Genomic DNA, 72089 nt, shown 5'->3' with positions numbered 1-72089 from the left:
TTCTTATTCAATCATGTTGACTTTTTGACAATGTTGATTCTTAATTTCAATCACTTTGGTCAACCATGTATTACTGCTTATACTGTTATTTTATGGGCCTTTGACTTTATAGGCATGGTCATGCAATGTTCTAGGAGTAGTTCTCGATTTGAACCATTCTATTTATTAACGGCAGACATCTTAATGTCACTATCGTCATTGATTCTGAGTAAGAACAATGATCATCTTTGATGTTTCTTAGAATTTTAATTACACTTATTTCTTCTCATATGTTTTTCAGTAGTCTCGATTTTAACCATTCTATTTATTAACGGCAGACATCTTACTGTCACTATCGTTGTTGATTCTGAGTAAGAACAATGATCATCTTTGATGTTTCTTAGAATTTTAATTACACTTATTTCTTCTCATATGTTTTTCAATAATTGCATGTCATATCTTCTGGTTTCATTATGCCAATTCTCAGTCATGCTTCATATTTCTACTTAGAGATCATACAAGCCCCGTCTCTATGCTAGTTGAACTTCAAAGTCAAACCTGTACTCAGTAAGAAATGGTTGACTCTTATTTTTTCTTACATGAATAACTATTTTCATTGTATCTGTCCTTAATGCACTGGCCTAGCTATTAGATCCTGATCGTTTCTTAAAACCTTAGGCTGAGGTTTTCTTAGCTAAGGAAATATGAACAAAAAGGTTATAGAGTCAGGCCTAGTGATGTAATATGGCTTGCAAACATCTGCTCCCTCCCTCCCTCCCCTCCCTCTGCCCCTTCTTTTCCTTTTCTCCTTTTGTCTGTAGATTCCCCCTTTCCTTTCTCTCTCCCTTTATTGGTAGGGTTGTTATTTGTAATTATTAATGAGAAACATCCTGTTATAGATAACCATGCAACGTAACAAATCATCTGCCTTGCAAGAATAAGCGGTTATTTCGTAATGGTGTTTGAGTCAATTTCTTCATGGTTCCATATCACGCCATGTGAATGGTTTTGGTCTTTTGACTTGACATCAAAAGGTTTCATCTTATGTGTTAAAATTTTAATACATGAGTTAGTTGTACTTGACGATGTAATAAATTTTGTAACATTAGTTTCATCAGTTACCTGCACCCCTAATATTTTACTGCTGCAGATTCCAACATTTTAATGTAATTTGTGCACATTAGTGGTTGGTATGACATTGACATGGTTGCCTGTTTTCAGCCAAAGCCTAGAATAGATTACACTTTAAAAGCTGTTGGCGGAAGCCTGACTGCTATTCCTGGTCTTTCAGATATGATAGATGTAAGTTTAATTTGCTACACTGCATTTTCCATACGTTTAGATTCTGTGTTTTATTTGGGTGCAATTGAGCTGGTTAATAATCTAGTGCTCAATGTAACCTCTTTCATATAGGACACTGTAAATTCAATTGTCTCAGACCAGCTGCAATGGCCTCATAGGATTGTTGTCCCACTTGGCGGTGTAGATGTAGACACGAGGTAAGCATACTGCTTCTTTTTTTTTCCTTTCCCTTTTTACTTTTGTACTGTTCAACATAGTAGTGTGTGTGTGTATTTATATATATTTATATATATATATTAGGGTTTTTATTCTATTATTCTGTATCTCATATATTAAATATATTACTTTGTTTCCTTTTATTATTATTTGTCAGAAGGAGAGTATTCTCCCGATTGTTGCACAGATATTTCATTCATTCAGTGTTAGTAACTTTCTATAGATCATATTTATGGTCTTTGGGCTAAAAAATTATATGCTATCATGCAATAGTTTCATATCAAGATATAGTAAATCCGTTTTTGATTAACGAGGACATGAGATTTATTGGTAATTTGGGTCCATAAAATTATTTACGATATATTATGAGATTGGGATTCTTACTATGTAATTGACCTGCTTGATTTATACAAAGCTCACTAGCTCAGATGAAAAAAATATATAATAATAACAATAAGAAAATTATATTTTTGTTTTTGCAGTGAACTTGAGCTTAAACCGCAAGGAAAGCTTACAGTAACAGTAGTGAAAGCTAATGCTTTGAAAAATAAGGAAATGATTGGTAAATCTGATCCTTATGTGGCTTTGCATATACGCCCCATGTTTAAGGTTAAAACAAAAGTGATTGACAACAATCTCAATCCCGTATGGAATGAAACATTTGAGTTGATTGCTGAAGATAAGGAGACACAAGCTCTTATTCTTGAGGTATGATCTTCATTCAATCAACCTCCATTTGTTTTGTGATTTACTCATCTTAGTAAACTGTTCTGTTGTAATTACAATTCTTTTCTGTTTATGATGTTCTTCACATTTTAGAACTTAAACAGAGGGTAATTTAAATCTAAATGACCTTGGTGTTTCTTTTTCTGTTTCTAATTCTCTCTCTCTCTTCCCTTTTAAGGTGCTGCACATTATTATTCCTAGGGGTGGCAAACGGGGCGGGACGGGATGGGTCGGATCATAGTTGACCCGACCCGTGTAAGTGTGACCCGACCCGACCCGTTTAAGAAACATGTCAATGCTACCCGACCCGTTTATTAAAGGGGTTACCCGACCCAACCCGTGTAACCCGAATAACTTGTTTATCATTATACATACGTGTTCTTGTTTATGATTATTCATTGATGCAATAAGTTTGTTTTTTCATTTCCTTTTCTTGTTTATGATTATTCATTGATGCAATAAGTTTGTTTTTTCATTTCCTTTTCTTTTCTTTCCCCTTTTTAGGTAAATGCAATTAGTTCGTTTGGATACACTTAATTATAATTTATAAATGTAATGCCTCAAGATGAGGGAAGAAAGGCTATGCTTCAATAAGAGGCAGATGATTTCAGCATCAAAATCTTTATTATGAATTACTTCATCAAGACAGTAGCTGAACAAATGCAACATTGAAGAAAAACACTGAAAAGAAAGTTAGATGCTACTATATTGACCAGAATCTTAAGCAAAGTTCTACAAATTCAGCTCAGTTCTAATTTAACGTGAGAGTCCAAAGATACAACATCATCATAATTGCAAGAAAACTAATCAATTGTACATCAGCCCAAATATACAACATGATTAGAGTCCAAAGTTACATGTGGTTCACTAAAGCAAAGAAATAACACTAACAAATAATTGTAGCAGCAACTCAACAATCTTAAGGGTCCAGATTGTTGAGAGCAAATGCTATTATTCCTGTCCAAGGAAACATATTAAAACAATCAAAGAAAGAGATTTGCTTACAAATAAACCAAACCACAGAGACTTCATAGATTTCATTATTTCAACTAATGGAATTTTATATTAAACCAAAAAGATTTCATAATATAAGAACATAAAATTAATAAGAGCATAAAAAATGAACCAATATGCAAATTCACATAAGCCTGTCATAACCCAGGGCCACCTTGAATTCAGCTCATAACCAAAATTATAGATAAACTTGCATTTTAACTGAATACATCTGAAACCTTTTCAAATATTGAGAGCAGCCCCAATGAATAGTAATTCTTCTTTCTATTCATACTTTATAGATTCACTTAAGATATTTCTAAGCCTTTCCATTATTTGCATATGGTAATATTATATTATTTTCCATCACATAAGAAGTGTCCAAGTCATAATTAAGACATCCCAAGTGCTCTAACATTATAAAATTCGGGAAAAATTTTGAGTATCTTGGTAACATTGATCATAACAGTGTAATAATTGTCTTGATCAATTTAAATCACTCAATTGCATTTTGTATGAGGGATCCAAGATCTAAGATATAAATATGACAAGGAAGATAAGGTGAAACTAATATCTCATTTGTATAAGATATAAATACATGCAAAAATATTAAAAACTACGAGCTATACTAATTGTTTGAGAAAGCAATTACCCTCAAGACATCAATTCAATCTTGATCAAAAGTGTCATCATACCAACAAGAAGTTCCCTGCTTACTTGATTTTTCCAAGTTCCTTCTTCTATCAACGTCGAAATTACTCAAGTACTTAGTAAAGACAGAGAAAAGCTTGTCGTTCACATTTTTTAGCTCTGTAGAATTGTGTCCATATAGTGCATCGTAGCATAACTCCACAAATTGCATTTTGTATCGGGGATCCAAGATGTAAACAATAGCAAATAGAACATTGTACTCACTTTAATATTTCTCAAATTTCTTGTACATTTTGGTTACTATTGATTTAGCATATTCGTCACTATCTTTCATCCCACTCTTTAGAGTACGTTGCACAACAAACATTTAAAGAAAGTAGAGATTAGCCTCTGGATAAGTTGTACCGGAGAAAAGGCAAGTGAAGTTATAGAAAGTGGCTAGTAACCTCTTAACGTTGTTGGCATTATCTCATTCCTCTTGAGATGGACAAAGTCTTGAGAAATTTGAAACATTCAATTGCATGTGTCTAAATGCACAATTGTAGAATAAATCACTCTCAAGCATTAGAAAAGTAGTGTTCCATCTTGTTGGAACATCTAGCCTTAATTCTTCTTTCACTTCCAAAGGTTCATGAGAGCACATTCCCAAAAAATTTGTTTTCTAATTTGATAGTCTTTTATATACTTGACGCTTTCTCGGACTATCAATACAACCATGAACTTCTTTTTAAACCATGTACAACATCTAATATGAAAAAATTCTTCTCTTTCCAAGAAGTGCTTCTTTCAAATTAAGTTGTTTCAATAAATCAACAAAAATATCATTTGCAGATGCATTATCAAGAGTGAAAGAAGGCAACTTTTTTTTTTATTTTCCAATCAACTAACAACTTATTAATCTTTCTTGCAAATGGCAACACCAAGGTGGCATATAAGTTAAAGGACCCGATTTTGTAATTTTCACTCATAATCAATATAGTATGTCGTGAGACAAATATATCTGTTGGTGGCTGTAGATGTCCACAAATCGAAAGTTCAGTTAATTCTACCCTGAATCGACTCAAAAGCTTATACAACTATATCTAATACAACTAATTCAAAATCAAGATAATCTCAGCCTCTGCACGGCCGACTTAATAGACCGACATCTCGCGTAATCGAGACAAAAGGCGGTACTTGTCGTCCAAACCTGGTCCGACTCACTGTTTGGCCGACATCTCGCATAACCAAGTCAAAAGGTAGTACTTGTCGTCCAAACCCGACCAATTGCCCATGCGAATAACCTCTACTCGGTCCGTTGTAGAAGCCGTTAACAGTTGTAGTCGACCATTAGCTGAACGAATAAAAGAGTTGGTAGTTTTCTCGAACGTCGCGCCAACATCCACCTATCCTTGCATTAACTGCTCTGACAAAGTCATTATTTCTCTAGTCAACAAAGTCTTCATGACTTATCAGGCTATCGTCAGCACCAAGCAGTTGCTATCGCTTGGCACTGACCATTTGGATGGCCCATCTTCATCACCGGCCAACACCTGTTACCTGTCTACCGACTCAGCTACCTACCTGGACTCAGCCAAAGTTACCTTCTTGCCTCTCAGATCCACTATAAAAGGGAGAGGCAATGCATAAGGTAACTCTCTCTGAACTTTTTTACACAACTAAAAGCTAATTCTATATTTTACCCACGCAAGATCATCTCTTGACTTGATCGTCGGAGGAACAACTGGAGAACTCAACTCCGTCCTCTTACAAGTTCTTTCTTGTGCAGGGAAGAACATCAAACTTCAGAGCTACACATCAGAAGGAGTTAGAGGACATTAATCACTCCTCCAACCTACAAATTATTCCTTATTTGATAACTGACATCAATAGTTTGGCGCCTATCGTGGGGCCTTCTTTCTTCTTTGGTCACGATGTCTGGTTTTGAGCGTAGGTTTGTCCATCCAGCCCTTGAAGAACCACGTACGGGTTACATCACTCAAGTCTAGCTGGAGGGATCCGCTCAGCGCATCACACAATCCTTCCAGCATCAGTTTGCGACATTCACTAATGGACTTCTCCAACCTGCAAATTGTTCCATGTTTGATAATTGACATCAACGATGGTCAACACTAAGAGCTCCCTAAACTTATCCAGGTCAAAATTAAATCTCGAAGAACCCATTATGGATCTTTGAGTTAGATGCTCCTTTTTAGTAGCTTTTTTACAATTTTTCATGGGCCCTAGCATGTTTTTTGTCCCATGGTTACCTTCAGCGGTGTACTAGATTTCACACTTCTTACATATTGAATATTGTTTCCCTCCCGGCTCCGTTGTAACAAGATCAAACACTTTCCGAGCTTTGAATGTTAATTTTCTTTTTCTCTTTTTGTTGATCACGCTTTTGTGTTTTTTTTTAGAGAATTGGATACTCTTCTAATTCTTCTTCATTAGATGAACCCACTTCTAAAATTATCCTCTATGTATTATAGGTAGGATTGGACTCCATTAATTGTGAAAAAAATACAAAACCACATAAGTTTCATAGAACCTATAATTACGACATAAACTATATGAATGTGCATATTTGATGTTTGTTTGCTCTCAAAATAAGATCTTATAGCAAAAGAAAAGCGATCAGTAAATTAAATACTAAAACTATAAATTGTTGTATTTATGCATTAATTTCATCAAAAGTTAATTTACCTAATTCACATGCAACACTACTCTATGCATGAAGTAGTTCCATTCAAAAATCAAAGTTAAATAATCAATCGGAACCCATAAAGGTTCAAACTTTAATAGAAATTTGAAGCAATCATGAGAACCCGATGGATCTTCAACTAGAGAATTGAGGGTAAAAAAAGAAAGTTAGAGAGAGAAAAGAAAGTGATAGAAATAAGAAAAGGAGAAAGTTAAATGAAAACTTACAGCAAAGTTTCAAGCTCGCACCCCCAACGCTCACCGGTCGCCCCTCGCAGCCGCTCCATGACGCGCGTCGCCTCTCTCCACTTGCGCCGCTTGCGTGCTAGCCACCACTCGTTGATCTGTCGCTTTCCACTAATTGTTGTTGTATTGAGCTCCGTTGATAACTGGGGATAAAAGTCTAGGATTTCCTTTTCTTTTTCTCAGAGCATTTCTGAGAGAATTGCTCACACTTTTGTGTAAATGGGTCAGCGTTGAGTTATATAGGTTAATTCAGATCAACCCGAACTGATCATAAATGGGTAAATTTAGGTTGACCCGTTTATGACCTAATCCATATAACTCAACCCATACCCATTATAAATGGGTTGGGACGGGTCATAAATTGCCACCCCTAATTATTCCCATACGATGAACGTGCACTCTCAAGTAAGCTAGAAGCAAGACTATGGTTTCATATTATTTTTTTGTTAATTAATTAAGGTGTGACTTTCGTATGTCACAAGTAAGCTAGAAGCAGGACTATGGTTTCATATTATTTTTTTGTTAATTAATTAAGGTGTGACTTTCGTATGTCTCAAGTAAGCTAGAAGCCATGACTCATTGACTATGGTTTGATATTGTTTTTTCTGTTGCATTTTCATAGTGACAACCTAGCCTTTCATTGTGTTATAAAAAAAGCAATCAATACTTGGATTTGTGTAGGTTTTTGATGAAGACAATCTTGCACAAGACAAAAGATTGGGCATAGTCAAGTTACCGCTGATCGATTTGGAACCTGAAACTACCAAAGAATATGAGCTTAGATTGATGCCCTCACTGGATATGATGAAGATTAAGGATAAGAAAGACAGAGGGATTCTCACTATTAAGGTCAGAATTTCTATTTCTTGAAGGAATTCATGGTTCATCACTTGCTACTAGTTTGTCTTGTTTGTGATTCAAAATATCATATCCTTCATGGTATCACCAAACTCCAAACTTATAACATTGCCATGGTCAATTGGTAACAGAGCCGTAATTACATAAACTGATAAAACAAACGTATCACCATCTAACACAATTCTAACTTAACATCCAATAATAACGTATTGTCTAAAAGTTGGAGGGAATATATTTTCTATCTTCCATTCTTACCCTTTATTGACCTCTTTTGTTTTTTTCACAGCGTTGGGGTTGAGGGTATTGTTGGAAAAATATGGCCCAATATTTAGACTTCACTGTTCATTCATCTTTTGCCATTCGTCACTTTTGCTTGGGCAAATAAGAGAGTCAAAGATGTGATGGGATGGGGAATGGGCCTGAAATTTGAAACAACAAAGACAAGAGACTCTATTTATAAAATACTCCCCTTCTTAGAGCTTCTCTCTGCAATCCTCCCTCTCTCTCTTTCTCTCTCTCTGGGTGGTTTCATTTCTAGGTATAATTCCCCACTATAATTTTGTTGTGAAATAATCTTGTGAATTGATTTATTGGTTCATGCAATTTGATCTTCTTTAGGAAAATACACAAAGGTTAGGGCTATGTCCTAGGAGAAAGACGAGGAAATTGTAGTAGAAACTCTGTTCATGCTTCTTGAGAGTGAGAGGAAATAGAATGATGCGGAGCAATCGCAGTAGGTGAAGTAGAGAAATTGGTTATTAAGCAGTATCTCAATGTTCTATGAACTTTTATTTATTTCCTTTATGTTCCTTTTGTTTTTCAGGTTATACCTAGTTATTGATAGAATGTGCTCATCTCTTCTCATACACAAACCCGTCAAGAACAAATCCTTAACCAACTCCACTCCAATTCATGATGCCTTTGATGCGAATAAGCTAATTTTAGGACTCTTTTGGACCTTAACCTTTATTTTTATTTTCGAATAGCTTGTTGGAGAGTTTTAATTTGAAGTTGCTTTAAAGATTTCAACCGGTCATTTGTTGCATTTTGTTAATAATAGTTCGGCTCCATACAATTAGAATAATATCATTCCTGTTTGATAGTCAAGTAAAAGATTGAGAATAGTATTATCATTGTTTAAACTCAAATCAACAAGCATTATCCCTTCTACAGGATTGGTCTTAAATGTCGAGAGATACAAAGTTCATCGATTTTTCAGAAGCCATAGTGAATCAATGATTGTCGTTCTTGGTCCTTCAGACATCATGAAATACATGGCATGAGTGAAGAAAATTTATTGTAAGACACATGGAAATTTTTATTGACCTGTAAAGACCTCTCAACACCCATCTTCAACTGAAGAGAGCTTTTAAGTCTATATTGAAACCAAAATTTACAGTTAATTCCATCTTAACAAACTGAAACCTGTGTTAAAAACTTAAAATGTTTCAGGATGATAACAAGATTCACTTGCAAATCTCTCTTTTGGAAGTGCGAGTTAATCTACCAACATATATAAATTTCATTAGAATGGATGTCTTAATACACCAAACTGAACCCATCCATTTGCATGATTGTGTATGGATGTCGTGTGACATGTAAATCGAAGTAAGATTCTCAATATTTTTCTTCTGGCAATAAATGACTATATCTCAAATGATAGCAGCTGCCTTCTTAACTTGGTTTCTATTAAAATAGTATCTCATGTTAAATTCCTTTCAACATTCATCATTATTGAGATGAAATTATTTCAGAGAAATGTGTTATACAATTGTTTAACTATAATTTTAATTTTGCTCTTTCACCTGCATCGCGCGGGGGTTAATTGCTAGTATTACAAAATAGATGCAAAGTCTAACCTTCAAACTCCACTTTAGGATTCTGCTTAATGTTTTTTATCTGCATTGCCGTTGTATTCATGCCTCAATATTAAGTTTATATCGTGGCTTCGCCTCAGCAGGCAGTTTTTTCTACCAGTAATATTGTTGTTATTCACTGCTTCTTACTGTCTGCGTCAGCACTTTGAATCGTTGTCTGTTATAATCCCCTCTCATTTCTGATAATTTTTTGTAACTCAATTTTGCAAGTGCATGTTGCACCAATTTACACCTAGCATGCAAGTAATTCTATGAACGATGTTAGACTTAGTTTTCATTTTTCCAGGTGACATACCATGCGTTCAACAAAGAGCAGCAGCTAGCAGCACTCGAAGAAGAGAGGAGAATTTTAGAAGAACGAAAGAGATTGAAGGAGGCTGGGATGATTGGGAGCACAATGGATGCGCTCGGTGGAGCAGCATCCTTGGTTGGATCAGGTGTTGGGCTTGTGGGAACCGGTGTTGGCGCTGGTGCTGGGTTGGTGGGGACTGGATTAGGTGCAGTTGGAAGTGGAATCAGTAAAGCTGGTAAGTTTATGGGCAAAAGCGTCACAAATCAATTCAGCGGTGCTCGTAGGAGTGGGAGCAACATGGACAGAAATGAAAGCTAAGCGTGAAGCTTAGCTTGCATTAGGGTTCTACTTGGGTTATTTGTGTGTATGATACGTGTTATATATTTACGAATGGAGATGGATTACTGTTCTGGTTTTCTGATTGCTTTAGTTCTGATTTGGACCTGTGCGAAGACCGTTATTTCGTGGTTTTGGTCAAATTCACCACTCAGAAATGGGAGCCAGACGAAGATGCAATCCATCAGACCTTCAGTTAATACGAATTGTTGTTGACTATGTAATGTGATGTAAAAAAAGATCCTGTACAAGAACCAGGACAAGTGATAAATGTATTTCTAAGGTTCTATTTTATTTTATCTTTACCAAGAAAGTGTTTATGAACGCCGTCCTTCTGAAAACTAGGAAGATGCCATATTCTCTGCGCCAACAAGTTACCGTTTCATTCGGATGTTAGAAAAGATAAGACCTCTGGCTGTGAGCATACGTTCAATGACGTTATATATGGACAAATTTTCAAAACAAACACTTTTGGACATTTAATTGCAAAATCCAACCTATTTTGTATTTATTTGCAGAAACCGACCTGGTTTCAGCCTTGACACTGAAACCAGGTCGGTTTCTGAAAAAAAATTTACGAGACTTTACGGAAGTTTACCATAATTTTAAACTTCACGGGAGTTGAACTCCCGTGAAGTTTAATTTGTCGAATAAATTTCACAGGAGTTGAACTCTCGTGAAATTTTTAACATTCAACAAATTAAACTTCACGGGAGTTCAACTCTCGTGAAATCTGTTGTAGGGGTGAAAACTCCACGGGAGTTGAACTCCCGTGGAGTTACAGTCCCCAATTCCAGAGCTCATTTGTCTCTGGTAATTTTTTCCTGCAACTCCACGGAAGTTGAACTCCCGTGGAGTGTTGGCCTGACTATAAAAGACGCAAGTCTTTCGATCCTCTAACAGACTTCACGGCTCCTCCTCAAAGGAAAACCCTAGCCCCTCTCTCTCGTCCCCAACCTCAAACGAAAACCCTAGCCCCTCTCTCCCTCGTCCCCAACCACCACCGCCGTCGACCAAGGCCCCCACCTCCGGCGCCGCCCTCGTTTCCTACCGCCTCCGCGCCAGTTCTCATCCCGTCGGAGTTTAGCGGTCTCGCCGTTGTTGTCGTCGGAGTTCACTGCAAATTAGGGCATCGACTAATTGAAGGTAATTTCTTCTATTTTTTTCTTTATTTCTTGTATATTGTCACTAATTCATGGTGATCTCATGTAAAAAATTAGATTTTAGAAATTAATTGTGTTAATTGTGAATTGTTGATGATTTTTGTGAAGAAAATTAATTGTGTTAATTCTAAGTTAAATTATAACAATTTTTTATTGAGTTGGTACTTAATAAATTGTTTACCTCACAGGTCCGTGCTTTTGATAGCATTGAGGCTGATATTGATACCATCGTGCCTGAGATTCAGGATTCGGCGGCGTTAGGACTCCTCAGTAGGATTAAGAAGACAATAGCGCAGGTGTTTCATAAGACTCACGTCGACGAGCTCGCAGGCCGTGAGAATAGGTCTCGATCATTTGGGCAGGCGTACACTCGGCGCCGACGGCCACGTGACGATGACGCCGGCACTTCGCATGCCGATGGAGCCGGCACTTTGCATGCTGATGGAGCCGACACTTCTCAGCCTCATACACAGCCGGATACTCAGATAGTTGAGGCTCATCAGCAGAAACGCGGGGGCGGGGAAGAGCGAGGGGGAGGGGGAAGAGAGGGAGAGGAAGGAGAGGAGCTATATTGGGTTGTATTTGAACTTATTTTGTTAAAATTTGTAACTTGTATGAATTTTCAAATACTATACTTTTGTGGATAAATTATTGTTCATTTATGTATTCTTCTTGAGTATTGTTTGCTTCATGTGTGTTTAAATCATATATATATTGTAGTAAATGTTGTTAACAGGTAAATAGTTATATATATGAGTTAAAACAGGTAGATGTATACAAAACATGCACAACCTGTTGTGCATGTTTTGTAAAACCTGCAGCTTCACGGGAGTTCAACTCCCGTGAAGCTACAGTCTAAATTTCCCAAAGAGCGATTCTCTAAGAAATTTGGCCTATAACTCCACGGAAGTTGAACTCCCGTAGAGTTTTTATACCTCTAATAGACTTCACGGGAGTTGAACTCCCGTGTAGTTTGTTGAATGTTAAAAATTTCACGGGAGTTCAACTCCTGTGAAATTTATTTGACAAATTAAACTTCACGGGAGTTCAACTCCCGTGAAGTTTAAAATTATGGTAAACTTCACGGGAGTTGAACTCGTAAATTTTTTTTTCAGAAACCGACCTGGTTTCAGCGTCAGGGCTGAAACCAGGTCAGTTTCTACAAATAAGTACAACATAGGTTGGTTTTTGCAATTAAATGTCCAAAATGGTTTGTTTTGAAAATTTGTCCCGTTATATATTATATGTTACACTCAACAAGCTATCTAAGCGTTCTACAGACTTGTAATTGACATGATTTGGGTAGATTCGCTATTCTCTGGTCAGATAGGAAGTTAAAAGTTTCAAACAAAAAGAAAGAAACCAACAGTGGCGTTTTTATCGTTTCTGTTTTTTTTTTCAACAAAAACAAAGAAACGCGCTTGGTAACCGGGACGTTTTTTTGACTTGTCCCTTTACAAAATCTAAAAATTAAACACTTTTGTCAAAACACTAAAAAGGTGTTTTAAGATTTTGTTTTTTCATCTAAGCCGCCGCCACACGCGGTACGCTACCACTCGTCGCCAACTAGCCGGCCACCGCCGTCGCCCGCGCCACCCTCGCGCCCGCCGCCCGGTGTCGCGGCCCGCTCGGTCGTCCGCATGTCGGCGCCCCGCCAGCCAGCGCAGCCGGCGTCGTCACCAACCATCGGCGCCAGCCGCTCGCCCTGGCCCGCCCATCAGCCGCCGCCAAACACCCCTTCCCAACCCGTCGCCGCCACCGGCCACTGTCGGCGCGCCCGCCGGCCACGCAGTCGTCCCGCATCGGCCCTTCATCGGCCGACCAACCGGCTACCGCGCGTTTGCGCGCCAACCGCCACCCGCCGTTGCCTGCGACCACCACCGCCCGCCGGCCTGCCCGCCGCCACTCGCGCAGCTTGCCACCACCGTCGGCGCACGGTACCGTCGCCCGCCGTCGCCCACCCGTCTGCACTCGTCGGCTACCCCGCCGGTGAGCTACCAGTCAATCGTTGCCTCAGCGTCGCTACCCGCCCGGTAGGCCCTACAGTCGTCGTTTGGCTCGTGCGCGCCGTTCGGGCCGCCCGCCGACCACGACCATCACCTCACCGCAGACTCGATGCGACCGCCGCCGCCGCCGCCCGCCCACTGCCGCTATATAAATGGTCAAACTAGTTTGACCAAAATGGTGTTTTCAAAACACATTTGAAAAATAAACACAATGGTATGGTGTTTTTTATAAAAACACAACAAAAAAAAAACACATTGATTACCAAACAAGTAAATATGTAGTCTAATTGTATGCATCTTCCGTACAAGTCCAAATTTTTCAAAAGTAGCTCTTAGTAAGCATAAAAGGATTCCCACCTCCGTGTTCTAGGAAGGGAATGAAGGTAACATTCAGAGAGAAAATTTTACACAAATAAATAAATAAATAAATAAATAAATCCCCAGTTGGAGTACTTTGGAGGACCAACCACTGAAGCAGAAATTGGCTTATTATTTACCTCATTACCTGACATTCTTGGCTCTCGACGGTCATTCCATTCAGTAATTAATTATTCATATTCTTAAGTTCTGCCATCCACGGAGAACTTACACATTCATATTTCTCAGGCTTACATGAGTCGACGCTTATTACAGTTGCAGTATTACGCGCGTCATTCGCCCAAGAATATGACCATACAATAATAAAACCAACCAGCCTACCTTGATCAGAAGCTCACGAAAAAAGAGCAAACGAAGAATCCAGGGAAAAAATAAATTAAGCTGGAGAAAGGTAACATTTCGGTTTGACTGACTTTAAGGAAACAATCTAATTACAATCTCAACCATATCTGAGAAGCCGATACATGCACAAAACAAACGATTATTCACAATAATATCAACAGAGCGCTAGTAACATAACACCAGGAACGTGCTAAAATGACCCTTAATTAACTAACCTTTGTCCACTTGTATATTATACACTCATGGGCCCAATACCGGCCTGGAACTCTGTGATAATGGAAAGGATTTATCAGTACTTTCTTGTGGTTTTATTTTCATTTTCCTCGCCTTATTCACCATGTACCAATAACCACTGTCACTCTAGATACAAATGAATCGGAAATTTGAGCAGAGATCAACCATTGTGCTATTTAATCATCCTCATCGGTCAGCAACGCAAATGAGAATGGTGCGAACTTGTACCCATCTCCCTCATAAAACTTGTTCTGGAACTCCACCCAGTGAAGCCTCAAGGCATGTAAGAAGGCACTGAGTGTCTCCATAACAAGAAGAACACCAATGGTGGCAAAAACGAACACGATCACACCAATGATGAGAATAAATATGTTGTTATAGCTGAAACACAAAATACTAATTAGCTTTTCTGCTGTAGACAATAAACGACACTGTGTATATAACAAAAACAATTATAAACATATAATAGAAACAGGTGATTTAATATAAATAGCAAGGCAGGAACCCCCTACAACTTACCCCCAAGCAAGAAGAAGAACCTTCTCATAAAACACGGTAGATAACTCTGAGTGAGCAAGACTGCAACAAAACATAAATCCACGTCAGGATACTAGGATACTAGTTACTGGAAATATAAAGCAGAATTACTGGAATTTGTAAAGAGACAACAACGTGAAAGTAAAGTGAAGTAATTATAAAGATCTAAGCATTTTAATGTGACGCAATAAGAGGCACTACATCAAACTAGCAGATACTCAGCCATCCATTAAAGTGAAGCAATTATAAAGATCTAAGCATTTGACGTGGCAACCTAAAATTCAGAATGGAAAAATGTGATGCAATAAGAGGCACTGTATCAAACTAGCAGATATTCAGCCATCCATTAAAATTTCCTCATCTATGTCGTAACAAGGTCTCAAGATAATCATTCCATTAGCATAAATGGTGCTTTCCTTTCCTTCACACTATCCATTGCTAAAAAGAATTTTTCTTGGGTAACCCATACCTTAGGGCCCAAAGCCGGAGGTAGGATGCTGTGTTTGAAACTGCTCCAAGTACAAACTCAATTGTGTGTATCAGCTGGTGGACGAAAACTTCACTAAATTCAAACTCTTCATCATCATGGGAACCATGATTTTGCTCCTCAAGCACGTCAACATCAGTACTTTGAAGCGGGGCATAGGACTGGCCGTGGTGTCTCTGAAAGCAAAGAATGTGCAAGATCAATGCAGGTACAGGATTATGAGAAAAAAAATTCAAAAATATAAACACATACTTCTTGATGTTGCTTCTTTAGGAGAAAAGGCTTCGGTAATAGCATCCAGGGAACAGAAATAAATGCTAGCAAGAGTAATACAAGCTGGCAAGATTGTAACAGAAGTGAGCAGGTTCACTAATGTATTTTTCGGACTACATAATAATCAACATTGCTCTTGACAAACCTGGAGCAGTTTCTGAGTAGGAAATAGCTGGTTTTCACCAAGATCATCAGTTGGGCTAAGGAACATATATATCATTACATGATAAAGATCCGCTTTTGAACCAGTGCACCATTTAACAATAATGAGTAGTGAAAGGTAACCAAACAGACTGTTCAAAAAGATCAACTGAGGGACAAATTGGTACCTGCAATAGAATACGAAGAGAAAAAAGCAAAATGTGCATTATATACACATTAAGAAAGAAGAAAGCAGGAATTACATTAATAAGGAAGGAGAAGTAACTAGAACTTCTGTATCAAAATTTCAGCATGAAATGGAAATGATAAGAAATCTTCATGTGTTGCAGATTTTTATGCTAAGCAGCAGAAGGTAAATATTTAAGCAAAATAATTAAGCGGGTCCAAAAAAATGGTGCTCAAACTTAGCATTTATGTTTCCCTTGAAACTCTTGTCATTTTTAGTTTTGGGATAGTATGAAATATACAAACTTCAATTTGCAGATTAATAGATTAAATCTTCTGTAAAAATGAAAGCAAAATCACTAAGTATATACTTATTATCTAGGATACAGCAAATGGGAATTCTGCTTTAAATTGGTAAAAAATCTACAACTGCAAGAACACTATACCTAATCTAAGAAACCACCTAAGGGTACAAATCTATTTAGTGCTATCAATGCCGTCAAATTAGTGACGGTTCCATTAACTGCAAGACCATATGCTATATCTACTTTTAACGAAACTAACGGTTACCCGTGAGTACTTGCAATAGGCACAATACCAGCAGAAAATATGGTAACATACGATACATCATGATTCCTATCCTTTATGGTTTCTTTATTATTATGTATAAGATGGTGTATTTACTTTAATCTATCAATTGTTGGTAGATATACTTACCAAACATTCAGATTGTTCCTGAAGAACTTGGCATTAAAATAACTTAACATGATGCCCAAGTTCATTTGTGCAACACCAAGAAGGATTGACATCTTCATCTTCAAAGAGTTCAAGAATGGTAATTCACTTCGGCTACCATACCATATGGGATCGACACCAAATGGATACGCAGGTCTCACCTTGATTAATCCCGCTGTAGTAGCATCTCTACAATTGATGGGAAGAAATAATAAGACATGTCCATAACATGTAGACTATCTACTACAGGAAAGCATGTAATACCTGCAGGAAGCATCACGGCATGCATAGGCAGATGACCCAAAAATATCAAAGGGAACAGAAAAGAACTCATTGTAGATAAACCCTGTATAAATTGAAAACACAGCCATCATCATAATTACATAGCGACCACCAAATGTCATCTCCATGATATCCCCAAGTTTCTGTTGGTCACAAAAGAAAATGGAGAGAAACAAGGTCAGCTTGGAACTTTAGTGATATAAAACTTCTCAAGGGATATCAAAATATACTGGAACTTTAAAATCATGACTAGAGAACTTAAACCATCGATGAATGAGAAAATTACACTGAGATGAACATCAACACAGGGAATTCAATAGTTGTGTCTTCACAAACTATTTCGATATAGCAGCGAAAAACCATCAAATAACATCTGCAATCATCGGACTCCTATCATAGTGTAATTGCCTATAAAAAAATTCCGTGCACATAGTGTTAAAATTCAAAAAAGGTATAGGTAGATGTGGAGTCTTGGAGTACGAGATAGACATAGATGGACAGTTATACCATCATGTAAAGATGGATTCGCTCAGATTCAGAATAAGGCAGGTGACATTTACATGAATCTCAACTAGTGAACATGCAGAACATGCCTGAAATATGAATTTACTGGATATCTAATTGCTAATCAGACTTAATGCGTGGAAGCTCAATGGTTGCATGTGTTTGGATGTAGAGGTTAACCCAGTTTGCAAAGGTTCATTAATGATAAATGGCCAGGAGTCTGATGTCATGTTTCTGCACAAAACAGGTTCCTAGGAAACATAAATACAAGTAACTACTTGAAGTAACAGGAATTAGAACATGGGCATACTGATGCATTTACTTCCAGAATATTTGTATCTAAAATGTCCATATGTTATTGCATACAACAGTAGATCCTGTTACTGAACAAGGTTTGGTAAATTATCCAAATAAATGAATAAATAACTGCCATACCATTATTGTCAGATGATTTTAAACTTTCCGAAGTTGTCATATAAGTCATGACAAGAAGTATGCTTCGTAATACACTTACTTGGAATCCAAATGCCTCAGATCTATTTAACTTCAGCATATACTTCTAACAGGGTTACTGCCAACATCAAGTTTAACTACAATTTTTGGGGGTGCAGATTTAACAGGGTGCAAATTTAACAATAGTTTAATTATCAACAATTCATCACAAGCAAACTCCAACTTTGAAATGTTTCCCTAACTTACAGCAGCTCGGTCACAAAAAAAAATAGTAATGAATTTGAACTTATTCTCTCTCAAATCTCTTTGATTTGGCTAGTCAAATAATAATGCTTCTAGATGGTAGTTCAATATTACAATATCATGCGCGAAGGTTATGATTTATGCTCTCAAGTCATCAACATGCCGTGCTCAAGACCTTGACATATCTGTAATGCTTCATCAAAATTTACAGATCCAAGTACATTTTGATTCACATCTATGTAATGTATAGCATCAAGACAACAATGAAAGAAAGCTCATCAATGGAAAAATCATCATTGATAACCAAAAAATTGCTAAACCATGAAAAGCAGTTAACGTATAAGATTCTCAGAAATCAGAAAATGTGAACAACAATCTCAGACAAGCTGACCTGAGAAGATAGTTTCTTTTCTTGAAGAATGAAATATAATGTAGCAGCCAACAAGCATAAACCGTGACCCCAGTCACCAAACATGACAGCAAACAAAAATGGAAATGTAACAATAGTGTATACACCAGGATTTGCTTCTTGATATTTGGCGATCCTGAAAATAAATCAAATCATAACCTAAGTTAGCAATGTGGAAGTTAACTATACATGATAAATGAATTTATCATGTTGAGGCGTAGGAACATGTGCAAGCAGAATGTGCTATAGTCACTGTTTTTTAGACTTGTAATGCAAATAAAGCCCAGATGGAAACTATACCGATAAATATATATTGGTTATCTACGTTGCCAAGGGAATTAATTAGAATAATAAACCTCTGTAATTGCACTGGATAATGCATGATAATGACTTTTACTATAACAATGGATATTGCAAACACAAAGATCTAAAAATTCTCAGTGTTATGAAGAGATAAGAAGCATATTCAAATAAGATGCATGTCATAATTAGTATCTAGTGCCTGATGGTGTTCCTCAGATAACATCAGGGGTATTCCCTGATGGATGAAGAAGTTCAAGAGAAATGAACACAAACAGAAAGCTATGAACAATATGAGATCTCCTAGGCATTGCACTCATCCAGCTCTAGATGAATACCCATTACAGATGCATGAGTATCTCCCTTAAAGGGTAAGAAGATAAAAAGAAGAGAACCTAGTGCTAAGAATGATATGTAGACAAATGAGACATTATCTCTAAGAATTACACGGATCCTACTGATGTGGTTTACAAAAGATCAACAGAAAATCCAAAGCAAGCTAGGTGAGTGAATATTGTCAATCACATAATTGATTAAAATATTAATACAGTGATCAACTCCGTACGGAATCAGGAAGAAAAAACCCAAAACTTTTAGTGAAAGGCTACAAACTAAGAAAAGCAAAACCGCAAACGTCGGTTAAACAGTTTCATAAGAAAAAGAGTAGGAAAAGGTACTTGTACTCGATGAACTTTCATTTAAAACCAACACTGCTTTGAAAAAAAATAGAGATGGAATATGCAATTACATAGAAACAGTGGAAATTTTAATGGAGTAATGACTGAAACAAGAAAAAAGCTGACTGAACGCCCAAACACAAGAAGATCAATCTTGAATGTTGTTATCCAAAACAGATGATGGAAATAAAGATTAAGCAGGAATCAAAAATTGACCTGTGATGTATGTTTATTTTCAGAGAGAATATAACAATGAAGTGAAGATTAGTTCTAGCAAAACAGGCTAGAATATGATAGAGAGATGAAGATAAGTGCTGGTGAAAACGTTCTACAAGTGTGCCTAGGCGGCCACTCAGTAGTCAACCTAAACCAGACTAGCACCTTTTAAAACATTGGTGAAAATGTATATGAGTGGCTAGTGGGAGGCAATTCTACTTTACAATTGTATAACCAGCAAGATATAGGAGACAGTAAAATGCCAACATACAGCTTGGAAAATAAACTCTGTTATAGACAAATTTACAATCATGTATTGATGAATTCATGCAACAAAGGTTGAGAGATACAGAGTTAAAGATGTGTATTGTTTATAAAGTATATGCATATATTTGGGTCACAAAATACAGGACTTTTAATTCAATTTACAGTATACTCTTCTCTAGGTCATAAGTCTTAACCAGCTGCTGCCAGTAACTTCTTCGTCATTATACCTTGGCTATTGTAGTAAGAATAATAAGTCACTTAATAAGTTGCACATAAAATGATGATTCACAATGGCACAAAAGATACTAGCACCCAATAGATTGAAAAGTAGGTAATAATTGAGGGGAAAATAGTAGTCCATTTCTAACTTTATCGCACTGTATTATGCTCTATCTGTTTGTTTGTAAGTGCAATTACGATAAATAGAAAGTTGAGATTGGTCATTCAAATGCATTAAGCATGGACATATTTAGTAATCCTTTCAGTATTTAAGCACTGCTAATTTTATTGATTATGTTATTATCAATGTCTGACTTTCGTCCCTTGAAAGTTTGAATTTTCGTTAAGAACAAATTTTTACTTCAGCCCCATTTCAATTTTTTTTATTTAAATCGACCCTTTTTTTTATTTATCAAAACCGACCCGGTTTTTTGATTAGCAGCCTAATCACCTTCCTAAACAGTCGGGGTTGGCAACCCCGACTGTTTAGGAGGGTGTTAAACCCTAATTAGAAGCCTTAAACCCTAAAATTTAATTTTTAGGGTTTAAGGCTTCTAATTAGGGTTTAACACCCTCCTAAACAGTCGGGGTTGGCAACCCCGACTGTTTAGGATGGTGATTAGGATGCTAATCAAAAAATCGGGTCGGTTTTGGTAAATAAAAAAAAGGGTCGATTTAAATAAAAAAAATTGAATTGGGGCTGAAGTGAAAAATTGTTCTTTCGTTAATCTTGGTTCATGAGACTGATTTAGATGCTACTAATAGTACCAAGGAATAAATAAAGTAACATTTTCTACAGGCCAACAAGTCTATCAGGTTCATACCTAGTCATAAAATTTGTCCCATTTTTTTCTGGAGCCTCCTTAATGAGTTAATGTAGTGCTGGATTCATGATTATGAGGACTACAGCCTGTATATAATTGTTTTTTTTAATAGTTTTTATTTTCATTTCGCTAAACTTCAGCTTACATTGAACCAGGACTTACCCGTATGCATCCACAATCTCCTGGAAAGCTGAAGTAAATTTGTTTGTCCTGAAATATGTGGGAGGCAATTCTGTTGTATGCAAAACTCGGAAAATGGACCCAACTTGGGATTTGCTATCAAAAGTAGCCCGCTGCAGTGCATCCTGAATCTGCACATATAAGGCTCAACAGAGTGGATATGGGCACTAGGTAACTGATGCTGCAAGTTAAAAACTTCATAAAACATCAACTTCCAATATAAAACATAAGCTTACCTGGTTAGTAGCAAACACAGGGCTCCAGCTCTCAGCAACTAAACATTTTTTTGTCACATCAAGGCTGAGCATGTTCAAAGTGTGGTACACAGACTTCTCTTTCCTCACCTATAACATTAAAATAAGTTAATTAACTAAAATTCATGAACTGAAACATGTTTAGATTGAGTTGCTTGAGACCACAAAAAAAGGATGTTGTAAGACAAGAAATAAACTTCTATAAGAAAAAAAGTGAACTTACCAGATTATTCCACTGCTCAAACTGGAAGCTAATATTTTTCAGTAGATTATCACGGTAAGTCAATCCAACATCGATAGTCATCTTTAGCTCTGAAATTTTTCCAGATACCTGATATTGAACAATTCAATAATCAATCACATAATGCAAACATACTAGCAGCACCATGCTTCCCACACAGGTGAAAGGTCTAGTCTTATAACACCTATTGAGCACAGGAAACAGTATCAAGTGAACTGTATTGCTCATATACAAAAAGTTTTTTGTCCAATGAATAAAAACAAGGAAGTTTAATGAATTGTACAAGAAATGAGACAAGTAAATGAGGAATAAAAACTATTCAAGCAGATTGGATTCCAACTCGAGAAAAAGGTTAAAGCACAAACATCAATTAGACAATGAGGCTATGTTGCATAGACACGGGTACGGGTACGGGTACAGATACGGAACACGGCAAATTTGTAAAAAGTAGGGTACGGGGACACGGCTGTGTATATATAAAATAAATCACTTTAGATCAATATTAAATTATATACCTACTACATTTTCATACAGATATTCATGCAGATCAATGGCTTTCAAGGGAATATCAGCTATATATATAACAATTATCTTTCATGTCTCAACATTTTCTTTTATTTTTAGGTTCTTTCATTGTATTCAAACTCACTCTCAATCTCCCAAATGAAACAAGCCCCTTTGAACTATGTCCTTTAAAAGGGGGAAAAAGAAAAGAAAACAAATCAAACTTCTTTGAAGGTACCCACTGCTACTCTGCTGCTATTTTTACCAAAAAAATGATAAAATTTAATGAGGTATCATGGTTAAACAGCCCCAACTTTACCCATGTGGCACATGATGTCATCTTCCACTTAAAACAAATTAAAAAAATTAAAAAATTTTAAAAAAAGGGGGTGAGACGTGAGAGAGAAGTGAGAGAGAGAGAGAGTTACCCCCATGTGATGCATGATGTTATGTTCCACTAAAGCAATAAAAAATTAAGAAAAGATGGGGAGAGAGAGAACAGAGAGCATTTTGTTCATCTCTTTGCTCAGCCTCAAACCTTAGAAACCCATGGCTAATTTTCTTGAAAAAAAAAAGGAAAACTCATGGCTAGCGAAAATTTCCCGTGTCCACACCGTTTGGGTTCGGATCCGTACCTAAAACATGTCGGACACGGGTACGGCCCCCTACTGACCGTGTCGGGGTATCCTAACAATGAGGCAACATCTTCTTTTGGAGTTTCTTTATGTGATGTCATCAGAACCATCATGGCATCAAACCTTGTCTGACATGGTTGTCCCTACCAATCCATGTTCATCAATCTTTTCTATCAAGGGAAGCATTCAATAACACAAAGCAAATTCTGGATACTCAGTATAACCCTAATTACTTCTCTTCCCTTCTCATTTTAATTGTTAAGCAAAAACAAAAATTATCCCACAAGTGCATTTTTACCTTAGCTACTAGCTCTTGTTAGAGGAAAATATCATGCCCTCCAAATCGCTCCACTGCCAAACTGTTATTTTAAATTTGTATAATTCCTATACTAATTATCATTCACGATATGTGTTCCTTCATTTCAACCATCAGCCTAAAAATCTCATGTTTGTTATCTCTACCTTCCTCAGTTCATTGTTTGTGTGTGTGTGCACGCGTGTCTGAAGAATAGTGTGATGTATGAGGATTTTAAACTTCTGACCTCTATCCATGCCTTTTAACCTATTAGGTGCCTCGTACACCAATTGGACTTCATATGAAGATTCATATCATCTTACCCTATTTCTAAACTCCTTGTCTTGGGAAAATAGGAGGTTGCACCTTTTTGTATGAGCTTCAACTAGATAAGAAGATGCAGGTCTACCCGATTGCGAACTAGCTATTTAGGATTTATGGCAATGCACCACACACTGTAAAGGCAAAATCAAAACGCATATGATTCGTTTATCATGTTATCTTATCACATTCTTGGCTCCATAGCCGAACCCATTTATATAGGAAGACAGCAATGATGATGACCATGAAGGTTTGTAAGTCACGAACAAGCTCATATTTCCAGTTGATATGTAATTTTGTACTAACTCATTTGAGGCAATTCCATTGTATGGTTAAAACTGTTTGCTAGCATTTCTACTAATTTCTAACTAACTCTAAAGGGTGAAACACGAGAAACAGATTGCTTCAAAACCAACTATAAATCTAGTAGCGCTTTAAGATCAGCTAGAGAAAGGGGGAAAACTATTACTGTTTTCTACAATGGCGAGGTCTCCAAGACAACCTGTTGCTTTCAAGGGGGAAGCTGCTTTTGGCTAATGGATGTATCGGCAATAGGCTACCATAATCTAACTCAATAATTCTTCTACACTTGTTTTCTTCAGACCGAGTCTCCATCTTCAAGGTTTGGTTCTTGATGGTATACATCGCACCAGATAAAGTATACAATACCAAATAGCATAGTACTTCAAAAGAAAGTAGCGTATCTCGCAAAGTATATTGGGGACAAGATAATGGATTCGTGAATGTTGATAAACTTTTAAATAAAATGAAGCTTACCAGTACAAATCAACAAAAGTAAGTAAATTTCTCACACAAACCTCATTAATCATCTGCATTTGCTTGCCTACATCCTCCGTAAAAGGGTAGCGATTTGCTCCAAAAGCTTCGCATATCTTGAGAATCTTGGATTTTGCTCTTTCTCCAGAGTAAAATATCACAAAGACATTTTTGGCAACCTGCCAGGAAATATATTTAAAACAGAGAGCATTCATTCGATAAATGCAGAAAATAGGAATCTATATTGATTTCCACTCATATGCACTAAATGAAAGAGTGAGTACAAATATAGTAGGAGATTGACAATACCCTGAACTAATAAAAGCCTAAACTGTAAGTCATATTACTATAAAAAGTATATATGTTCATCAACATTTAAGGCAGATATTCTACCGCATTTCCCTATCACATTGCAAAGAAGATGCTTTCTCAGGGGATGCATAAGCTGCAAAATAAATCTAAAGGTAGATGAATATTTGATATAATTTAATATTGAAATATACAAAAGAAACATAATGGTGTGCCTGATGGAGTATACAATTATTACTAAACAAGTCCAAATAGAATATCAAAACAAAAAGCATGATGACTGCAGGATAATTTTTCATGATTTACTGCAAGAATAAAACGACTTAAAAACTCCAAAAATGTACAAAAGAAAATGCATGAAATTGGACATCTGAAGATAAATCATCACCTCCAGAAAACTCTATCCTTGCTCATACTAGTGCTTGCAACAGGCTTTATCACAACAACACAGGTCTCTCTCTATCAAGGAATATACATTTGTGTCAGATAGGAAAGCATGTGAATTCCTAGGGGAATGGTGGTAAGATGTATTGAGATGTGAAAAAAAAATTGTCCAAAATAACTTGATTTAAGAAAGTTCATTATCACTTAGGAAGTTAGTCAAATTAAGAGAGAATGAGGGCTTACTAATAGTAGGTTTTGTTTCACAAAGCAAATATCACATATCTCAGAAGGTCATACCAGCTGCTTTACATAAAAGTAAGTGGTTCACAATAAATGGTTGCCAAGAAGGTTAACATATTTTTGGAGAATATATTTGAACAAGTTTACAACAAACTTGAGAGAACAAGAAATTCCAGTGATGAAAAGCAAAGAAAATTATGTATGGCACAAATCACTTCAAGGAGAAAATGAGAAAAAGGGCCAACAACTTTAGTATGGTTCAGATCTCAAATATAGGAGACGTAAATAGACACTGCTAAAAAAATGCAGACTAAAAGAGTTATCATTCAAATAACATGAATAAGCTATAATTAGTAAAAACCATTTGATAATTAAGCATCTCGTGTTATTTCTTCTAGAATAACATTGGAAGTAAAGAAATAACCTTTTCTCCTGAAACCGGGTCTGTGACAGGTTCATCAACTATAGCTTGTTTAAGGAATATGTTCCCCCGGGTAGCACGGAACAGAATTCTTTCAAAAACCATGGACTTTTCTTTTGGTACAAGGCCACTAACAAACCCAAGCTTTACTTGCTTTGATGGATCACTTAGCATTTCCTGAACAAAGATATAATAAGACTGCTATTCACAGAAAAAGGAAAGAAAAGAAGGGGAAAAAACCACTTTCATGAAGTTGAGTAGATCAAGTTCAGAAGCATACTTGCTCCAATAACAAAGGACTTTCAAGACCACCCCCTACCGGCCGAGCCTCAATTTCTCTCTGTTGGGCAGTAGCATCACTTTGAGCTAAGTGAAAAAATTCGCCAGCCTGTAAAATGACCAAAGCGATCACCGGTTTGATATGCAGAATAAAATTATGCGAAACAACATGTCCTTAGTATTTTGCATTCAATTTCTTCAGAAATCTACTCGATAACACTGAACTCGTGAAAAAACAGAAAATGCTAGAATTTTTGCCATTCATTTCATACTAGGTACAAAAGATCAAAGTTATTGTAACCTTTATGCAATCCGTTTACTACATAGAATAAGAAAATGAATAAGGATCTTGAATATAACTGTATAATGCAAGTTTAGTGACTAAATCATCACTTATCAAGTACATTGGTACTGAAGAAGCCTCAATTTGTAATAGACACAATAGCAAGTAGCATCTCTAGTTCGCAACAACCTCCTAATCCAGCATTTACTCAGTTGCAAACTTTTTGCACTGAACTCTCACATAGGTAGAAGTTAAAGAAAGGCTGAAATGCAGCCAAGTAAAGCATTTCTGAACCAAGATCGGAAGTATCAGAAGATGGATGACTGATAAAGAGACTTGTACTCTTAACTTAGCAAATTCATATATTGATTATTTTTAGAACATGCAAGTACAAGACTGTTCTCAAGCATTGCCCCCTGATTAGACAAAACATTGAGGAATAGGCAAATAGCAAGTTAAGGACTCCAGTCAGATACATCAACAAATAGAACATCCTTAAAGATGACTATATGAAAGGATCAGCCAATATTAAACCCAATGGATTGAAAATGATTAAAAAGATTCAGTATGCTGCCTGGAATCCAGCATATGGTCTGCCTAGAATCCAGAATATGGTCAAGCAGAGTACTGCAGTCACTTCAATTCCCAGTATATAGTTGTAAACAGGGATTACTACGAAGAGGGATCAAATTTTGTTTAGAGAAAGCTGTAGCAAAGGAAAAGGGAAAGGAGTCTCTTAAGGTAAAGGTTGATCAATCTACATTGTCAACCTGCAATCTAAAAAGCTTAATCTTTTTAAACTAAACCAGTTATCTAACATGGTGTAATCAGGTCTCAAAGAGACATGGGCATAAGGATCTTTAATTGACAGTTTAAATATGTTCGTCTATCCCTGCCTTTGTAAGAAAGCCATGTTATGAGCTAAAAAGATTTGATGTTGCCGGACGAGCCACAATGCAGGTGCATGAGGGTAAAGGTGGGATCTTTTTGTTAGCCTTTTTAAGTGTGAGGGCCCTGTGGGGATATATGTTGGCCCATGGAGGGTTCTGGGAGTGTATGTTGTGTTTGTTGGCTGGGGCGTGGATAAAGGAAGAGTGCTTGACATGGATCTTTTAACTACTTCGGCAGTAGATAAGTCTCCAATGCCAACACAAACTCAGAATATGTAAATCTCCAAAGCCTGCCAAAGCCTTTCTAGCAGCAGAAGTAATAAAAGATCCTTCTTGAGCTGATGCCATTCCTGAACTTGATAATCCTCCTATTGTTTTACAGAAAAGCAGACATACTTCTACCTATCACCAGGTATTCCATTTCATCTCTTACTCGAATTTACTGCCCATTGCTCTTTTTTGTCTCTGCTTCATATTTCATTCCAATTCCTCGTATAGTAGAAGAAGTCTTATTACATTCTGATAGAAGAGTGAAATATATGAGATGGTTGTTATTCACCAAAGTTACTTTGGAATCTTGTTTATCTGCAACTCACTGTTGAAAAAAGCGGTAAAAAACGTGAAAAGCAGTGGTACAAGCGGAAGCGGGTCTTGACCCTTTCGCTTTGTCTCAAAGCAGTGATATAAAGCGCCATTAGCGGTTTTTGCTTGCAAAAGCGCGAAAAAGCAGCCAAAAACAGTGAAAAGCGGAGAAAAGCGCTTAATTGTGCTTTAAACCTAAAACCCCTCATATTCCAATATATCTCTTTCTCTTTCTCTATCACAAACCCAAAAAACAACCTAGGAATCCAAATCATCCTCCGTTTCCACCACCTCCCACCACCAATTCCGCCTTTAGGAGAAGCTCTTGCCTCCAGCACCTTCTCTCACTGCCTCCAACTACTCATCCGCCACGTTTCAATTCCAATATATATCGTTCTCTTTCTCTATCACAAACCCAAAAAACAACCTATGAATCCAAATCATCCTCCGTTTCCACCACCTCCCACCACCAATTCCGCCTTTAGGAGAAACTCTTGCCTCCAGCAACTTCTCTCACTGCCTCCAACTACTCTTCCGCCGCGTTTCACCATCCTCCACCGTCTCTCTTGGGCTCCACTCATTATCTCCAGCAAGCTCCTTATGAAACTGCAGTCCACTGCTCCCTCTCTTCCACCACCTCGATGAAGCACCATTACTTTGTTAATATTGTGTGATTGTTACACGTCTATTTCATGTTTAGGATCTCTATAAATCATCAAATATGCATTTGTAGAATTTTTCTTGAATTTTTCTTATTTTGAATATTATCCATATACAAATTGACCGCTTGTTTTCTACTTTGATCTGCTTAAGGCCCAAAAAAGCCTATGTGATGCCTCACCACTTCACTCCACGTTCCACTTTCCATAATGCTGCTGCAGCTTCACATGTGTTTGCCATCAACTATCAGAATAGCATGGAATCATGACTAATTAATATGTGCCCTCAATCTAAAATTTAATTGGTTAAATTTCTGGTTGTGAAGTGGACTCAATCAATCACTACTTCCAAATGCCTCATCATTCTTAACTACTGCATGGACCAGAAAATTGCTGCAGGAACTTTTGAGTAAAGTGATAAAAGATGGAGAAATCTATGCTTCTTGCAACTGCACAAGATAAACAAGAAAAAGTTGATGAGGAAGAAACTCAATCTGAATGACCAAATCAAGGTCAACAATAAGCTTAACTTGATTACGGATGTACTAACTTGTTTCTCTGCACTTCTGTCGAAAACTTAAAGATATGATTTAGACTTTGGTTAAACTATCCCTAAATTTTTTAAAAGTTGTTCAAGTTTTTGTATGTGTTTATTTGGAGAAAGACTATCAAACAACTCTTCAAAGAGATGTGAGTCTAATATGAAGACCTTTATAACAAAAACTTAATATATCTATAGCTTTTTAAATTCCGGAACAAACTTGAGGACACCTCACCGGTGAGATGTCGTAAAGGAACTAACATAATCACCAGTAACTCTCGGTTGTTTTGGGGTACAATGAAATTCTGGAAGGCATTACAATCACCACCGTATATTTCTATAACACAACTATCAAGAATAAGTATGTTTTCCTCTTTAACTCTGAATATCCAAAAGGGTTCATCCCATCTTATATGCAGGTTTGTAAACTCTTTTTTTAAAAATTCAATTAATTTTTATCATTTTACATCACATGAATAGCAAGTACCACATTCATAACCAAACACCATAAGCAAACTCTCCTAAACAAACTCTCAGACATAATCAGGTGCAGATAGCTACCAGTCAGACTTCCCCATGATAATCAGCGGAAAGGTCACGCTTTTAACCTTTTCTTTAATCAGCATTTGGCAAAATAAACATTTTATCCAAATGCTTGAGCAAACAACATATGGGCCAGCAATGTTTATCAAGAAAATATAAATATAAGTATATAACCCTTTATATCCCCCATTCGACCCATATTGAAAGCCTGGCAGAATAAACTGAGATTACAGAAGCATTTAAAATTTAACAATGAATTGGAAACCTCTTTAAACCTGCTTCTCCCCATTCATGTCAAACAACGACTTTTCGCAGAAGCTTGAGCTAATGGTTTGTGGCAGCTTTATGTCAAGCAATCTTAATCCATATACCAATTTACAGATTCTTGCTTTCAAATTAGTGAACACGATGGAATTGCTTGCACAAAGGCACCAAAATCATCACAAATGGCGCTGGAAAAGATTAAGACAAATTTAATTCGAACCTAACTTTCAACTGAAGAATTTTAAAAGGAAAGAGGGATAAAAACTTGGTATGAAAATGGAAACTTCATATGTGAGTATCAAGAATATCTTAATATAAACTTTATTTACTACATATGCATTATATATTTGAAGCACAAATTTCCACTTCTTCGGTTCTTCCTATAAGCTCCAGCAGCTCAGACATAACAAACTATTAGTCCTGGAATATTGATCATATTTTAATATATAATACTAGAATACCAAAACATTAGAAGACAGAAGAAAGCAATGAAGTTTCCATGTATCTAAGATAGCATTAGCAAAGAACGGCTACAAACTTGAGTGTATCAATTAGTAAACGAAATAAACAGATACCTTTTGAAGAACAAGCATATATTCCAACAGCTCATTATAAGTCCGTTGCAGCTTTTCATTATTTGCATTAATTTCCATCAGCTCAGATTCCAGTTCTCCGAGCCTTGACTGTAACATGCATATGGGATGACAAAAGTTTATGAGACATAAATCATGTAGATACTAAAATAATAAATAAAAGCATATGAAATTTAACTGGATCAAGTCATTAATAATATATGCACCTCGAGGTCGTCAAAATCTATATGGTTTATAGTCATGGGCATTGCTGAAGGCAATATAGTTGCTTTTGTCATTTGTTCTTTAAAAAGCCGAAGTTTCCGTGCCATCTCACCACATCTTCTAATCTGTACATTCAAGATATCAGTAAGACACAGTGTATCCAGGAGTCCAATTAATGAACCAGGAGATTTGTCAGGTTTCGTAGAATTTTGAAACTTGGTTCTTGAATGTGAGCCTTTAGCAGTAAGCAAGAGGCATCAATGTACATAAACTAAAGTAGAGCATCCAAATCTAACTTTTGAAGTGAGATAGGTAATGCAGTTGCGTGCTTGTCAGCATGATAGTAGGATGAGTACAGGGACACAATCGTCTAGACCAACAAAACAATCCCTATAAAATACTGCTCAAGTGCTACTCTGTGGCGAAGAAAAAATTATGATATATACTGAGAAATGGTTAACTACATGCGCCTGCAAGCACGCACACACGAACTAACCTATCTGAACCTGAAGAAATCATTTGAGAATAGATAGTTCCATCTTGTGAAGTTTGAATTTCCTTCATGAAGATGAGTTTGTAAGCTTCTGCTACATCTATTTGGTTGAGGACAAATTTTCGCATTAGACCTTTAAAAAAAATAATCACCGAAATCCACCTATTCCCAAAAGTATTTATCAAAATAGACCTAGTTTCCGCCACGTTGGCTAAACTCAAGGTTTTAAATGTCGGATGTCGGGTTCATGTCGGATGGCTGAAATCCATGTCGGATAGCGGAAATCGAGGATATATCGGGGGACATTGACTAAATATCGGATTGTTATATCGGGTAGTACGCATATGTATAATATCATGTCCTAAATATAATCTAAGCATTCATAAATTCAATATAAGCATACTTTATAAATTCTATACACTAAACATATAAAAAAGTAAATAATATATGGATTTTGGTTCATAAATTCTTTTTATCGGGTTCATAAAGAAACCCTTAAACATGAGAACGGGTCAAACGGGTTTGGGTATTTATCACTAAACTCAAACCCGATAACAAAAAACAGATCTTTAAAAAAAAATACCATATCGGCCGATTTTTCAAAGCTAAAAAATATGTCGATATGCCCGATATGACCCTGATATTTCCGATTTGGCCCTGAAAACCGACATACGAGTTGAAAACGTCCATGTCGTGTCGGCCAAGCCCTCAAACCGATATGTCGGCCGACATGTCGGACATGTCGGACGACATTTAAAACCTTGGCTAAACTAGATCGATTTGGATAAATATTTCAGGAACTATGCCAATTTTGAAAAACAAATTCATACTCTACCGGATTGGGAATCCCGTAGAGTTTAACACACAATTTAACTCAACGGGATTGCCAATCCCGTGGGGTTCAAAAACTTTTTTTTTAATCTACGTAGTTATGCTGATGTGGCTGAAACAAAGTCGAATTTCATAAATATTTTGCAATTACGTCGAAATTGTTTTTTTTTTTTTGGAAAAGGCCTATTTCAAAAATATGTCCTTTGGTTAAATATAGTGTATGCTCATCTTAACACTTCAATATTGAACTATGAAAAATACATGATTCTGTCAGTAAGCTGCATGTAACCTTAGTATGAAAAACGATTCTACATCTCCTTATACAGATCAAAAGATTATTTATATTTTAAAAGTTAAAAGTATTATGTAGGTTGTCAGATGGAAACTTGACACCTAGGAAGCACACAACGCAAGTACTGCTAACATAGGAAAAGGAGAATGCAAGGTGGAATACATACAGAAAAAAGAAAGAAAACAATATAAGGGGACAATGTTGGGGAAAGCTTGCTTAAGCTCTTATTTCCTCATGCCCAGCTTTGCACTTTAGCCCATATAAGCTTACAAAGATTTTTACGCTACAAGAAAATCATTTAAATTTTTTGTTCATTTCTGTAATTAAGATTTTATTTTTAATTTATCATTGATTTATTAGTAATACAAGTATTTAGTTTCCACTATTTTCTTTATTTTATTACTTCTATTATTTTTTTTAAATATGCCTTCCTTTTCTTTGTTTTATTTTTTTCGAACTTGTAAAAAGAATGTGTGTATCTGGAAGATAAGACAGTGAGAAGGTAACAGAAGGGGTCAAAATAAGTTAAAGGAATATATCACAAGAAAGAATAAGGAACAAATATTGCTTTTGACTAAAAGAATAATTAGATGCTCGGGCGTCCTATTATACTTCTATCTTCAGTCACGTCTAGGGGTGCCAAACGGTTCGGATATATCTGAACCGATCCGCATCCGTATCCGAACGGATACGGATATGGTAGGGTAATATCCGCATCCGTATCCGAACGGATACGGATATGGTAGGCTAATTTTGAAACCGGGCGGATACGGATACAGATACGGATATGGTTTCGGATTTTTTTTTCGGATATGGATTCGGTAACGGATATGAAGGTTGCGGATACGGATATCCGCAATGTAATAGTGATTCGGGTAATCGGGTCTCAAATTCATAGTTACAAACCCGCTAACCCAAAACCAAAACTTAAAACAAGAAAACCCTAGGCCCTCCCCCTCTCTCATCAGGCCGCCTCTCTCCACTCTCCAGTCCTATCTCGTCACCCTCTCTCTCTCTGATTCAGCTCCCTCCTAACCCTGCAATGGCGGCCGCTTTCGCCTCCGTTCCCGCCACTTTCCCTCTAGGATTCCGGCGTCTCCGCTCCCCCAAAGCCATCTTCTCTCGTCCCCCATCCCCGCCAAAACTCCCAACAGTTTCAGGTGCTCTCATAATTGATAATCTAACAAATTTCTGACTCTCTTGTAGTTTGTTTTATTATAATTCTATTTCGTATAAAGTATCTTAAACGATGTTATCTCCGGAGAAGGATTGGATTTGGGCCGGGAGATGTTGATATCAATAGATGGGAGTAGGCGTCACTAGCAAATCTATCAACTCATTGATGCTTGAGGCAGGTATCTTTCCCTTCTGACCACCCCCACCCACCCCCCCACACACACACACAAAAGACATAGGAAGAAAATCCTTTAACCAACTTTTTAGATGAGGAAACAAACAACAGCAGCAGCAGGCAATAATAAATAAAGGTAATCAGAAGTCTTCATGTATGTTGGTGTATTTAGCACCTTATATATGTTTGTTATGCATGTATGTTGTTGTTGTTGTTTGCGTTCTATATAGATGGTTATATTTTAGGTTGTGGTTGTTTCATGCTATAGCAAATTCCATCTTTTTCTAATAGATTGGTTGTAATTCTAATTATACGTGAATATTCGTTTATATCCGTGATCATATCCGATCCGATTCTCAAATATCCGATCCGTATCCGTTTCCGATAAGTGCGGATATGGTTAGTATTTTTTCTTACCGAGAGTGATCCGTATCCGTATCCGTATCCGTTTATAAGAAGCGGATATGGATATGGTAAGTGTCATATCTGAACCGTATCCGCTCCGATAACACCCCTAGTCACGTCCCCTCCTATTGCAATTGATACAAGAAAGGAGGAATGACAATTTTACACAAAGTAAACATGTATAACGTGTCTAAATGAGTGCATGGAACAATTGTACAAAGGGAAGTCTCATGTCCATCAAAGCAACCGTCATTGCAAAAGTCTTTCCACCCGTGAGTGTTAGCTGCTCACATGCAGGTTCAACCCATTGACAACCATGGCAAACAGTACCAGTCAGCTTTTTTTCGAACTAAGGGTGATAATTTTTTTCAATCATCTCGTCTTCAATTGAACATAATTATAAAATCAGAAAGATCTTTATTTAATCACAGTTGGAATTTTTCTCTCTTCAATACACAACGTGCTCCTTAAAAATAAAAAGGAAAATTCATCTCCCAAATAAGAAAAGATATCTAACAAAACCATACTCAGGCATCTCTGTAAAAAAATTTCTCAAACTTTTCTTTTCACTTTTCTTCAAGTTTAGCACAATTTTTCCAGATCCTACCAGTCTATCCAATGTCCTATCATCAAATTCTTAGCCTTCAAATATTTTTACACTCAAGGTGAGATGTCTATGTTCTTAAACCACTTCTGCAAGGCCTTTACTCAAACCAGAGTTGACACGGTAGACATACACTCTCCAAGTTCCCTCACATTCTCTTCATTTATTCCGTAATTTCTTCTTCATGATTCTATTTTCATCTTCGCCTTCCAATTTCCACTGTTCAGATCCATATTCTGCCGTTTCATGCATTTTTTATATTTGAAATACAAGTTTTTAATCTTTATATCTCTCACTAGTTCAATATCATATCTTTCATTTTTACCACTCACCTTTGTCTTTTTTGTTGTATATGCCTCTTCTACATAGCCATCATTAAGGGAATAATTTTATTGCATTATAGATGGCACCCATTCAATAAAGTAATGTTACACATGTAGAATTCACACAAAGAGCATACTTGATGGATAGAAGGATTTAACCACGAATGCAGTATAGATAGTAATGTTACATATGTAAAATTCACACAAAGAAGGATATCTGATGGATTGAACGATTTAACCAGGTATGCAGTATGGATACTTATTTAGCATATATTCAACAGTTTTAGCTAATTATATGCATTCTATAAGCCACTTGTATGATTTATAAGCATTGTCATAATTGCACATCCGTTATAAGGAAATAAAATTTCTACAATATCTTTGATTTTCTACATTAATTAAATTACACAGGATCTATATTAGAATCAACTGTAGTAACAAGACTTCATATAAAAATAAACTAAATAAAATTCCAATGGCTGAGAAATTATTGGGTAAAAGCTAACAAAAATATTTCACTGACTTAATTTTACTCATTATCTATCATCCCCTAGATTTTTTTTTTCCCCTTAGTGGAGAGGAGATACTACATCTATCCATGTTCCCAGTTAAAAAATGCTTATTGAATAAATAACGACTTATGTTCACTGTAGAAGAAACCGATCAAAGTTTAGTATCTAGGTGAACTGCAAGTTCCTTCCTGTTATGCATGCGGTATTCTCATTGTCATGCAATTACCAATATGAAAGCACGTAAATTATAAAATTATTTGAGTTACCTTGCCCTAGGATATATGGGAAATCCAGATAAACGTTCATATTACAAAAATACATATATTATAAATTACGCATACAGATGCATAAGAGAAAAATGATTACCTGTGCAGCATATGTCCGTTGGAAGGGACTCTTTTCTGTATTAAGCTGAGCAAGAAAGAATATGACGTCAAAATTCTGTTAAAGGCTAAAGAACAATCATGCTCTGGGAAAAAAATATGAGTTCAGTAAGCAAGTAGGGCATCACAGTTGAATAATGAGTTCATGTTCAACAGATATCAAATCAACATAACCAAAGTTTCTAAACCAATGCAAACATAATTTTCCAGGTAAAAATCAATACAAGAACAACAAAGACAAGCATAAGAAAATAGGAATCAAACAAATACACAGATAAAGCCAACATGAGGAAACAATAAAGTTGATCATAGATAATATCATGTGAAACTATTACAGATAGCATTTTCTAAAACTTCTTCCAACCTAATTAAGAAAAGCATGGTTACTCTAAGACTTTGAATAAACAACAATAACTACACTTCCTAACTATTTCAAGCTACCCAAATCCCTCAAGGCTCCTAATACAGAATGTGAATCACATAAGCAACAACGATTTCTTTTTTATTTCTCTCAGAAACAATTGATTCCTTTTGAGGCATTGTCTAGATGGCACGTCAAATCAACAGTGATGTATCTTAAGACATCAACACCTGATTTTTTTCCATTTTTTCTACTCACTGTACACAAGGGTTTTTGCTAGAAGAAATTTTTGATATAAACTCATTCATACTTTTTTTTTTAAATCGACTCACTCCTATTTTATTTACAAATATTGATCCACTTCGTGGCCACGTCAGCATCGTGGTCACGAAGTGGGCCGATTTTTTTTAAACGGGTTGCTAAATAGTCAGGGTTGCCAACCCCGACTATTTTGGACGCCTTTGATAATTTACAAGCTAAATTAGTCGGGGATAGAAAGCCCGACTAATTTAGCACACTTTCTAATTAGTCGGGGTTGGAAACCCCGACCAATTCGAAAGCCTTAGTTCGAAATGGTCCGGGTTTCCAACCCCGGCAATTTAGCAGAGACTTTCGTTAAGTTTCAAAAGAGTCGGGAATTGGCTAAGACAAAATAGTCGGGGAATTGGCTAAGTCTCAAAGTAGTCAGGGTTGCCAACCCCGACTACTTATACTGGGTCCCTCCCCCTATATAAACCACCCGACTACTTTCTCCCCAAAACTCATCTCTCCCAGCCTCCTCCCTCTTCTCTTCTGTCATTCTCTTGCACTAGTGGATCGGATCTCAATTTTCAACCTACTTTCTCGGCCGAAATCCGAATCAAAAGTTTATTCAATATCTCTAGGTAATTTCCTCTACTCCTCTTCTCTTTTAGCATGTAGAAATCTAGAGTTTTTTCTTAACACCGAATATCTAGGGTTTTCTCTCTAGGTGATTAGAATGATTTATATGATGATTGTTATTACTGAAATTAAATCTTTAGGGCTTAGAATGATTCTAGGTGGTTAGAATGCTTTATATGATTTTAGGGTTTAGGATTTTCAATTGGGGATTAGGGTTTTTTATCAAAATTATATGAGATTATTTGCATATATGGTTTTCCTCTCTTATTCGATGCTCTGATAATATTATTTAAATTTTTTACATTTAAATGATATAATCTTCTTTTGAATAGGTTGAACAATATGATTTTTATTGCTTGCTCTTATGGTTAAAAAATTAATTATGGAATGAATAATATGCCAACGTACGTCGGAGGGGTAACAACGCCGTTAATGATCTCGGAATCATATAGTTACTTTGACTTGGTTAATGAATTACACCGAGTGTTCACAGTATGGATATTGCAGACAACCGGGCCACAAAAGATCTCATTGTCCTACCAATCCAAATAGATAGCAATTAATGTGTACAATTTTTTAATTATTAATTATTAATTTTATTCCACTTCATTTATAAGTCGCATGCTTATTTACGAAATGTTAGTAATTTTATTCTACTTTTAATTTAGCATATGTTATAACACTGACACATTTTATCATCATATGTGCAGATATTTATAGTATGGAGGCGGGTCCATTGACACGTGAGGTCCTTTATGACCAAGATCGACACCGATCCGTGAAGGTAGACTCTGGGGAGGTAAATTGTATTTTTTTATTATTTTCATTTATAAATCAATTTTTTAAGATTTACTATAATTACTGAACATTTTGCACTGGTTAATATATGCAGGCCCCGAGTTTTACTATCGTTGATCATACTCGTGCACATTCAAGCTGGGATTTGACTGATCCGCAGGTTCAGTTTTATGTCTGTCAAGCAGGCTTCTTTGAGTGTTCACAAATTAAATGGGTGAGACTTGACTGCGCTCTCATAACACCACTGATTAAACGATGGAGGTCGAAGACAAATACATCCATCTGCGTCAAGAAGAATCGACGATTACATTGCAGGATATTGGGATTTTACTTAGCCTCAGAGTGGATGGAGATGTTGTCACGGGTAGTGATGACTTTAACTGGGTAAGGAAGTGTGAAGAATTGTTGGGCCAAGTTCCTCACATGAAGGGTAGTAAGATCAAGCTTGAATGGTTAAGAAATAATTTCATGAATGCACCAATCGATGCGACCGAGGAGATCATCAAGAGCTATGCCCGTGCATATATATTTCATATGATCGGTAATGTTCTATTTTCGGATTTCACTAAGGATTTGATGCACGTGAGATGGTTGCCACTCTTGGAGGATCTTGTGGAGTGTGGAGGGTTATCATGGGGGAGTGTCGTGTTAGCTTATCTCTATAGGGAGATGACCAAAGAGGCACTCATACAGAACAAAGAATTCAAGGGTTGTCTCACTTTATTGCAGATATGGTCATGGGAGAGATTACATTTGGGATGCCCAAATTTGAGGGAGACTCGTGGTCTCGATGGCCATATTCCGTTAGGATGCAAGTATTACTAAGTTATTTTATAATATATAATTACATATAATTTTATGCATTTATTTGAATCTATACTAACCTTTTCATTTATAAAATAGATGGAGTGTGTCAAGATCTTGGCAAACCTCACCAAAGGGCCATGAAAACTTCTACAGGAACAAACTTGATCAAATAGAGGATGAACAAGTATTAAATCATAATATCTAAATATATTCAATTAATACATCATTTGTTACTTATATGTAAATTTACTTAATATTTTTATAGGTCAAGTGGATGTCCTATGAACTAGCTTTGGAGTCACTACCAGATATTTGCAGGGAATGTGAGGATGTATAACGTGCTCACATCCCGATCATATATTTTGAGATTGTCGAGATGCACGTGTCCGACCGTGTACTCCAACAATTTGAACTACAGGAACATGTTCCGGACCTTGTGGAGAGAATAGAGCGAAATCCCAGAAAAGGTGCACATCATGCAAATTGAGAATTAATTCACCAAGCTTACATCCAGATGTGAGAGTTCAGGGAGGAACAAGTAGTGATGGAGAGGGCTGACGCACCTGACCTAGGTGTGTACTTATGATGGTATTGAGGGATTACTCGCTGATGGATATTTCGGGAGAACAAAGCCCCCAAGGAGTACATACCAAGAGGTCCAATTGAGAGAGAGTTGGTAAGTGTCTAGGCAAAATATATAATTATTTTGTGACTATTATTTTATTATCAGCCACTTGCTAATAATTCTCTTTTGCTTTTTATCTTATAGGTATAAGAGCTCGATGAGATTGCTAATATAGCACATGATGCATTGAGAATGGCTACCGAGCCGGGGGCAGAAACACATTCCTTCGCATCATAAAAAAGATTCAGTCCGTTCTGAAGATGGCGCATAATGCGACTTGATGGACGTGAGGAGTGCCTCATAGGGTACGCGCCTTGACGGTTCCGATGACACACGGGAGCAGGCTCAAGCCGTGCACATGATGAAGCTGACGGCTCACAATAAGCTCAAGCCGGATGTTCACAGCAGGTTCGAGTAGATAAGGATGTCATGTGCTCCCAACTTCACACACAATCGGACAGGATCTCATCCAAGCTCACATCGAAGGTGAACGGGGAAGGGGGAGAGGAAGAAGAGGGAGAGGGAGAGGGAAGGAAATTGTAAATATTTGTTAAGTTTCGATATTTGTTAAGTTTCGATATACTTGATAAGATGTTTGCTTTTGAAACTGAATGTTACGTATCCGATTGAGTATGGATTATTAGTAAGTGAATTGCATGGTATGTATTCGATTGATTATGGATTTTTAGTAAGTGAAATGAATGTTTGAGATTATGGATTGGTATGTGTGTTATTTTTGTTTGTGATTACATTGTGGATTGATAAATGTGTACCAAGATTTGGTGGATTGATATGTCTTAATAGGAGTATGATTTTTCAGCTAAATGTGGGCTAGAAGATTTATGTAAAATAGTCAAGGTTGAGAACCCCGACCATTTCGAACTAAGGCTTTCGAATTGGTCGGGGTTTCCAACTCCGACCAATTAGAAAGTGTGCTAAATTAGTCGGGGTTCCTAACCCAACTAATTTAGCTTGTAAATTACCCAATGCGTCCAAAATAGTCAAGGTTAACAATCCCGACTATTTAACAAGGTTTTAAATGTCGGATGTCGGGTTCATATCGGATGGCTGAAATCCATGTTGGATAGCGAAAATCAGGGATATATCGGAGGACATTGACTAAATATCGAATTGTCATATCGGGTAGTGCGCATATGTATAATATCATGTCCTAAATATAATCTAAGCATTCATAAATTCATATCATGTCCTAAATATAATCTAAGCATTCATAAATTCAATATAAGCATACTTTATAAATTCTATAGACTAAACATATTTATAAGTAAATAATATATGGATTTGGGTTCATAAATTCTTTCTATCGAGTTCATAAGAAACCTCTAAACATGAGAACGGGTCAAACAGGTTTAGGTATTTATCACTAAACCCAAACCCGATAACAAAAAACAGATCTTAAAGAAAAGTATCATATCGGTCGATTTTTCAAAGCTAAAAAATAGGTCGATATGCCCAATATGACCCTGATATTTCCGATTTGGCCCTAAAAACCGACATACGAGTTGAAAACGTCCATGTCGTGTCGGTCAAGCCCTCAAATCGATATGTCGGCCGACATGTCGGACATGTCGGCCGATATTTAAAACATAGCTATTTAGCAACGTGTTTAAAAAAATCGGCTCACTTCGTGGCCACGATGCTGACGTGACCACGAAGTGGGTCGATATTTGTAAATAAAACAGGAGTGGGTCGAATTTAAAAAATATATATATGAATGAGTTCATATCAAAATTTTCTTCGTTTTTGCTACAATAGGAGGTTTCAGAGTCAGATAAAAATAATTGTGATACAATGGGGACGTTGTTTAGTTATCAACTGAGGCCTATTACAGCTTGGACTTCTCATTATCAAAAAGAAGGCTCGGCAAAAGCACACAAGACCGAGATGAAACGAATAGTCCAAATCATAATAGTCCCCAGATGAATAAGATGTTATGGCAGTAAGGCCGTCAATTTATGTATTCTGCTATGATTTGATTTCATTTTTTCCCCCGCTTTATCCCAATATCTAATAGCTTAGTAGGGTACTTATTATGGTACCTAAAGTTTAAATCTCACTGAATTGTGTAAAAGTACTCTAAACCACACACTAGATCAAGCACATTAAAATGGGGAGAGAAGCTTTTCAATCTAAACATTATCCTTTTAGATAGTAAAAACTTACAACAAGGTAAAGCAAAACAAGACCCAAAAAAAAACCCCCTAATTTTCTTTACCAAACCCTAGGCATCCAATAATGTTACACAGATTAGAGCAGTAGGAACTAGGGAGCGGAAAATTGACCAGATTCAGCAACGGATTAGGCAAGACAACCAGGTCGAATCTAGGGTTCCATCGGAAACAGAAAGGGGAGGAGATTAAAAGAATACATCTTTGAACTGAAGGAGGCCGAGTTCGCCGAGGTAGGAGACGGTGAGGTGGGCGGACTCCATGGGGATGATGATCTGCACCAGCTGCTCGCCTCGGATCGCATCAGAATCATGCGACGGCAGCAGAGCCGCCGCCGCCTTGTTATTAGGCCGAGATTGTGATGGTCCCCCATCGCCTCGCCCCTTTCTCCCTCCTCCTCCTCGTCTCTCTTAGATGAAATCTCTTTTGTAGATTTCTTTGTTTTGGGATTCGCTAGCTCGAACAAGCCCCTATGGAGACGGGCCTGCTATTATCGGCGATACGATCTCAGCTCTGTTCTGTGTCCTTGAGACTGGTGATGATATGATGACGGGAACGGAGTCAGATTCTGGAAGATTTGAGGAACGGTCTGGCGCGCCCTTGAATTTACTGAGTTGGAATTTTCCTTCAACCACTCGCTTACGTCGTTTTGAGAGTCACCAGAGGCACCAACCACACCTCCCCTTTTGCTATAGTGCACCGGAGCCCACTTTAGATTTAAATTTTAAATCTCAAGTGGGCCCCGGTGCACTGTAGCAGGAGGGGAGGTATGGTTGGAGGTTTTAAATCTCAAGTGGGCTCCGGTGCACTGTAGCAGGAGGGGAGGTATGGTTGGAGGTGTGGTGAAGAGTGTGCCTCCATCATTTCTCCGTCGTTTTTCGAGCACAACCTGGCTTTCTTATATATATAGAGCAGGTGCGTTGCACGTGCACACGCTCGCATGTTCGAAATTTGTTCTGAACTACTTATTCAATAAATAATTAAGGAAAAATTGCTTCAAGGCCCCAAAATTGAAAATACAATGTGGCTCAGCCCCCTGTACTTTGACCCATGTGGCTAATCCCTTAAAGATTCAAAAAATATAACTGAGCCATAAAAACACTTCTCTCACCCGTATTTGCACCCAGCCTCCCTAAAATAACCCCGCCTTCAACTCCGTGCCTCAAAAACGAGATCCGATCGCTGGCGATCCCTACCCGTCGCATTTAAGGCGAGATGATGGCTGTTTTGGGGGGAAATTTTGGCGTGCTCCCTCCATTATATATCCTGTTAACCCACTCGGCTTTGAATAGAGTGTATTTATGGTGCAAAGGGCAGATCTTTGCGGTTAGGGCTTATGATCTTCAGCCCCCTACTTCTCCTAAAGTGCCCTTCATAACTCCTCTTAAATCCCATTTATTTATGGCGGAGAGCCCCCTTATTTGCATGGTTTCCTTGGGTGAGAGAACAGTGTTCTCAAGGGTAACTTGTGCAACCTCTTTTTTTGAGTTTAAGTTCGACGTGGCTGAGAGGTTGAAGGTTCCTTATGATACGCTATCAATGGTTTATAAATCTGAAAGGATCCCTGATCTGAGTTTTGAGATCGAGAATGAGGATGATATGGAGTGCATGGTGGAGCACAACCGTAATATCGGGTGTCTGGAGATCCATATTCGAGCTACTATAGATGTAGATGTTTCCAGATGTGAGAACACCCCGAAGCAACCTCCTGAAATGTAAGTTATATTTAGACTTAATTTATTTGAAAACTTATGAATTGCGTGAGTAAAATGTGGAGAAATGATAACATAGCGAATTATTTCAGGTTAAATGTTAGCTTTTAACTGATATATGTTAACTTTCTACCGAAGGTTGTTAAGCTTTAGGGCATATGTGTTAACTCTTAAGGGTACTGCATTATTTAAGTACAAGTCCTATTCGTTATTTTAAGAAAAACCAATTATATTTGTGCAGCATTATGAATACACTGAAGCCAAAGTTTATTGATAGTACTTCTGCCGCAAACCATGGTTCTGAAAGAATTCCAATTGATAATCCCAGTGGTAGCAGTGTAGTGCGTTCTGATGACATTATTAACAACACAGTAATGATTCCTGGTTGGTGGCATAATGCATTAACTGAAGAGGGTCAAGAATTTGAAAGTGCTGAAGAATTAAGGTTGGCGCTGACATACTATTCTCTGGCCAAAATGTTTGATTATGAGTTTAAAAAGAACGAACCAAAACGTATCCGTGTATATTGCCGATATAAAGAAACTTACGAGTGCCCATGGATGTTGTTTGCTTCACCTGTTAAGAATGCAAATAGACTATCGATCAAGAAGTTTGTTAATGAACATACTTGTGGGCAGTACGGGCAAAATACAGGTCGTTCAAGGGCATCCCGTAAATTCATTGCAACACAGTTACAACCACTCCTGAAGGTCCGTCCAGAAATCCGACCCGTTGATGTGCAAAAGGAGTTCCTCACAAACTACGGCCTTAGAATTGATTACAGTAAGATATGGTGGGGGAAAGAGAGAGCACAGGAGAAGCTTTACGGGGATATATATGAGTCGTATGATCAACTACGATGGTAAATGCTGAGCTTTATTGTTAACTTGTTAAGTTTCAAAGTTTGCTTGTTAAAACAAATAGTTAACATGTTCCTTGTTAAGTTCATTGATAACATTGATAACATGTTAAGTTTCACCACTAACATGTTAACTTTCTCTGTTACATTATTAAGTTACGCTGATAATTTATTAACTTTATTTGTTAACTTGTTAAGTTACCCTAATAATGTGTTAGCTTTTTTTGGTCGCTTGTTAAGCTACACGGATAACATGTTAACTTGTTGGTTTGTTTCTTCTTACACGACTAGGTATGAGCGCATGGTAAAAGAGACAAATCTCGGCAATTACATACATGTTGACCAGAATGAGGGGAGGTTTTCGAGACTCTTTGTTTGTTATGCTGCATGCATCAAAGGTTTCTTGAGTGGATGCAGACCCCTTCTATTTTTGGACGGTACATTTTTGAAGGATCGATATAAAGTTATTCTCCTCTCGGCCATAGCATACGATGGGAACCAAGGTATATTTCCCTTAGCGTATTGCATATGTGATCAAGAGAATTTGATGAATTGGAAGTGGTTCCTCCAAGGTCTATGGTCCATACTTTATGAGAGGGCTGACCCTTACAATCCTCCCCACCAATTGGTTATAATTTCTGATGCGGACAAAGGAATTAAAGAATCAGTAAAAGAGTATTTTCCAGAAGCTCTACACTCGAGGTGTGTTCTACATCTTGTTGAAAATTTCAGGTTAAAGCTTAAGGACTTGGGTATGAAGTCGAAGGACACTCATGTTCTGGGGAACTTACTCCAAAGTGCTTGTTATAAATACACAATAGCAGAATGGAATGAGTACATGAAAGAGATATATGACATGGATCCAAGGGCATACAACATTGCTATGAACTACTCTCCTGATCAATGGGCAAATGCATTCTTCCCGGGAATAAGGTAACATTATTTGGTTGTTCTATATCTATGTTAATGTATGAACTTATGCTATTTAGCATGTTATCTTTGGATTTGTTAAATTCTATATCAGAGTTGTTAACTATATCAGAGTTGATAACATGTTAAGTCTTGTTGATAATATGTTGAGTCTCGTGGCTAACATGTTAACTCTTGTGGATAACATGTCAACTCTTGTGGATAACATGTTAACTCTTGTGGATAAAATGTTAAATTTTTTTAATAACATGTTAACTCTTGTAGATAACATGTTAACTCTTGTAGAAAACATGTTAACTGTTAAATGTTAACTATTATATGTAAACATGTTAACTGTAATACAAAAAAATTAACTCTATTCAATTATTTGTGTCATCCCTTATTTATAACCTGTTAACTCTTATCTGTAAACTGTTAACTGTAATTCATATTATGTTAACCCTATTCAATTATTTGTTAACCCTTATTTGTGACCTGTTATAAAGTTATATATAATTTCAGGTATGGGCACGTAACATCTAATGTCGCTGAGTCTTTTAATAATTGGATAAGGGAAGCTAGAATGTTACGGATTCTACAAATGGTTAAGCATATTCGAAAACAGATAATGGTCCGAATGAGTAATCGCCGGTTACTTGGAGATAAATGGGCTGGATATCTCTGTCCACAAGCAGAGATGGTGCTTAAAGAAAATATAGAGAAAGGTCGTCCATTGGATGTTAAGCAAGCTACAGCTGACATATTTGAAGTGCAAGCACATAAAACTACACGTGTTGATTTGGAGAAGAAGACATGCACTTGCCGTGCTTGGGACGTCATGCGAATTCCGTGTAAACATGCATGTGCAGTCATCTCGTACATGAAGAGAGACATTTACCAATATTGCGATTGGTTTATGTCCATAGAAGCATTTAAAAAGAGCTATGACCCGATTCTCTATCCTATACCAGATTATGAGAAACGAAGCGTGCCAAGGGATGAGATCGAGCTACTTTCACCACATACTATCAAAAGAAAAGGGGAGAAATAAAACACGACGTATCAACAATCGAACAGTGTACAAACGACCTTTGAAATGCTCTCGATGCCACTCCGAAGGTCATAACCGCGCATCTTGCAATGAACCGATCGCCGATTGATATGAGTTGCGGATTTGCCGAAACACTTTTGGATGTATGTAATACTTTTGTAGTTAACTGTTTATATGAACTGAAACATATTTGGGTGTTTGTAATACTTTTGTAGTTATCGGTGTATATGAACTGAAATATGTTTGGGTGTTTGTAATACTTTTGTAGTTAATTGTGTATATGAACTGAAATATATCTATGCCAATGTGAATTATAATGAAAATGTTATCTTATTTGGGTCTGTAAAGTTACTCAGTTAGATTGTTAAGTTACAGTTAACATATAAAATTTTCTTGATAGGTTATTAAGCTACACCTATTATATGTTATCTTTTGTAAATAACATGTTGGGTAACATGTTAACTCTTGTGGTAAACATGTTAACTCTTATCGCTAATATGTTAACTCTTATGGCAAACATGTTAACTCTTGTTGCAAACATGTTAACTCTTATGGAAAATATGTTAATTCTTGTAGCAAACATGTTAACTCTTGTAGCAAACATGTTAACTCTTGTCGTAAACATGTTAATTTTTATGACAAACATGTTAACTTTTGTTACTAACATGTTAACTCTTGTGGATAACATGTTAACTTTTATAGGAAATATGTTAACTTTCTTTGATAACATGTTAACTCTTTGACATAACATGTTAATTCTCGTTAGTAACATGTTAACTATTGTTGATAACAAGTAAACTCTTGACGATAACATGTTAACCCTTGTTGATAACATGTTAACTCTTGATGATAAAATGTTAAATCTTGTTGTCATCATGTTGACTCTTGTAGTTACCGATGTACATGAACTGAAATATGTTTGGGTCTTTATAATATTTTTATAGTTAACTATGTACATGAACTGAAATATATCTATGCCAATGTGAATTATAATAAAAATGTTATCTTACTTGATCTGTAAAGTTACTCAGTTAGATTGTTAAGTTACAGTTAACATATAAAATATTTTTATAAGGTTATTAAGATATACCTATTAAATGTTAACTATTGTAAATAACATGTTGGGTAACATGTTAACTCTTGTGGCAAACATGTTAACTCTTATAGCTAATATGTTAACTCTTGTTGCAAACATGTTAATTTTTGTTACAAACATGTTAACTCTTATGACATACATGTTAATTCTTGTTGCAAACATGTTAACTCTTGTGACAAACATGTTAATTTTTATTGCAAACAAGTTAAATTTATTTGCTAACATGTTAACCCTTGCTGATAACATGTTAACCCTTATTGATAACATGTTAACTCTTGATGATAACATGTTAACTTTTTTCGTATACGGTATTATTTAATAAGTGAACTTGATATGTTATAAACTTTCTCCATATTTAACAAGTGAAGCTGACATGATATAATTGTTAACTTACGCATCTAACATGCTAACTTTCTCCGGGTACTAGTTCATTAGCTGTTAATACACTATACAAGCTGAAAATTATGAAGATTGTTTACAGTTGTTTATCTACATAGCATTCTTCCTTAGACTGTAACATTTACGGCTCATGCAGGTGCTTTCAATTCTGGGTCCTCCACGGCTATTGTGCCCTTTCTATTTCTGAATTCCCAGCCTTCTTTTATTAGCTCCGTTGCAAGCCTTGCACGCACTACCGCCGACGAATCATCGGCGGGCGTAACATGCAGAATATCACCTTTCTGTAGGATAACCCGTACATAAAGGTATACGTATAACCCACAATCGTAGCTACAAATAACAAAACATAAATACATATTACAGGTCAGTTTTAGAGACAAAAATTCTTTAATAAAATATGGTTCATATGTTAATGTACCTTCCCTTTTGAGACTCGCATGGGGATTTCCTTATATTGAAATGTCCTACACACCTTTTCAAGATCGAATGGGGCCTTCATATGGTCCATGAAGTTTATAATTTTGTTAACGGGCTCAAGGTAAGCAGAGGGAGTTACTGAACTATAGTGCAACGCTAAATTTTTATTCAATCTAACTTCGACACAATGCCAATGGTCATGACGAATAATTGGCAATATGAGTATTGATCGGCCAGCGGCAATATGTTGTTGTATATAAAGTTCATATAGTTCATATAGCCGCAGATGAGCCTGGTCTCCATAGAATGAATGTTGTTACACAAAATTAACACATTAAGAAAGAGCGGCCTTTAATATGTGGACATGGTTCAAGTTCATATAGTTAATTTTTTTGGAAAACATGTTAACTTTTGTGGAAAACATGTTATTTTTGTGAAAAACATGTTAATTTTTGTGGAAAATATGTTAACTCTTGTGGAGAATATGTTAACTTTTATGGAAAACATGTTAACTCTTGTGGAGAACATGTTAACTCTTGTGGAAAACATGTTAACTCTTGTGGAGAACATGTCAACTTTTATGGAAAACATGTTAACTTTTGTGGAAAACATGTTAACTCTTGTGGCTAATATGTTAACCCTTATTGATAACATGTGAACTCTTGTGGCTATATGTTAACTCTTATAGATAACATGTTAACTTTTGTGGAAAACATGTTAACTTTTGTGGATAACATGTTAACTATTCTTGTTAACATATTAAATATAAGAGCTTATCTGTTAACTAATTATATGAGGATTGGTCTTACGCAGAAATATGTAGATACAATCCCGTACTGCTTGTTTAAGTCAGCATTCTCTGGTAACTGTAGCCATAGTCGTAATCTATCTAAGAATGCCTCTGTTATTTTGTCATCGAGTCTTCCCCCACGAATCATATACAGTAGTTCCAGGTATGTAATTGCGCTGTTATCAGTAGTTATGACATATACGTACCTTAACAAGCAATAAGTTACGGAGGATTAAAATTTAAAACATGAAAGCTAACATCTAAATGCACAAACATAACAAGCAAAAAACAGAGGTTCACAGTTAATATTAAAGAGTTAGCATTAAATTACTTAACATGTTAACTGTCATGGATAACATGTTAACACTTGTTGCTAACGTGTTAACTCTTGTGGATAACATGTTAACTCTCGTGGCTAACCTGTTAACTCTTGTGGATAACATGTTAACTCTTGACGCTAACCTATTAAGACTTGTGGATAACATGTTAACTATTGTTGCTAACATGTTAACTCTTGTGGTTAACATGTTAACACTCGTGGTTAACATGTTAACCCTTGTTGCTTAAATTTAAACATGAAAGCTTTACATTTTGAAATCAGCACTTACGGTCTACATTTCTCCTTGCAGTACTGCGCGAGCCATTTGTTCTCCTCAGCTGAGAGTTTCTCTACAATATTTTTTGGTATTCTGTAGTTATGTACAAAAGCCCCAGCGCTATCTAACACTCGTAAGCTAAACGTACCTACATCAGGGATACCCTCATTCACCTCTTTTAAGGTAGCACGATCCACATCTGTTAAATACGTGCTTTTTAACACATCCCACTTGCCAACACTGTCGTCATGGTAAACTGTTATTTTCTTTGGGGTGTCACCAACAACAATGCATGGTAAACTGTTATTTTCTTTGGGGTGTCACCAACAACAATGGGTTCATCTTTGTGCTCACCTTCTTTCAACTTCAATCCCTTAGCCCTCGGTTTCTTATCCTCAGTAAATGGTGTCCTAACCAGTTTACCTTTCTTGGTTGCTCTTTTGCTTGGAGCTCTACTCCTATAATCCACATATTTTTTGTTCACCGGCTTCCTCGGCCTCTTCAATCCTTTGCTGAGTGGAACTTTCTCAACCACACCTTCCTCCTCCTGCACCATCTGTTTGTCCTCCTCATCCTTGATCACTTCGTCTCTCTCTTCGCTCTTGCCCATTTCCTCGACAACTTCATTCTTGGTAACATCGTCTCTCTCTCCATTCGAGCCCTCTTCATCCTCAACCATCTGCTTGTCCTCCTCATCCTTGATCACTTCGTCTCTCTCTTCGTTCTTGCCCATTTCCTCGACACCTTCATTCATGGTGACGTCGTCTCTCTCTCCATAGTTGTTCTCTCCATCGATTTCATGCTTGTCCTCTTCTTCTTCTTCCACTGTAGGGTTTCCTTTTAGCTGCTGTGCAATAAGCTTCTTCACATTGTTCTTTAAAATCAAGGGATCTACTATGTCACAAGATTCGTCCAACCCCTTAACCTTTTCGTTAAGTCTACGAATCTCGTTCATGAAAGTTTGACAATATAATTTCTTCGAGACCCTCAGTGTACGACAAAGTCTCTGGTTTACTTTAGCAGCATTTCTCCAAAATTACAGTTGCTCCTCAACTGGTAACATTTCAATCTCATCTTTCCTTTTGAAAGCCTCATCAATGGCTTTTGACATTATCTATAATTTAGAAATAACAAAGAGTTAACATCAAGTTTATAAAGGTTAACAGTAAGTGGTCCACAATTGACACAGATAAATTAAAGGTTCTTTAATCATCTATAGGTAACATGTTAACTCTGTTAACTCTTGTAGCTAACATGTTAACTCTTGTGATAATATGTTAACTCTTGTTGAAACATGTTAACTTTTGTGGCTAATATGTTAACTCTTGTTGCTAACATGTTAACTCTTGTGGCAAACATGTTAACTCTTGTAGAAAACATGTTATCTATTGTTGCTAACATATTAACTGTTGTGGTTTTATAGTTAACTATGGTGATTTAGCACCTTAGAACTTACCAAACCTATTGACCATCTCTTCTCATGTTCCTTCTCTTCTTCCTTCTTTTCAACCTTCTTTTCTTCTTCAATCTTCCTCTTCCTTACTGCTGCTTTCTTCTCCTCCCTATGTACGGCTGGAAATTGTGGTACAATCCCTTCCCTTCTAAGCCTCATCAATGACCTTCTGATTGGATATTTCTCATCGGATGGGCCAATTTCAGCTATTGGTTTATGTACAACCTTGATGCTAGCTTTTGCAGCCTTGGCAACTATTATGCGCTTTCGAAAAGATCCATACTTCTCACCAATCTTCACCCAGTTAGTGAGGGGTGGTTTGAATCTATTGCTCAAGGCATATCTTTTAATCCCCGTCATTTCATAGTACCATTGCTGCAAACAATTAATACATATTAGTATGCAATACTAATCTTTTAAACATGAATATAGTTAACAGAACTCATCTTGCAATATAGTTAACACTGACAACACCAACTTTAATACTGAAAACACTATAGTTAACATGAACCTAAATATAGTTAACCAGATCCTTAGAATAGTTAACATGAACCAGTAAGCCTTAATGGTTTCTTGACGTAAGTTGACAGAATACAAGCAAGCGTTCACATGCACAGGTTAATCCAACTTACAGGGATCAAAGGCATGCATCCAGGTACATAGCTTACTCCTGTCCTGTGCAGACCTTCCCTGGCAATCTTAATTCCTTTCTTCGTCTGATCATAGATGTATTTCCCCCAGGCCACATTCCTCACTCTTTCAATTGAATCAACATATTTGAACAAGAGCCTTGGGATGCCTTGGACACTGCTAGGGCACCACATCATTGAACATTGATAAAGTATCTGCAGTAACACAAAATCTTCAATATCCTTCTTCTTTCTTGATTCAACAAGAGATTGCAGTAGCTCTTCCACATATCGCCGCATATTCTTCGTTGATTTCTTTGGGGTTCTAGTAAAATGTTCATCAAAATACTCTACCCAAAGCCTAGGGAAATGATCTCTATTATTGTAAATTATTTCCCCATCAATTGGGAAACCTGTATGTTCATGCACCCAGTCCATATCAAAATTAACAACCTTTTCTCTCCCACTTTCGGCATCGGGCAGAGAAAACGCCACTTCATTACCCTTATAGTGTCTCAATACAAGTTCCAGCGTGGGTCGATCTACTGCTGGGGGGCCAAACTTTACATAATGCTGGAATGTACACCCTTAGTATGCATCCCAATGACACTGCCGCATTCTCGGTTCGAGGACTTTCATAAATTTATAATATGCGGCGAAACTAGCAGTGGGTCTAATTTTAGCAGCACCTGACTTTTTTCTGTATTATAATTAAACATTTAACATCAACAACACTTAACATCCAACATCCAATAGTTAACATGCAACAATGAACTGTAACAGTTACGCTATAAACCTTAACAAACAACAGCCAAACTTAACATTAATAAGAGGTATATAGTTCACATTTAACATTAAGGTATTAGCTAACATGTCCTTCAACCAATGTCCAGGCATATAGTTCACAATTCAACTAAATCTATAACATCTATCTAAATTGGAAAATATAACATATAACATTATCTTACTTCTTTATGGATTTCTGTGGTGCGTTTAGTGAACTTGTAATTTTTCTTTTTCTCCTTACACCCCTCTGGAAACTCAACAACGTTTGGGTGGCTTCATCGGTGCTGCCATTCCCTGATGATGACGCATGGGTGGACGAAGACTTGGAGGCAGGGGAGGATGTGAGAGAATCAGTACCACGGTCGGTCTCAGATGGCAAAGGGGGGTCTTCGTCGGTCTTGGAAGGCGAGGGAGGATCTTCGTCAGTCTTGGAAGGTGACGGCGAGTCTTCTCGCTCGTCGTTCATTGGTGTATGTTCCTGACGTTGCAGCGGCGGCGGAGGATGGTGAACAACTTTGAATTCGTTCGCCGATTTTTTCTCCATCTTCGATCCGGTTTCGACCTAACCCTAGAAGCAGATTTTGGTTTTTCGCCAGAGAGAAAGCCAGAGATAGAGTGCGGGAGGGAGAGAGGAGAGAGAGAGAGAGAGAGAGAGAGAGAGAGAGAGAGAGAGAGAGAGAGAGAGAGAGAAGCGGAGTGGGCGGCACCGTTACCAACGCACGGAGGCTGTAGCAGAGTGGGCGGGAAGGGTAGATTCGGGATTCTGATAATTAAGTGAGCTGGAGGGGCTGAAATGAACTTTTGGAGTGTATTTTGGGTTTATACCAAACATTAAAAGTACATGGGGCTGTTGCACATTGTTTTTTCAATTTTAGGGCCTTGAAGCAATTTTTCCAAGAATTAACATCAACAAATGTTATCAGGATTGGCAATTTTAAATAATAATATCTAGTTATTGGACTAATAAATTAATATTTTAAAATATTATCTTGGACTAATAAGTTAATAATTATCAACTTTTAATTTTTTATTTTTTTAATATGGACTATTCACAAAAGATAAATAGAGTGAAAAATAAAAATTATCACACTCAAGAAATTGAAAAGATTGAATTTTATTTGATCGGTTAGCTAGGTAAAGATAGCAATAGAGAGAGATTAATGACCAACTAAGTATATCTTTCCTTGCGAAGCGCCTTACACAACTCCTAAACATTGTCTTAGATACCAACGGCTTTAAGTAATCTTAAACCGGTTCACTTAAGGATTTTTTTTTTATTCCTTAATGAGCTCCGGTCCTTAGGGCCAATATCTAATGAGTTTTAAAATGTTTGGATTTGTATAGTGAGAAATTAGTGATTTGTGGGCTAAGAAATGGGTGATGAAATCCCTCACATTAACTTAAAAGTATTTTCAAGTGAGTGTCAATTCAAATGCTCAAGTCATTTGGGTGAAAAATCTTACTAACTATATGTAATGCAAACCCTAAGATTAAAAGCAACTATAAAAGGATGCAAAAAGAATTTTTTTTTTTTTGCTTATGGTCCACAAATAAATAAATGTTACAAAGAACTCTTATTTGGATTTATTATGTTGTTAGTAGTTGTTCACGTGGAGGGTGGATTTTAATAGGGTTGACAAGAGAATTTTTTTTATTAGCTTCTAATTGTCTCTAATTGTGAGAAATTAACTAAGAATTATTATCTTATAAGTAGTTGTTCAAATGGAGGGTGGATTTTATTAGGGTTGACAAGAGAAATTTTTTATTAGTTGTTAATTGTCTCTAATTGTGAGAAATTAACTAAACAAAGGAATTAAAAATACTAAAAAGATGAGTTATTTTTTAGGGAAAATTGTGTCAATGCCCCAAAATCAACATCTTCGTGTGTTGCAGCCCCTTCACTTTTTTCCCATGCGGTTTAGCCCCAAGAAGTGTGACATCTTGTGCTGCAGCCCTCTTTTAGTAATTATTATCTACCAACTAAATATAGAGAGAAGATAAAAAGTAAAAAAACCCAAAAATATCCTTATCTACTCTATTCTTTCATGTTAGGTCTATTTAGAGTTCTTGTTAAGTCTAATTTCAGCTTAGTTTAATTCATATTAAGCCCAATTTAATGTTAAGTTTAATTTCATGTTAAGTCCAATTTAATTCATATTAATTCTAATTTAATTCCTTTTTTAAGTCTAGTTTAAATCATGTTATGTCTAATTTAATTTGTTTTAAGTCTAATTTAATTGGACGTAACATGAAATTAGACTTTAAAAAATTAAATTAGACATAACATGATTTAAATTAGACATAAAAGGAATTTAACATGATTGAAATTAGACTTAAAATTTCATGTTAGGTCGAATAAAAGTTCATGTTAAGTCTAATTCATGTTTGGTCTAATAAAAATTCGTGGTAAGTCTAATTTCATGTTAGTTCTAATAAAAGTTCATGTTAGTTCTAATAAAAGTTCGTGTTAGTTCTATTTCGTGTTCGTCTTAGTTCTAACTCATTTTAGGTCTAATTGGTGTTCATGTTAGTTCTATTTTGTGTTCGTGTTAGTTCTAACTCAGTTCGTGTTAGTTCTAATTCATGAATTAGAACTAACACAAACTGTGTTAGTTCTAACTCAGTTCGTGTTAGTTCTAATTCATGAGTTAGAACTAACACGGTTCGTGTTAGTTCTAACTCAGTTCGTGTTAGTTCTAAGTCATGAATTAGAACTAACACGAACTGTGTTAGTTTTAACTCAGTTCGTGTTAGTTCTAACTTAGTTCGTATTAGTTCTAACTCATGAATTATAGCTAACACGACTTGTGTTAGTTCTTACTCAGTTCATATTAGTTCCAACTCAGTTCGTGTTAGTTCTAATTCATGAATTAGAACTAACACGAACTGTGTTAGTCCTAACCCAATTCGTATTAGTTCTAACTCAATTCGTGTTAGTTCTAATTCATGAATTAGAACTAATACGAACTGAGTTAGAACTAACACGAACACGAAATAGAACTAACATGAACATCAATTAGATCTAACATGAGTTAGTACTAACACGAACACGAAATAGAACTAGCACGAACTTTAATTAGAACTAACACGAACTTTTATTAGACCTAACATGAAATTAGACTTAACACAAATTTTTTAGACCTAACATGAATTAGACTTAGCACTAACTTTTATTAGACCTAACACGAAATTTTAAGTCTAATTTCAATCATGTTAAATTCTTTTTAAGTCTAATTTAAATCATGTTAAGTCTAATTTAATTTTTTAAAGTCTATTTTCATATTAAGTCCGATTAAATTAGACGTAAAACAAGTTAAATTAGACATAACATGATTTAAATTAGACTTAAAAGAAAATAAATTAGACTTAATATGAATTAAATTAGACTTAATATGAATTAAATTGAGCTGAAATTAGACCTAACAAGAACTCTAAATAGACCTAACACGAAATTAAATAAACCTAACATGAATAATAGAGTAAATAAGGGCATTTTGGGGTTTTATACTTTTTATCCTCTCTTTATGCTTAGCTGACAGGTAATAATTGCTAAAAAAATGCTGCAGTACAAGATGTCACACTTCTTAGGGCTGAACCACATGGGGGAAAAGTGAAGGGGTTGCAGCACATGAAGATATTTCTTCTGGGGCCTTGACACAATTTTCCCTATTTTTTAAAGAAAATCTTCAATTTTGAATATTCAATCCTCTATATTCTTCTTTAAATTTCTTCCTTCACAATTAATCACACAAATAAAAAAAACAAAATAAAAAATTCTAATTACAAGCACTTTTTCTAGTAATGGTGCCAAATCTTGAAGATGGGAATATTAAACATGCACTAAAATTGCAAGAGGAAAACTATCAAGGTATGTGGAAGAAATTCTAAATTGGATCCTAGAAACGTGTTTGGACAAAGAGGAATGAAAGTGTAGAAATATAGAGAGTGTGTGATTATTTGTAAATAAAAGAAAACTAGAACATGAAGGGAGAAAGGGAGTGAATAAAAAAAATAAAGTATAAACAAGAAGAAGAAATAAATAAAATAAAATAACAAAATCAAGAAGAGAAAAATAATCAAAAAGAGGAAAATCAAACTAAGTAAAGGATGGAGGAAATCAAGTGGCGAATATATGAATCTAGAATTGAGTCCACTGGTTAGTTTTATTTAGGATTTATAAAGTACTCTTTTTTTTACAATATTTTACTTTAGATTTACTAAGTATAGATTATAAAACTTCTAAAAATATAATCTATCAAATTATCATCCAATCAAAACTTCATTCATGACAATAACAATAAGTAGATAATAATTTTAGAATTCATTAGCATAACTATCAAACCACTCAAGATAAGCATGAGTTATAAAATTCTTCATCTATTAATTAGTTGTCTAATTGATGATACAAAACATGATCATTTTAAGCATAGAGAGCAATCGAAAAATCATAAAAAATCAAACTAGTTTCATACAATTCTAAAATTCCTACAAAATTTAGTTACTAATTTTACAAAATAAAAATAAAAAATAAAATCTAGACTAGAAAGCATAAAAGAAAGAGATGTAAATCATGAGAAAAATAAAAACTAACAAAAAAATAAGAACAAGAACAACGACATAAAGATCTGTACTATGAGCATAAAGAAAACCTAGATAAAAAATAAAATAGCATAAAACTGAATATATACTAAAAAGAAAAATGCAAGATAATAAATTTTGCAACAAAACAAAATAATAAAAGAGCTTAAAAGTAAATCTACACTATAAGGCATGAAATAAATGTAATCTATTAATATAAAAATAAAAAATAAAATCCTAAAACATGAATTTTTAGCTAAAAATAAGAGAGAAAAATAAAAACTTACATTGCAAGAGGTTATCCCCTTAAAAGCAAATCTTCATCTTCGTCTTTAATAACAAAGAAAAAGAAAAAAATTTAAAAGGAGGAAAATTTTATTTATTTTAAATAAAAAATTTATAATTTTGGAAGGTCTTCTCAGTAACCCTTCTCTCCAAATAGAGTTTTTATAAAAAAAATCATATTCAAAACCCCATCCTCTAGCTCTATTTATAGACTACATCAATCAACAAGAGCCATTAGATAAAATGTAATAATCAAATAGATAATGAGGGTTTAAAAGTGTAATAATCAAATACTTTACTTCATGTTCATCTAGACATCAGATTGGGGTATTCCCCCATGTCGACCACCAACTACTCCCTGAGGATATTCCTCAAACAATTACTCGGCCCAAGTCCTCAAGCTAATGCCACCCTCACGGTTTCTCTTCGTACGGAAGCATATCTGGTATAGACACATTAGCTCACAGTATTCTTCATAATGACCATCTAAAAAGACTCCAAGTAGTGAAGCCTGGACGAGGTGGGGACATACTCCTCAAACTAGTGTTCTCCTAAAGGAATGCTAGAAACCACCAGCATCTCATAAAGAGAGATCCCAAGCTCCCTATTCAGAGTAAAAAAAGTACTAGAATTTGGATTGTACAACTCAAGTACACCCAATAAATTCTAGTAACTTGTCGCGAGGCTGTGTTGTGTAGTACACACAGCTAAATAAAGACCCAACTACCATAAAGCCCCTTCATAACGAGCCAGAACATGGGTCACCAACTTATCCCACTAGTTGTCTAGTGTAGAGAAGACTCATCCCTGAAAGAAAAAGATGTGGTCATGGTATTCCCCGATGACATTAATGAACCTATTTTTGAAGGTGCTGACTCACGTCATATCTTCATTAGCAAGCAACTCCTGGACAATATTTGGATTCAATCCCTCGAGGTGACTCGACCCCACATTCTTGCAACCCACTGATAAAAACCTACCATCGACAACTGTCGAGGGCTGAAGAGGTGTAACGTCCCAAGACATCACTCGCGGATAGGTGATAAGTTAAAAGTAATATAGGAAGGATGGCGTTCTAGGACTGAGAGATATAATGTACTTTGTCACTAGTGTACAACCAATGGGACCCCTCGGGAAGCTTTCAGAGGGGACAATGGTTAATCGCAGTGAGGGCACTCTTGCTGATCGTAGTTATAATGAGTTAGAATGCAACACTATCCTCCCCAACTCCGGATTGTGGGTACCCAAAATTGACGAAGAACTAGTTAGAAGTACTCATGAATTTTCTTTTCTTCACTTGAACCTAGTTGGCTACCAAGATCATAAGGTTTCGCAAAGACTGCTATTGCAAAAAGAAGAAAGAGTCACCATTAGTATGAAAAAGTACTAAATCTAACTTAGTGGGGCATCTTCACTAAGTTGTCAAAACTCCACATAGAGAGAAAGAGACAACACAACAGTGTCAAGAACTCTGCATGAGGCCAAGTTGTCAAAACACTACAACTTAACACATAAGGAAACTCCTCATGATCAATCCAAGCATGAGAAACAAAACTCAATGCTGGGCTAACCACGCGTAAGAACAAGAGAAAGGATGTAAGTGAGTGTAGAGCTAGCCTTGTTAAGGACCGACTCGGTGGCTTGGCTCCACCAATGGCCACCATAGACTCATTGGTCACTGCCGACTGGTCGAGTGAAGGTGCGGCTTAACTCACTTGAGAAGTCTGTTATCATTGAGGCATGCTTTCTTGGGTAAGGATTGACGACGAACGTAGAAAATTGAGGGCAAAAGAGTTAGGGTTTTTTAGGTTCTTTCAAAAAACACATGGAAGGTATTAGGGAGGAAAGTGAGCAATCCCCTACACTGTTTCTCACCTATTTATAAACCAACCCTCAAGTCACAGATGAATGGCAATGAGTGGATCATCTTTAGATTGAAACGTGTGCCCCAAGATGCCTTGAATCTCTCTCGCTCTCTCTCTCTCACCAAAAAAATTAAAACAAAATCAGATGGTGACAAGTACTGCCACGATGTTCTAGAGCCCATGCTTACAATAACTGGCAATGTGTGCCCATATGAAGACACTTGTCCATGACGCTTCGAGTTCCAAATGAGCATAATCAATGGCACATGTCCTACATTACTACCACACAGAGTTCGATCAACTTCTCTACTCAGTTTTAACAATCTCAGCTCTGCTGAGTTTTGATTATCCCTTCGCACAGTTTGATCACAAGAATTTCAAAGCATGATTGGAGACTTAATTCCTCATGCAGGGTTTTAAACATCCAAATCTCAATACGTAACATATGCAAACATACCAAGTAACCAAATGAAGGAGATGGAATAACCGAAAAGAAAGAGTTCATCATTAGTCACAAAAAAGAGAAGGTTACGTAATAAAAGAAAAGAAAGAAGAAAGAAAAAAGAATAAAGAATAAAAGAAGAAAATGGAGACTAAAGCCCCTTTCAACAACTTGCTCTCACGCAGTCCTCTTCAAACTCCTTCGGCCATATAGGAGCATTCACAAGAGCATCATATGCAAGCTTAAGCTTCTCTAATTCTGTCTTGATTGACATTTAACTCCTGCATCAAGTTATAGATGATGTGTTAGAGCTCTTCCTTATGTACCAGTGCCTTCTCTATCTAAACTAAGGCGTGAGCACGTAAAACATCCGAAAGGCAGTGGATATCATCTTCAAGCACTTGGAGGATGTGAGGATGGGGCATCATGAGTACTCAAAAGATTAGGGAAAATATGGGGGTGATGAATATTTCACTCTTTCTTATAAAAGAGCTCAACCAATTAATGACCAACACATGTCAGATTACTGAATGGTAAAAAGACTTGACAAGCCCACTGTATGGAATCATTCCTAACACATTGGCTGCTCTACCGTTTGATTGATGTGATTACGTAGAGTTTTGAATTCTGACCGAAGCCAGTGTATAACCCAAATAACCTACTGGGCTATATTCCATGAGCCCGCTGAGATTTAAAAATGCGTAGTTAGATTAGGCTGCAATGCTTAATTGCAACAATAATGAAATCCCAATCACAACAAGATTAACCAAAACACAAACATTTTCTTGTAGTGATCAAAAACCAAGATTATAAGGAACAGTCATTACAATCAAAACCAAAATGTTGTTATTATTTCAATACTGATAAAAAAAGGGGGCAAAACCAAAAAGAGTGACTGCCACAATCACTCATTACCATCGTCATCTTCATTAGGAGAAGCATTCTCCAAGCTGTCACCCAAACACACCAGACGCCACTTAAAACATCTTAGAGAGTTGAACATGTCACCAAGTTTGCTCTTAAGTTCCATACTTGATGCTCCTTCTCATGGATACTCGAAAGACGCCACTGTAGGCTGTCTAAAATTTACTACAGATAGCTGATCCCCGTCAAACATCAGTGATAAAAATTATAATTTGACGACTTTCAAAAGTTACAATTGGGAAACTTTCACGTCAATCGATGAAGTTACAATTCGAAGACTTTCACAACAACTGATAAAAGTTTTGATTCGACGGTCTTCACAATCACCAACAAGAGTTACAACTGACGACTCTCATGTTTCAAGGAGCCAAGATGAAGATTATGAGACAACAATCTTTGAAACGCTCTAACAAAAGAGATTACAAGTTGACGGTCTCTTCACCTTAAGACGCAGAAGCTCACCTCTGCATTCTAGAGTCAAGACGCAGAGCTCATCTCTACATCCCAAGAACAAAACACAGAACTCACATCCGTGTTCCAAGAACAGAACGCAGAGTTCACCACTACATTTTTAGACCCAAACGCAGAGCCCAACTCTGCACCCGAAGTCCAAGATGTAGGGTTTGTTCCTAGAATGTGAACTTCACGTTTGACTCATTCAAACACGAGTTGAATGGTTCCAAAATCATTTCCCACGATTTGAGGGAGATTACACCCCACTAAGGAGCAATTTTAGGGGTTAGTTACACCCTTTAATCCTCTATAAATAGCGAAAAATTAGCTTAAATCTGATCTTCTGGAAGATTAGGATTGAAGAGAGAGAATGAGATCAATTGGTCAGCAATTGTTGGCACCTTTAGGTCTTCGGCTGGAGCTTTTGAGAGATCTATTGGATCGGGTCTTTGGAGCCTTGGTCTTGGCTTGAAAACCGATTTTAGTTAATCCAAAAGAAATGATTAATCTCCTTTTTTCAAATTAACTCTTTTCCAGAGTTTTAAACTCGTAAAGAGTTATTAACTTGTTAAGAGTTTTAAACTTGCCTCGTAAGTTCTCCTCAACGTCAATTCAAGAGAAATAGACTGTGTTCTACGAGTCGAGGTGATCGGATCATCAATGGGATATAAGAATCAAACTCCCATCGATACCAAAAAGAACCCAGATTTAAACAAAGGGAATGATCTCCGTTGATTCCTTCTCTCTTTTATAAATCGGGAAACGATATAGAAGAGTTATAATTTCTTTTTCTAAATTAGTTAGAGAGAGATTGTATTTATTCTTTTTCTAAGTCAGTTAGAGAGATAAATACATAATTTTATTCTTATTTCTTCTTCAATTTTCCCACAAATAGCCACATAAAATGCTTTTGAGAGTTGAACATGTTACCAAAGACTTGAATTACAAAAGACACACAGTTCGCTTGCACTTAGTCGTTGAACACTGCATAAATTGGCGTTATGATCTGCTAATGTCAAAGACAAGCTATGCACAAATTCTATCCCACTCTGTTCTAAACTATTGGTGTACTACTCCTAGATGGACTACACATAGATTATTTTAATTGCTCAACTAGACGCATGTTCACACGAAGAGGTTACACTGAGTATTACGAGTTACGCCTAGATCAACAAAGCCTATACTCAAATCATTTAAGAAACAGATGAAAAGAAACTAATTTTTCTTTGATAAAAGGAGATTTATAGTGACTTTGTTCTACAAGCAACACAAATGTGAAAAGATAAAGAACAATAGCGAAGATGATCTCTCAACATAAGCAACCAATCAATCCCTCTCCGAGTCTTCAATGGTAGAGCTCCAAGGTCATTTCAAAGGCAACACTTAAGATATTGAGTCGTTCTCCATAGATCATAGCTCTAAAATTGACACAAAGATCTCTCACTATACTCCACGAGCAATGATTCTAATTGGTTATGTAAGACCAACTTGAGATTTGCCTTCCTCACCAGCAACATGTCCACTAGTCAATGAAGTACACTACTCTTTGCCTTAGGCCCGTTTGTAGTTATGGCCAACTGCTACCTAAGTTGCTCGATCACTGCTTCAATTTCAATGAGAGGCATTAGGAAAGGAAAAGAGTATTAGATGGAGATATTGCTACTCCATCCAACATTCATTTATAGGCACACCCCTCTAGTAGGTGGTTGAGTCACTTTGTGACTTAACCTTTTAATTATGGCAAAGAAAGTCTAACCTCCAATGTTCCTTTACAAAGAAGATGATTAGGCTACTCTAAATCAGAAAGAACTTGCACTAGGTCTTAATCAGAGGCCACAAAGAAATTGGTTACACCCAATTTTAGCTACGTGCCACATCAAGCGTGCTCCTTAGCACTCTAATAGGTCACTTCAATGGACTTAAAAAAAGTAACTCTCACTGAGAAGACATCCGACCGAGTTCTGAGAATCATAAAAGTGGGAGAAACATTTTCATATGCTTATCAGTATGCATATGACATTGTATTTCAATGTCATCGTCATGCTCATCAGAATGCCTCTAAACGATATCGTTATGGCTCGAATGGACAATTCTTAGTGTTGATGTACTAGTGATCACACGGTCAATCTGTATCCGTGTTTAGATGAGTCTGTTGGGGATGAATGAGGGGCCACTTTCTTCCCCGACTTTATGTTTGGTCCTTGAGTAGGGTTGATGGACCTGCACGTGTAGAAATTTATGAGAGGATGGGGTTTGGTTCCCTTGTTGTACCTCCGATGATCAAGTTAGATGATAAACTTGAGTAGAATAAAATAAGAACTGTGAGAGTTCTCGTATGTGTGTGATTTGCAAATTTTGAGAATTTAGATTTGAATCCAGAATCCAGCCCTTTGCTCAGTTAAAATAGTATATGTATTTATACCTAGGGTATAAGGGTAGATTGGTCACTTCAGCCAAGCACTAAGAGATGGTGGTGAAGTGTGGACTGGCGGCTGCGTCAGCACCTGTTTTACAGGTGTCGGCCTAGCCAGTGGCGAATAGGATCACTTCAGCATTAAATGGGAAGTGATTGGCGGCATGACAATGCCCATGTGGTCCGATGAGTCATGATGGCTATCAGGGCTAGGGTCATGATGTGCCTGACATGCATTAAATGTGATGTTGACACATTGCTGGTGAGGATAGACTCGAGGCAAAAATAGTCCTCTAGCTTCACCGAGAAGTTACGCGTTTTGAGTCGTCTTCGTGAGGTGTCGAGTAGATGGTTGAGTGGGCTCGTGGTGAGTCATCTTCGACAAATGGGGCGACAAGTACCGCCTTTCGAGTCGATATTAAGGGGTGTTGACTCGACAAGTTGGCTGAGTTGTCATCCCTACTAGTTCCTGACCGCCAAGTTGATTAGGGCATAGCATGCAGTACACTTGTCTGTTGCTCAGCACTGAGTTGCACTAGGGCGAATGGGAACACCACAACAGTTGGCCTATTTTACTTGGAGTCGGCTTTAGCCGGGTCCGAGTGAAATACAATAAAAAATTATTTTGGACGGACATGGGTGCTTTGAATGAGAACTAAAAAGTCACTTCAGAAGTGACGTGACTAACGTCACCATACATTCTTTCTGACTGTCACAACTCCACTTTTCTTAGCAAATTATGAGAATTAATCCTGGCCGTTGGATGAAGCCGGATCCAATGGCTCGAATTTTAGCAGTTGTAAAGTTAGTTGTCTATATATAGGAATATAGCTAGCAGAGTGGTGGTTGCTATCTTTTCAAATTCTCTTAAGAACTCAAAAAGTCTTCTTCAATCATCTCTTCCGGCGATCACCTCTGCAACCATCAATGACATCCGATCCTGTTGATCGTCGAGCTCTTTTGGCATGGATTCACTCCAAGATAGCTTTGGCCCAGAAGAAGATAATCTACAAGAGGTTTGATGTTCTTGATGAGTATGGGTTGTTGGCTCCGATGATCAGGTTAGAGGCCATATTTGACCATGGGCCGGAGAGAGGTCCACTCTACTTGAGACATCTGGAATTTGGCCTCCGGTTGCCTCTGCATCCCTTCCTCAAGCAAGTATTCATTAATCTAGGAGTATCGACGATGCAGATGAAGCCGAACCCCATCGCTATCTTGATAGGGTTCTATCGTAATCTTCAACTAGATAGGGATAAGGCCATCTATGCGGGTCTTGGGCCAGTTGGTGGTAGTGAAGGTGAACCAAAATGAGCCCCACTTCCATTTCCAGATGGTAGGCAAGTTCAGGCTCGTCACCGGCCTTCCAGACTCACATAAGTATTAAAGGAGAAGTTTGTCTGGGTCGTGGGGGATAACCTAGTGTAGGAGTCTAAAAATGCTTATAGATATCCAAACACAACTCAAGACAAAGAGAAGACAATGGATGTTGTTATCTAAGTCAAAGAGGATCATCCAAAGCCAAAAGAAGCAAAGGAATAGGTGAAACAACATAGAAGAACAACATAAATATCCATGACAAGGCATATTGATGCGCAATAATACAGTAGAGAACACTAACACGCGTACACGCGGCAGTTACGACTGACGCGCATAGGTGTGACAGTGATCACTGACGCGCGTAGGCACGGTAGTAGAATGTGTCGCGCATGTTCAAGCGGCGTCTTCTTGTGATTTGCTGACGGTTTTTAGCCTCTTTGCGAGCTCCACTTAGTTTTACAACTGAGGGAGAACGTGTAGTAACGTTGAGGGGCAGTTATATCCTGAAAACATGTCCACTACCCATGAAAAATGTGGCCAAGAATGCAGGGAATGGTAGTTACAAAAAAATTGGAAAACCGCCTCCTTTGGCCGCGGTAGTGTCCACTATTACGCCCAAAGGAGACAGTTAACATCAGTTGTTTTACTTCCATTTTAATAGTTATGTACACATATCCCTATAAATACCTTCCTATACACAAGGTCAAGCAGATCTAAGGAAATTAGAGCAGAAAGACTTGAGCATTTGGTAATCTGGAGCAAGAGAGAGAGTCTTCATTCCCCATAAATACTTTCAAGAAGCTTTTTGGTGATTCCTAGAGATTTAAGCTCTGACTTGATCTTTGGAAGAGTGAACATCTTACATCGATAAGATATTCGCTTAAGATTCTTACTTCAAGAAATGAAGAAGAACATCCAAAAGTCTTCACGGTTTAATCAAAATCTGTGAATCGGTGCTCCACGGGCTAACACACCCCCGACACAGGTAAAGATCCCACAAAAGCAGGAGTTGATAAACAATTTCTGTGTTATTTTTTAGGAAGTTGTAACTTTCTTATTTTTGTTGTGTAATGCATTGTAAGCGACTGAAGTTTTAATGGATTCTATAATAAAAACAACTTTCGACGAAAATAAACTAGCGACCACAGTGGGATTCAACGGTCTCGCTGCCGAGATCGTCGTGTCGTAGCCGATCAAAATCCCGGTTGAATCTACGGTCGAGTACGAATTTGACCAAGCGAATTTTGAGGAGTATTTATCATCCTCATCTGTAAAATCTTCCTTGCCTCGCAAATGTAGGAAGATTTCATCTTCTAAGAAGGTTTTTAAGTTTTCGACTCTATCGAATGCTTCGGGTGAAGACTCTCGCCCGATTGTTACTAAGGATTCTACTCACAACATCTCTACTCATAATGACTCTTCTTCAGTTAAGGAATCATTGAATTAAAGCTCACCAGCACTGACGAAGAGGGCTTATCAGAGACAACGTCAGTGCCGTGCTCATTAATTAGCTAAGGCTTTAGAACAAACCGACGGAGTTCGTTATTACATGGACTTAGAGTCGAGGAAACAATAAGTGGTTCGTTCAACTCAACGACAAACCACTCATGTTTCTGCACAACTCACGACGGAAGAGTGGACTCTCATCAAAAGAGGTCGTTCAACTCTTAAAGAACACATACAAAAGCGTCGTGCAAACGTCGCTCGTGCCCGTGCCCTTTTACAACAAAGGCGGGAAGAAAAAAAGGAAATAGTGTCTGAAGAATCACCAAGAACCACCCAGGTTTGGATCCCCAAATCTGAATTAGTGAAGAAATCAAGTTGGAGGGAAATATCCTTCAACTGCGGCAGTCGACACTATCGCGGCCAAAGAGAAGCTCCCAAAGCCTCCCCTTTAACCCCGTCGGTGTCCGTTCCTGGTCCGTCTACTGTGACCACATTTGTTACATCACTAGTGAAGCCGTGGGTCAATCCCGACCTGTCAAAATTCAAAATCATAATGGCAGATCACCTTAGTCCTTTACCTAGTGATCGAGTCAAAGTTCCAGTCAAAGAACACTTGGGTCCGGTGAATGAACTCCGAGTAAATTCTTACACTGGGGGTCGTAAGTATCCTCCTATCAGGATAAAGCAATCCCAGGAGGGGAAATTCTAATTTCTTCTCGTTTGAGGCCTATAAAGATTCCATACCCGTGAGGGGGTGGATCTAAACATATAACCTTGGATCGCTCAGAGGCGACGACAAGTCGTCCTATGTATGGCAACAAGGTTCAAACACAAAAACAGAAGATAGGTTCCTCTGGCCACCACACTAACAAGTTATACTATCAAACTAAGGGTGGAAACAAATCATGAAAAAGGACTATTTGAGAAACAAGCCCTCATTGTGTATGTGAAAAGCTTATCAAAGTAGTGTTGGCTGAATGCAGCTGCTCTAAAGCAGAACCGCCAAGGGTTTCTGTATTCCAAAGACTTTCTACGGAGATGTCAGAACCCAAGATGAGACGTTTTCACAGAAAGAATCCTATGATTCAAAAAGATGAACTTCCAGAGGTTACTATCAACATGACCAACAGAGAAAAACGATATTCAATCAACCCCGATCCTGATTTTTCTCCGGGAGGGAGAGTTGATCAGGGACTTTCTCAAAGAATGTCACGGCTACAGCGAAGGGCCACTAGACGCAGAGATTATAAAAAAAATGCATGAAGAGTTGTCTTCAGATGAGGAACTCTCAGATACTTGTTCTGCAGTTACCTCTGATGACACGATGTCCATTGTAGGACAAGCTAGGGAATCATTTACAATTACATCTGATCAGTTGGCCTAGATGCAGGAAGCAATGGCCAAGCAACGGAAAGAGATCAGAGCTGAAATAAAGATAGAGATGGAGTTGACAATGCAACAGATGAGGGATTTGCAGGCTCAACAACATCCGCAACAGCCGGAATCAAATCAAAAGGATGAGTCTAGCAGGCGTAATAATATACCTGTTCAGACAACTGAGTTTGATAATGACATAGAGGTGGATGAAACTATCTTGGCTGATTCTCCTCCTAATAAAGATAAATCAGAGAGTGGTCCTGTCAAATCATCTACCCAATCTTCTCAAACTCACACTAAGAAGGATATAAACGTGGACAAGAAAATGCAAGACCTTGAGAATAAAGTCAACACCTTGATGATGACCCAAGAAGTGAAGAAAACAGGCATTCCATGCCCATATCCCAGGGAGTAGGACTCGATTCCTTATCCCCCAAAAAATTTAGTTTAATTAATTTTACTCCTTTTGATGGCAGAGGTTCACATACTCAACGTCTGATCTATTTCAAATCTCATCTTGGTGCAATTTTTAAAAACAAAGCTTTGATGGTACAGTCATTCGTAGGGACCCTTCGTGGGCCTGACTTTGATTGGTACCGACGTCTTAAGCCTGGGAGTATCAACAACTAGGATGATATGGAAGGATTGTTTCTTACCAATTTCTTCGACGATGATACTGAGGTCTTAATTGGCACATTGCTGGATGAGAAACAGAAAGATGGAGAAACCGTGGATGTCTTCGTTAAACGGTTTCAAAACAAAACGGTGAATTGTCGAGATCCACTCACTAAAGAGTTCATCATTCAGACATGTCATAACAATCTTTCTTTGGATATCCTAGAAGTCATAGGGGTTGTCTATTCCAAAACTTGGAAAGAATTGAACGTACAAGGTGAACAAGCCGAACACTTTCTCAAGAGGAAGAAGCTTGAGAGAGTTCAGCAACAGGCTAATCCTCAAAAGCAGAATTATAATCCTCGAGGTAAAGGAAAGAGAGTTGCAACTGCTATTGATGCTCACCATACATAGTAACAACCGCAACCACAACACCGCAATAGTCACCCTTTCAGCTACCACAACAGACTCAACAATCTCCAATACAACCTAAGACTTCAGAACATAGATTTCCGAAAGAATATTCTTTCAGAGACGATGAAGTACCGGTCATATTTAAGTATCTGGTGGACAACAACAAAATCAAACTTACACTGGTCACAAATCAGGAAGAAGCTAAGAAGACCACAGACCCGAAATATTGTGCATACCACAGAAGGTTCCATCATCCTACCAAGACGTGTTATGTCTTAAAAGACAAAATATAAACTTTGATCAACGTTGATATTGTGACCGCGAAGCCGAAAGAGAAAAAAGTAGGCGTGAATGTAGTATCCATTAGCTTTGATTCAGTTCCTTTGTCATGGTTTCAACCTGAACCTGTGTCGAAAGTTAAAATGCAAATCGTCAATGATGACCCTCATGGACATCACTAAAAGGGACTTGTGTCACATATAACTCCAAATGGCGAAATCCTTTGGGTTCATCCCGATCTGCTTAAGGATGAACAATGGACGACATCCACATCCAAGAAGAGTACGAAAGGCAAAAGAAAAGAGAAGTCTTGTTACGGGGCTTCGGCAATTCCTAAAGAAAATGATGAAGAAATCCCAACTTTACCGCTTTCTGATGAAGAGCATGAAGCCTTTGCTATTAGAAGTGGAAATGAGTATCGTTTTAACTATCCAAGTGCTTCCGAACAATTAGCCGAGCAGGGGGTGGTAAAGACCATACCTTCCAAAACCCTAGCTGAACTGGGGGTGGTTGTAAATCCCCCTGTATCGGCTGAAAGACCTCAAAATTTGGCTAAACAAAAGGAGAAAGAACTTCAGCACAAAGAAATTCAAACTCCAAAGCAGTCTCGTTTCAATCGACCGATTGGAAGAGATAAACCGAAAAGTTCGAACGCTCTATACTGTTTCAACGTTATGGCTCAGTTAGCTAATATCTCAGCAATGATCACTTTGTATGAGTTGCTGCGTCTTTCAAAAGATATCAGAGAAGCTTTATAAGAAGCTTTGGCTGATTCTGATGTGTTTCTCACTCAGATCAAACCGATCCCTGAAGAGCCGGAGTCATCTGTTCAACACTGTAACTTGGCGGCTTTGAAGTTTCCTTGCATCACTTTTACCAAAGAGGATATGCAAGTGAAAAATTCGAAGCATGATAGGCCTTTATACTTCACCGAATATATTGGCTCAAGCGTTGTCAACCAGATCCAAGTTGATCCGGGTTCTGCTGTTAGTATCATGCCACTTCGGTTGATGTACCATCTTAGAATTCCCGCCAATAAACTAGCATCCATAGGAACCATTATCTACGAATTTAACACCAGTAGGTCCAGGCCTTTGGAGAAGATCCGGGTGAAGTGTCAACTTGGAGACTTGAAGTCAGAGGTCACTTGTTATGTGATTGATACAGAGACTTCTTATAACTTGCTATTGGGTCACCCTTGGATCCACGATAATGTTATAGTTCCCTCCATACTCCATCAGTGTCTGAAATATATTAACACTAACAACGAGGTCAAAATGGTGGTTACGGATAAGCAACCATTTAAGGGGTTAGAAAATTATTTTACTGACCCCCTTCTCTATGGTGCCGAATCCGATACTGAACCATCGGCCCATGATACGAATAGCAGAGAAGAAGCTGATACCAAAGCTAGGCTCGATTATAGTGAATGTCTTGTATTAAATGACATTGAACCTCTTATAATCGATCTTGACGGTGGTGAATCGTCGGATGAAAGTTGTAACTGGCAACTTACCGATGAAGTAATAAATGATGATTTAGAATACTCGTGTTGTCTTGATAATATAATGCAAGAATTATATGATAATCCTGACATACATATGCCACTTCGTTCGTCTTGTACGATGAAGAAGTGCATCCAAGATTCCTTCGGAATGACTCTGATCCTACCTGCGAAGACAGGGGGTGAAAAAGAAATAATCTTTGGTAAAGGGGAGTCATCCCTACCATCCGATCTCTTCTTGGAAACCAATATGGATGATGAAGGGCCCGTATGACATTTCTTCAGATATAGTTCACAAGCAAGTGACTACATGAAGAAGTAAGGATATGATCTCTCGCTCGGTGAAGGTCTTCGTTTTGGTCAAGGTGCTAGGGTTCCACCCCATCCTACCTATTACCAAAAGGAAAACATAATAATTATTACAGTCATAGAAGGGGTTTGGGTTATGTTTCATCATCTGATGATGAATGTTCCTGGTAAGTCATCGACCAGCTAGCGAATAAAAACGAGTATTCATCCGATGCTTTAAGTTGGGATTCTGACATTAGCATTGGAGAAATGTTCAAATGATTAATGTTAAACATGGTCGCAATCGATCCTTCTACAATAAAAGAAGATGATCAATTTCCCACTTGGGAAGATCTCTGGATACATTATATGAGTATTCAATATAGTGATCGATTCGAACAGAGGGAACCTCTTACCGAAGATAAAATAGTCCAGATCAATATGGGTGACGACGACAATCTTCGATCAGATGAGAAAGAAGAATTAATCACCCTCATTAGAGAATATATCGAAGTTTTCGCTTGGAATTATGAAGATATGTTGGGACTTGATCCAAATATGGTAATGCACAGCCTTAACATAAAACCAGATGTTAAACATGTCAAACAACAACAGAGACGGTTTCGTCTACAACTTATGGAAGCAATAGAAGTAGAAGTCAAGAAATTGATTGATTCAGCCTTCGTTGGGGAAGAACAATATCCTGATTGGTTGGCAAATATTATCCCGGTCCTCAAAAAAGAATGGAAAAATTAGAATCTGTATTGACTTTAGAGATCTAAACATTGCATGTCCTAAAGATGACTTCCCTCCACCAATTATATATGTTATCATTGACAACACATGCAGATTCGAGAGAATATCATTTATGGATGGATTTTTAGGATACAATCAAATTAAAATGCACCCGGATGATGAAAAGCATATCGCGTTCAGGACACCCCTAGGCGTTTTCTATTATATAGTCATGCCTTTTGGCTTAAAGAACGTCGGCGCTACATACCTACGAGCAATAACGAAAATATTTCAAGAACACCTTCGAAAGACCGTTGAATGCTATGTTAATGATTTGGTTGTTAAAATCCGTGACAAGAACAATCACGTTAACGACTTGAAGACGATGTTTGATCTTATGAGGAGTCATCAATTGAAAATGAACCCTACTAATTCCTTCCTTGGAATGTCTAGCGGTAAATTCCTTAGATTTGTCGTCACCACAAAAGGTATCCACATCGACCCTGATAAGGTAAAAGCAATACATGAATTATAACCTCCGAGAAATCTTAAGGAACTTAGAGGATTGCAAGGGCGATTGGCTTATATTCGTCGGTTCATATCAAACCTTTCAAGAAAATATCAACCATTCTCCAAACTCACAACGAAATGCATATCATTCATTTGGGATGAAGCCTGTCAAAAAGCATTCGAGGATATCAAAACATATCTAACAAATCTGCTTATTCTCGTTGCACCGAAGTCGGGTAAACCGTTTTTTATTTATGTCAAAGCGACGAGTCATTCGTTAAGTGTATTGCTTGCACAAGATAATGATAACGGTCATGAGCAAGAAATATATTATCTAAGCCGTACGTTAGTAGGTGCTGAATCTCGATACCCGTTGATTGAGAAAGAATGCCTCGACTTAGTGTTTGCAATTCAGAAGATGCGACATTATCTAGTTGGATAGATAATTTATGGCATTTCCAACGTGAACCCAATTCGAGTGTTCATGACCCAATCGGCCTCTATGAATTGGCGTTTAGCCAAGTGGGCTCTACTCTTATCCCAATACGATCTACATTTCAAACAGGAGAAATCGGTTAAAGGTCAAGCAATTTGTGATCTTTTGGCGGATAATCCTACAAAAGATACAGCTGAATTGTACGAAGATTTGCCAGAT

The 72089-nt window shown here is 37.1% G+C and overlaps 3 protein-coding genes across 5 annotated transcripts in view; 2 read left to right on the top strand and 1 right to left on the bottom strand.

The window, feature by feature from the left end:
* The window catches only part of LOC109837766 (synaptotagmin-5-like), a 24728-nt gene extending 14243 nt beyond the window's left edge, over positions 1 to 10485 (top strand). The window contains exons 7-11 of one of the 2 annotated variants that reach the window (XM_020406114.1): positions 1201 to 1281; positions 1393 to 1478; positions 1980 to 2205; positions 7477 to 7644; positions 9817 to 10485. In XM_020406114.1, the coding sequence (XP_020261703.1) occupies positions 1201 to 1281; positions 1393 to 1478; positions 1980 to 2205; positions 7477 to 7644; positions 9817 to 10140 (885 nt within the window). In that variant the 3' untranslated portion in view covers positions 10141 to 10485. The remainder of the gene's footprint in view (positions 1 to 1200; positions 1282 to 1392; positions 1479 to 1979; positions 2206 to 7476; positions 7645 to 9816) is intronic. The other variant, XM_020406116.1, reaches the window with a different exon arrangement.
* On the bottom strand, positions 14056 to 41924 carry LOC109837765 (V-type proton ATPase subunit a3-like). 2 transcript variants are annotated; one of them, XM_020406112.1, is made up of 18 exons: positions 41490 to 41924; positions 35611 to 35655; positions 30436 to 30558; positions 30212 to 30319; positions 25876 to 25983; positions 25599 to 25772; positions 24283 to 24420; positions 21692 to 21799; positions 21451 to 21558; positions 21197 to 21345; positions 18514 to 18667; positions 16905 to 17065; positions 16623 to 16829; positions 15724 to 15907; positions 15558 to 15641; positions 15288 to 15481; positions 14801 to 14860; positions 14056 to 14662 (listed from the first exon to the last, which is right to left on the bottom strand). In XM_020406112.1, the coding sequence occupies exons 1-18, from the start codon at positions 41550 to 41552 to the stop codon at positions 14458 to 14460; spliced, it is 2373 nt and encodes a 790-aa protein (XP_020261701.1). In that variant the 5' UTR covers positions 41553 to 41924; the 3' UTR covers positions 14056 to 14457. The 2 variants fall into 2 exon arrangements, with proteins under 2 accessions (XP_020261701.1, XP_020261702.1); XM_020406113.1 differs by lacking the exon at positions 24283 to 24420.
* LOC109838960 lies at positions 42691 to 45820 on the top strand. The gene is made up of 4 exons (XM_020407392.1): positions 42691 to 43004; positions 43243 to 43863; positions 44152 to 44793; positions 45292 to 45820. The coding sequence occupies exons 1-4, from the start codon at positions 42691 to 42693 to the stop codon at positions 45818 to 45820; spliced, it is 2106 nt and encodes a 701-aa protein (XP_020262981.1).

The sequence above is a fragment of the Asparagus officinalis genome, chromosome 4, assembly GCF_001876935.1.
Source record: "Asparagus officinalis chromosome 4, Aspof.V1, whole genome shotgun sequence".
Taxonomy (NCBI): Eukaryota; Viridiplantae; Streptophyta; class Magnoliopsida; order Asparagales; family Asparagaceae; genus Asparagus; species Asparagus officinalis.
This window is presented reverse-complemented; position numbering and strand designations above follow the sequence as displayed.

Excerpts from the sequence above, each read along its gene's own strand:
- LOC109838960 (XM_020407392.1), top strand. The coding sequence starts at position 42,691 with ATGGCGGAGAGCCCCCTTATTTGCATGGTTTCCTTGGGTGAGAGAACA. Across the intron at positions 43,005-43,242 it reads CCGAAGCAACCTCCTGAAAT|CATTATGAATACACTGAAGC; the intron begins GTAAGTTATATT and ends ATATTTGTGCAG. Across the intron at positions 43,864-44,151 it reads TCGTATGATCAACTACGATG|GTATGAGCGCATGGTAAAAG; the intron begins GTAAATGCTGAG and ends TTACACGACTAG.
- LOC109837765 (XM_020406112.1), bottom strand. The coding sequence starts at position 41,552 with ATGGAGTCCGCCCACCTCACCGTCTCCTACCTCGGCGAACTCGGCCTC. Across the intron at positions 17,066-18,513 it reads AAAAGAAACTATCTTCTCAG|AAACTTGGGGATATCATGGA; the intron begins GTCAGCTTGTCT and ends TGTGACCAACAG. Across the intron at positions 15,908-16,622 it reads AGGAACAATCTGAATGTTTG|GTACCAATTTGTCCCTCAGT; the intron begins GTAAGTATATCT and ends ATTCTATTGCAG.